Source organism: Quercus suber, unplaced genomic scaffold, assembly GCF_002906115.3.
Source record: "Quercus suber isolate HL8 unplaced genomic scaffold, Cork oak 2.0 scaffold_127, whole genome shotgun sequence".
In the NCBI taxonomy this organism is placed as follows: Eukaryota; Viridiplantae; Streptophyta; class Magnoliopsida; order Fagales; family Fagaceae; genus Quercus; species Quercus suber.
The window spans coordinates 495,866-556,813 of NW_027069590.1; the positions used below are offsets into that span (position 1 = coordinate 495,866).

The following is a 60,948-nucleotide window of genomic DNA, read 5'->3' on the forward strand; positions in this document are numbered from 1 at the left end:
TCAGCTCGTTGGGCATTAACCAAGCAGCCCGTTGAGGGCATTTAATCTGCTACCCATTGGGCATGCACAGTGGCTATTGTAGCTTATAAGTCCTCTACTTAGTTGGCTTATAAAACCCCTTATTCCCCTATTGTTTTCTTCAATTTTCTCAACTACACACAGCCGCCTCTCTCCCTCTATTTGCTCTATTTTGTACTCATCTCCACTAAAATTTCAGCATCAATATTTTGGTTTTTAGGAATGGCAAATAAAGTTGTTCTTAGTTCTTCTTATTTGAGTGTGCATTCAACTTGAAGAAATCACTATAGTCTAATCCTGGGGGGTTGTTCGGCCAAAAGAGCCATTTGCACCAAATTCTACTCCGGGTGGCATGAATCAACTTTTAAAGACAATGCATTTTGCATGATTCTATAGTTTGTGAGATCTTTCTAACTCTATCTATTTACTTTTTGTCATTGCTAATTTTTAGGATTTATATTGTTGAATCAAAACTTGTTTTTCATCTCTATATTTTCCAACAATCTTAAAGGTTAACATTTGTGTTTTAAAATGAAGAAACAAGTTGTTGATTCTCTTTAGGTCATTTTGGAAGTTACAAAGTTTGAGGCTTTTGATGGAAATGATTTTAAACATTAGAAAGAAAGGGTTTTGCACATCTTGGAATTTACCAAAATTGACTAGGTTCTTTATGACCCTAAACCCAAAGATGATCCTAAATATATAGCAAAGTGGGAAAAAACATAAATTATGTGTTCATACTATTAGGTCTGGTTTATCTAACAATTTGTTTGATAATTATTGTCATTTTACTTGTGCTAAAGATTTATAAGATGAACTTAATGATCATTATGGGTTTGAAGATGAGGGTGCTAAAAAGTTTGCTACGAATAAATTTATGTCTTTTCAAATGGTTGAAGAAAAAAGTGTTTCTAGCCAAATTGAAATTTTTCAAAAATTAGTATCCGACCTAGCTAAAGAGGATGATGTTTTACCCAAGAGGTTTGAGGCTCATGGCCTTTTGTTTAAGTTTCCGGACTCTTGGAAAGAGTATAAACACCGGTATAATCACCATAGAACCTATTTGAATCTTCAACAAATTATCGTTGATGTTCAGATTGAAGAAACAAATAGGATGTCGGAAAAGGTTTCTAGAGCTAAAGAATTTACTTCCAAGGCTAATGTTGTAGATGGAGGACCCTCTAGACCTCCACAACATAATAAGAAACATGATTTCAAGGGCAAAGGAAAATTTCATAATAAAAATGGCCCAAATCCTCAAATCCAAAAGAAAAAGGGTAATTGTTTTATTTATGACAAGGTAGGTCATTATGCGGCAACATGTAGGGCAAGAGGCAACTTCCACAACGATAAAAACAACAACAAATGCTCAACATCAAATAAGGCAAATGTGGCTCAAACCGAAGAGATCATTGCGGTGATGGTGTGTGAAAGGATGGGTAGTTGACTCGGCCTACACAAGGCACATTGGTGCAGTCAAAGAGGAGTTTAGCTCCTACACTCCTCTGGTGGAAGGCACCGAATGTGTCTACGTTGGGGATAATAGGTCCATGCCAGTGAGTGGTAATGGGAAGGTACTCTTGAAGCTAACTTCCGGTAAAACTCTTTCACTCAATAATGTCTTTCATGTACCTCACTTTTGACATAATCTCATTTCATTTCATTTGCTTGGTAAGGCCGGTATTAAAGTTTTATTTGATGGTGGCATAGTTACTTTAACTAAGAATGAAGTCTTTGTTGGTAAGGGGCATGATGATGAAGGTCTCTTTGTACTTAATGTTGATCAAGTTATTAATGAAAATGGTTCATCTTCTTGTGCTTACTTAGTTGATTCCATTGATATTTGGCATGGTAGACTTGGACATGTTAATTTTGGTTATATAAAGAAAATGAAAGAATGCGGAATTATTAATTCACTAAGTGAAGCTAATATGGACAAATGTGAAATTTGTGCCTAAACTAAAATCACCAAGAAACCTTGTAAATCCATAACAATAGAAATCGAGTTTCTTGGATTGGTACATAGTGACTTGGGTGATTTAAAACACACCATGACTAGAGGTGGTAAAAGATTCTATGTGATCTTTGTTGATGACCACTCTAGATTCACTAAACTTTATTTACTAAGAACCAAAGATGAAGCTTTGGAGATGTTTATAAAGTATAAAAGTGAAGTTGAGAGCCAAAAGAATAAAAGGATTAAAAAACTTAGAATCGATAGAGGTGGTAAATATGAGTCTAATCCTTTTAAGGAATTTTGTGAACAAAATGGCATAATACATAAGGTAACACCACCTTATTCAGCTGAATCTAATGGAATAGCCGAAAGGAAAAATAGAACACTTAAAGAGATGATGAATGTTATGCTTATTAGAAAATAAGGTACCTCATAAGAAAACTAGTAAAACTCCTTACGAACTTTGGAAAGAGCGTAAGCCTAACTTGGAAAACCTCAAAGTGTGGGGGTGCTTGGCTAAGGTCATGCTACCTGAGCCTAAAAGGAGAAAGCTTGGTTCTAAAATATGTGATTGTGTGTGAAAGCTCGAATATTTGTGAAAAAAAAAAAAAAAGAGCTGTTTAGACCCCCAATTAAAAATTACAGCTTGATTGATTTTACTCTAACTTAAACTAAATGCGAAATAGAGTATGAAAGTTCAAATAGCATGTAAAACACTATGAACGTTTAGACCCCCAATTTACAAATTACCAATTCAAACTTAATATCAAACAGTGAACATGCAAAAAATGAACATAAGCTTATAACAGAATTGATAAACAATCTAAACCAAATAAAATCACATCCACAGCAGAAATTAAATAGCAAAAATTAAGGAAAAAGTGATGCAAACACAAGGAAAACACAATGATGTGTTATCGAAGAGGAAACCGAAGCCCTCGGCGTAAAATCTCTCTGCCACCCTCAAGTGGTCAATAATCCACTAAAGAATAAAGTTGGGATACATGAACAATAAAAGACTTTGCAAGCCTAATCTACCCAGTGTACCTAAGCCCTCCAAGATTCTTGCTCCAACGAGATTGCGCCGAACATTTGTCTTCTTTAGCTTATTGAATTCCGCTATAGCCCGTAGCATCAACCAATATCCATTGGTCCCTTCCTAACTGCTTCCCAAAGCACCAAAAAGCCTTTTCACAGATATAGGTATGGTGAGAAAATGATTTGGATAATAAACCTCTCAAGGATGTAACAATGGAGAGGGTGAGAGTTGATGAATTTGAAAAGTCACTATAAAGATTAAGGATGAGTCAATCTTGTTTTTCTCTAAGGTTTTTCTCTCAAAATTCTCTCTGGAAGCTCTCTATATTTCATGGGTATAAGGGTATTTATACTAGATTAAGAATAGAATGCGAAGAGTCAGTTTTTCCAAAATAGAGTGGACTGGCGACTTAGCCTTACGACTTGATTGAGTCGCGAGTTCAAACCGCGAATTAACTGAATGGTCAGTTTGGACTTTTTGTCCTATAGTGCTTCAATTGTCGTGAATGTTCAACTTCTCTGCATGCTCCACACATGTACCACTTTTGGTAACTTGCAAGCTGTGAGATCTAGTTGTGAGCCACTTGCTGAGTGCACAAACTTGAGCTTTTCTTCACACTTTCTCACACACAACCCTTACATGATTCCCACCTAAATACAGGGTTTCTAAATACTGAATTATAAGCAAATTTAGCACAGAATAAAGTCAACAAGATGGTTAATTAAATTCAACCTTACAAGGTAAATGCGAGCAAACAAACAATAAAACTACTCTCAACCATATTCATCAAATATAAACAATAAAATGAAAGTTAAAAGAGTAGGGAAGAAATATGCAAATACAAGATAACACCACGATATGTTATCAAAGAGGAAACCGAAGAACTCTGCGAGAAACCTCTTCACTACCCTTCAAGTGGTAAATCAATCCACTAGAGAATAAGTTGCAGTACACGAATAACAAAAGACCTTTCAAGCCTAGTCTACCCCATGTACTTGAACCCTCTAAGCTCCTGTTTCCAACTGACTTGACGAAGCCTTGTCTTCTCTAACTCTTTGAATCATGCAATTCAGCCCGATTGCATGCACCAAACAAATGGCTTCTTCTAATACTTCCTAACAGCACCAAAACCTCACTTTACACTCAAAATGGGTGTAGTAAGTATTTGGGCTATCAACCTCTCAAGGATTTGGAAATGGAGAGGTAGTTGTCAAAGAAACCCACAAAAGATTGTTTAGAAGATTGTGGGTATGAAAATCTCTAACTCTCAAGGGTTATGGCTAGGGTTTTCTCTCTAAAAAATACTTCTCACAATATGTGGGTAATGCAGATATATATAGTGTGGGTGAAGACATGGTGTAGTAGATAAGCCAAAATAGCAAAACAGAATGTTTCGTGAGTATCTCGCAGGAAGGCCTTACTCATGAAACAATCATGTGCTCTACACATGGCTCACTTTGCAAGAAGGCTTCTTACGAAATTTCTCGCGAAATCCACACTTTCTTCAATAGGCACTTGAGTCTTCACACTCTCTCTCATACACAACCCACTCAATGAAATCTCACATAAAATACAAAGTACATATGATTGAACAAAAATACAATCAAATTTGGTATGGAATTAAACCTAACACAAATTAGTTGTAAATAACAACTTTATAGTGTGTGTATTGGTTATGCTTGCAATAGTACATGCTATATATTTCTTGTCATCAAAAGTGATATCTTAGAATCATATACTATTATTGAATCCAAAATTGCCATATTCTTTGAGCATGTGTTTCATTTGAAAAATAAGAAAAAAATATTGCATAATTCTATTCAAATATCTAATGACTTTGTTGATGATGTGTAAGAAATAAGAAGTAGTAAGTGAGCTAGGAAGGAAAATGATTACGGTAACGATTTCCTTGCCTATGTCGTTGAAGGTGAACATGTAAGCTACTATGATGCAATTAATTCCGTAGATGCACCTTTTTGGTTGGAAGCAATTAATAATAAATTAGAATCTATTATGTCTAATCATACTTGGGAATTAGTTGAGCTTCCACCTAAGGTTAAACCTATTGATTGCAAATGGGTGTTTAAAAGGAAATTAAAACCGGTTGGTACAATAAATAAGTATAAAGCTCGCTTAGTAGCCAAGGGTTATAAGCAAAAACATAGTGCGAATTATTTTGATACTTATTCTTCGGTTACTAGAATTACATCTATTAGAATTTTATTTGCCATTACTTCTATTTACAAACTTGTTGTACATCAAATGGATACTAAAACTGTCTTTCTAAATGATGATTTAGAAGAAGAAATTTATATAGAGTAACTCGAGGGTTATGTAGTTTTTGGAAAAGAACATAAAGTTTGTAAATTGATTAAATCTTTATATGGTTTAAAACAAGCACCTAAACAATGGCATGAAAATTTTGATAATGTTATGCTTAAACATGGGTATGTGATCAATGGTGTCGATAAATGCATATATAGCAAGTTTATTAATAATGAATGTGTTATTTTATGTTTAAATGTTGATGACTTGCTTATATTTGGAACTAGCCTTGATGTTATGCATGATGTTAAATGTTTTCTGGCCTCTAATCTTGATATAAAAGATTTGGGTGAGACAAATGTAAACTTGGGCATCAAAATCCTTAGGGATAATGATTGCATTACACTATCACAATCTCACTATATAGAGAAAATTCTTAAAAAGTTTGAACATTTTGATATGTCACCTATGTCCACTCATTTTGACTCAAAGGTAAACTTGATTAAAAAACGTAGTGATAGTGTTTCACAAGATAAATATGTACAAATAATTGGTAGTTTAATGTTTATGATAAATTGTACTTGCCCCGATATTGCATATGTTGTTGGTAGATTGAGTAGATATACTTATAATCCTAGTATTGAATACTGGGATGCAATATCTAGATTGTTAAGATATTTAAAGGGTACTTTTGATTATGGTTTACGATATTGTGGTTATCCTGCTATATTAGAAGGATATTGCGATGCTAATTGGATCTCTGATACAGATGAGGTAAGGCTCACTAATAGATATATGTTCACACTAGCTGGAGGGGCTGTCTCTTGGAAATCATCCAAGTAGACTTGCATAGCGAGATCCACCATGGATTCAAAGTTAATGGCCTTAGAGAAGGCTGGGTCCAAAGTCGAGTGGCTTAAGAGTTTGTTAATTGATATACTATTGTATACTAACTCTATTGCCTCTATTTGCATATATTGTGATTGCCAAGCTACCATAGAACATGCTAAGAGCAAAATCTATAATGGAAAAAGTCGACATATCCGATTGAGACACAATATTGTGAGGCAACTCATTGATAATGGTGTAATGTTTTTGGACTTTATGAGGTTAGAGAGGAATTTGGTCAATCCTTTGACCAAGCCACTAGCAAGAAAGCTGGTGGGTGGAACACCAATGGGAATAAGACTAATACCCAAATTGTGACACCACGGCCAATGCTCAACCTTTATGATGGGTGATTCCATGCAAGGAATTAAATGGGTAGAAGTCATTAGTGGTCCATATGGGCACTATCAGTTATTGTGTTTTCAGCTATCTCATTGAGGAGCTTAATGATGGGTCCATCCCTATGGTGTGAGATAATGCTAAGTTGCAGATTGTTGGAGGTCAAGCTCTAGCTCTTAATAGATCCATGGTCCCTACCAATTGGGATGGGGTATACTGCACACTCTTGATCGATGTCACCTATGTGAGAATGGAAGTTGTGCCGCTTCCTATGAGACTTGGGTAGGTCTCTAGAGCTCTCATGAAACCCAATGGCATATAGCCTGTATAAGGCGCAAACCAACTTATGGAACAACCTTGGTAAAGAAAGTATGTGGGTGGTAAGTATGGTTATCTAATAGCTTGGTTAAAAGAGTCTATCTCTACCATGGTCTAGTAGTTCCTACATATTTATTCTAAGTATGGTTAAAACCTTATGGTACTATATTGATTTATGCCTTCCTGAGTTTATTGTCTTTTCTAGTTTAGTGTTTGTAACATGTGGGGGATTGTTGGAGTGTGTGTGTGTGTGTTTTAAACACTAAAACTTTGCTTGTGTCCCACATTAGTTAGAGATAAGTCTTCATGTGTGTTTATAAACCATAGTACAACTTAAGTGATAACTTGAAAGATAATGGGCTAAGGGTTAGAGTTGGGCTTGGGTTGGATTTAGGCTTGTCTCTATCTCTCTTGGGCTATACCATTTTTCCATTTTTTTTTTTACTTTTAGCCCAATTCGGTTCAGCCTGTTGGGCATTAACCAAGCAACCCGTTAAAGGCATTTAATGTGTTGCCGGTTGGGCATGCACAGTGACCGTTGCAACCCATAAGTCCTCTACTTAGTTGGCTTACAAAACCCCTTATTCCCCTATTGTTTTCTTCTGTTTTCTCAGCTACACAGCTATTCTGCTCTATTTTTTGCTCATCTCGACAAAAATTTCAACATCAATTTTTTGGTTTTTAGGAAAGGCAAATAAGGTTGTGTTGAGGTCTAAAAAATCATAACATCAAGGCCCAAAAATAACACAATGGGCCAACTTCATAGAAATTAATATTAAAGTGGTTGAGCTCACCACAAGAGAAAAGGATGGTAAGCCCAAAAGATTTGAATCCCAAAACCCATGAAGGGATAGGCCTTAGGGCCCATGAAACGAAGGGAGGTAAGAAAAATGCCCAGCCTATCTAGAATCAGAAAATCAAAGGGAGTCTAGTGAAAGAACTGGGTCGGGATACCCAAAGATTGCCAGGGGCTTAGGATCCTCAGGGCGTGCACCACAGCTAGGAGGAGATTGAGACAATTCAAAAAGAGTACCCAAAAACACAAGAAGCGAAGGACAGATGTGTCCTTCTCAATCGCCCTATGATGCAGAAAGGAACCAGAAGGCTTGAAAAGTAACAATTTATGAACAAAAGGGCTAGTACATCAGGCAACCCAGAAAGAAGAACTATAAAGAGAAGTAGCTGGGAAAACCTTCAATCTAGCAGGAATGAATTCGGCTCACCTAGAAAAATGACAAAAGGAAGGACAATCAAAAAGCTGAATCTGAGGAGGTAAGGTTTAAAGGCCCTGAGGGAAGAGAGATTAAAGGTTAGCCCTCTAAGGACATCCCGAAATGAAAAGTTAGTAAAAAGCTTTTAGGGAAATAGCACCAAAAGAAGAAAACTGTGAGAAACAAGGAAAGGACCAGTCATCAAAATGGCTGGCACAATGTGGGCTCTAGTAACTAGGGGAGCAAATGAGGAGAATCAATGGTACCTCATAATCATAGAGTGACACTATAAAAGGAAGAAGTAGCCAACATTGGAGGGGCATTCGGCAAGAGTGAATCAGAACAGAATCATTGAGAAAACTCTATCAAAAAACTCAAAGAAAATAGTAAAAGAAAGAGGAATATAGCCTGGTATCCCGAAACAACCACTATAGAACATACTTGGTTTCAAAGGGATTCAAATCTTGCAAGTCTTAGAGGCTTGGATAGCCATCTATGTTTGTAATTTTTGAGCTTATTTGGATCTTGTAACACGTCTTAGTGAGCACATTGTAAATTACAACTAATGAAAGTAATGAAATATCTCACAATGGCTGAAGGATCCTTAACAATTATTTTGTCTCTCTCTTTATTACATTATCTCTTTACTGTTTCTTGCTGTTCAATACATATATTCTTGTTTGCTAATATGCACGTATTGTAGGATTTTTGCTCTATGCACCACTTGGTTTTTAAATAGCCCATTTAGCTGCGGTGAACTAAGCCCAGTCCCTTTAAACTACAACTCAAAGGCCCAAGGTCCTTGCTTCAGCTTGGGTTTGGACACTATTCAAAAAAAGGACCTGCACAGGTTATTCTTAGTTCTTCTTGCTTAAATATGCGTTCAACTTAAAGAAATCACTATAGTATAATCATAGGGAGTTGTTCGACTAAGAGAGCTATTCACACTGAGTTCTACTCCAAGTGGCACGAATCAACCTTTAAGGACAACGCATATTGCGTGATTCTATAGTTTGTGAGATCTTTCTAACTTTATCTATCTACTTTTTGTTATTGCTAAGTTTTAGGATTTATATTGTTGAATCAAAACTTGTTTTTCATCTCTATATTTTACAACAGCCCCAAGCAGGAGAAAGAAGCCACAGTAGATGCAAGCCATGTAAACAAAGAAAAATGAGGTCTGCATAAAACCGGACATATCTGATCGTGCATAGTAATAATACAAGCAATAGCCATAGATAAACAGGCTGGTAGATCCACCACAAAGAAAAGACCTGTTGCATTTCACTATGATTAGTATATAAAAATGGAAAATAAATATGCAAGAAAACATTGGGTCCGAAATTGGCGTAAAACCAGTGTTTTATGCCAGCCAATGAGACCATGCCACATCAAAGTTCACACGCTCACAGCTTAAAGAAACAATATAACCTAAAAAAAAAAATCACACTCATGGCTTCCTCAACAAGTTCACACCATTCCTCTGCTTCCTCTCTTCCTTCACGCTAAACCTCCACCACCGCCACAAAGATCACCAGAGCAGAACGATTTCGAGGAAGAAAGAGTTCTTGCCTTGCCCTCTGCTTCCTCCTCTGGGGTTGTGTCGTCCTCCGATTTTTCTTCTTCTTTTTGTTTTTCCTTTTCTTTTGCAATTTTTACAAGATTCTCTTGCTCAATTCTCGCTCCTTTCTGCTTCACTCATTCGAATATGCTCTTTCACGGCTAGCTCAAAGGCGGCGAGTAGGTTCGAATCAAAGAGTGTACCGGAGTTCAAGTCTTGCCTTCGGAATGACAAGATGTCAATCTCCGATAAAGGTATTTGTTGACAATTACTGTTTCCCATTTTTTATTCTTCCAAAGCCCTATTTTTTTGAAATTCCGGCTTCGATTTCTTGTATGTAGCTGTCTCTTTTGCTTCCAATGGTGGTCTGATGTTCTCTTTGTTGTTGATTTCGTCATCAAAATCCATATCTTCTTCATCTTCAAGGTCTCGCATAAGCTCCTCAACATCGATAATGTCAAGCTCTTCCACTGTTATGCCTGTCTCTATGCTCTATTTCTGCTCTATTTCTTCGCAAATCAACTCGGTCTGAGCTCTGAGACTTGGACTCTGGCGAACTTTGTGGTGGTGAACTCTGGTGTGTGGTGTGGTGGAGGTTTGGGCAAGCAGAGGACAACACAACCCCAGAGGAGGAAGTAGAGGACACAGCAAGAACTCTTTCTTCTTCAAATCATTCTACTCTGGCGATCTGTGTGGCGGTGGTGGAGGTTCGGAGTGAAGGAAGAGAGGAAGTAGAGGAATGGCGTGAACTTGCAGAGGAAGCCGTGAGTGTGTGAGCGTGAAATTTTTTTTTTTTTTTTTTTTTTTAACCCAATGTTTTCTCTAAATACGCATTGAAGCTCATTTTAGGGGGTTTTTTTAACTTGAAATGACAAGACATATGATGTCTCATCTCCTTGAGACATGCAAATATATATAATTAAAAGGAAGGAAACTATTATCCGTATACAGGTTCGCTTTCACTTTTATTTTCGTTAGCTTATGAAGGCCCACCCCCTCCCCCTCCAAAAAAAATAAACAGAAAAGATTTAACTGAAGAAAGAACCTACCTTAATAGCCAAGTCACTAACCTCAATGCAGGCCAGCAACCAAACTAGAGGAAGACTAACCACAAATTAACCGAGTCCACTTTATGACTGATCAAAAGTAAACAGATGGCCAAGGAAATGATGACTGTCCTAACTATGACCTCTACAAAATACAGTCACCCATGCTATTAATGGCACCAAAGAACAAAATCATCTCCTGAATCCTCAACCATACAAAATTTGGCCAATTGTTGTATTAAAAGACAGCAATTATAGGAGGCACTAAAAGCTGGCTCAAAGAGGCATATCACTCTAGACAAAAACCCCTTAGAACTCAGCTAAAGCAACAATTTTGGTCTCGGTCAATGTGAAAGTCATACTTCTAAAGAAAGTGCTAAACGAAGACAGTGGGGATGGGTGGAAGGAATCAAATAGTTGAGGACTTATGCAAATAAAACAATTTGTAAAATAAGAAATAAACACTGCATTGGTTGAGAAGGAAAAAATATCTGCCACCTATCTTGACAGAAAAATGCAAGAAAATACACTCTTAGAAGTATCACTTTTGAAACTACAAGATGCAAAGTAAAAATGGGCCATTTCACAAGTAAAGAAACTTGTAGGTTTGGGAAACATACGGATTCAAAGGCTATAAACTTGATTTCACTTGTTGAATGGATGCTTTACAAGCAGAGGGCTTAAGATGAAGGTAAGATCAAAACACTAGTGATCCATAATGCCCTTTGAGATCCATAATGCCCTTTGAGCGCGGCGCGGCGCCCCCCGCCCCAAAAAAAAAAAAAACCCTCTTGTTGTTTAAAAATCCCCCAACGAAATCAACAATGAAGGTGGATTTCATAGAAGACTTTCACCTTCAGCCAATGGGTCAAGGCACATCTCAGTATTCCCATGGCAACAGCAACTAGGAATCATATTCAGATGGCCAAGTTAATTATCATCAGACTCATGATGGATTATCTTGTGTTTGTATGTACTAGTTTATCTACATTTTATTGAAACTACAATCAATTTTCGGGCAGTAAATAGTAAGTGTGCCGAACTATGTGAATATGTACTAGTTTACCAACATTTTATTGAAACTACAATTGATCTGAGGGAAATAAATAGCAAGTCTACCTAATTATGTGAATCCTGACAGAATATTAAAGACTAGAAAAAGAAATAAAAAGCACACACGTACACACAATAAGGCCAACGCGCCTCTAAACTAAAACACTCAATATTTTCATTAATCAACTCCCCCCACCCTTTCCTTTCTCTTATTTAACTACAATGACACTCTTAGATAGACTCTAGATCTTCCAATGAACTTTGACTCAAATGGCACGTTCTCCCCTAGTATGATCTAAGTGAAGAATGGTTGTGGTTTCCAGACGTGTACCTGTATAGACATATGATAAAAAAATAGACTCTAGATCTTAACTCTTCCTAAAAGGATTAAAACTACTATTTTGACCAATAAAATAATTCCTGACTGAACTGGACCAAAATACACATAAAATCCCATGAACTCAATAAGATTTATCTATTACAAAACCCAAGGCTCACAACTATGACCCACAACCAGCAATTACAGAATTATGAAATTACCTAAACTCTATAGAGAAAACCAAAAAAGGCATGAAATAAAATAAAATACTAATAACATAATTAGCTACCATAGATACTTATTCTTGGATTTTCCTTAATCTTAGGCTTCCAAATAAGATATTTTCACTCTAGCCACACAATGGTTGCAAATAAAAATGTGATGTTAGTGATAGACCCATATTAGAATTAGTAAGAATTTATCACATCAGCAGTTTGTAAAAATGTTGTAAAATAGTTTGTGTATGTGGCATTACTCTTGTTGTTGAGTAATGCTACAGACACAAACTATTTTACACAATTTTTACAAACTGCTGATGTGGCTTTAGTATTTTCTAAATTGTTATTGCAAATAAAAATGTGATGTTAGTGATAGACCCATATTAGAACTAGTAAGAATTTACCACATCAGCAGTTTGTAAAAATGTTGTAAAATAGTTTGTGTATGTGGCATTACTCTTGTTGTTGAGTAATGCTACAGACACAAACTATTTTACACAATTTTTACAAACTGCTGATGTAGCTTTAGTATTTTCTAAATAGTTATTGCAAATAAAAATGTGATGTTAGTGATAGACCCATATTAGAACTAATAAGAATTTACCACATCAGCAGTTTGTAAAAAACTGCTGATGTGGCTTTAGTATTTTCTAAATAGTTATTGCAAATAAAAATGTGATGTTAGTGATAGACCCATATTAGAACTAGTAAGAATTTACCACATCAGCAGTTTGTAAAAATGTTATAAAATAGTTTGTGTATGTGACATTACTCTTGTTGTTAAGTAATGCTACAGACACAAACTATTTTACACAATTTTTATAAACTGCTGATGTGGCTTTAGTATTTTCTAAATAGTTATTGCAAATAAAAATGTGATGTTAGTGATAGACCCATATTAGAACTAGTACGAATTTACCACATCAGCAGTTTGTAAAAATGTTGTAAAATAGTTTGTGTATGTGGCATTACTTTTGTTGTTGAGTAATGCTACAAACACAAACTATTTTACACAATTTTTACAAACTGCTGATGTGGCTTTAGTATTTTTTAAATAGTTATTGCAAATAAAAATGTGATGTTAGTGATAGACCCATATTAGAACTAGTAAGAATTTACCACATCAGCAGTTTGTAATGCTTTAGTATTTTCTAAATAATTATTGCAAATAAAAATGTGATGTTAGTGATAGACCCATATTAGAACTAGTAAGAATTTACCACATCAGCAGTTTGTAAAAATGTTATAAAATAGTTTGTGTATGTGGCATTACTCTTGTTGTTAAGTAATGCTACAGACACAAACTATTTTACACAATTTTTACAAACTGCTGATGTAACTTTAGTATTTTCTAAATAGTTATTGCAAATAAAAATGTGATGTTAGTGATAGACCCATATTAGAACTAGTAAGAATTTACCACATCAGCAGTTTGTAAAAATGTTGTAAAATAGTTTGTGTATGTGGCATTACTCTTGTTGTTGAGTAATGCTACAGACACAAACTATTTTACACAATTTTTACAAACTGCTGATATGGCTTTAGTATTTTCTAAATAGTTATTGCAAATAAAAATGTGATATTAGTGATAGACCCATATTAGAACTAGTAAAAATTTACCACATCAGCAGTTTGTAAAAATGTTGTAAAATAATTTGTGTATATGGCATTACTCTTGTTGTTGAGTAATGCTACAGACACAAACTATTTTACACAATTTTTACAAACTGCTGATGTGGCTTTAGTATTTTCTAAATAGTTATTGCAAATAAAAATGTGATATTAGTGATAGACCCATATTAGAACTAGTAAGAATTTACCACATCAGCAGTTTGCAAAAATGTTGTAAAATAGTTTGTGTATATGGCATTACTCTTTGTTTTTAAATACGCATAGCCAATAATCGATAATATCAAGATGCATACCAGGATATTAGATATTTATTGATCTAATCAGTGATTGGTGCCTTCATGGCTAATATCTCCACAAGATAATACATATCATACGTTCCATTTTATTTGAAGATATTTACCCTCTTTACCAATTACAACAGCAGATCCAAAATTTACACTAATTAAATATTTGAGATCTTTTCCACCATATTTACACTAATTAACAATACTGCCCACAATCCCTCCCTCCCCCCCCCCCCCTCCCCCAAAAAACATTTTTGTTTTTGCTTCCTTCTTGATTGTTGTCAGATAGTTTTTTATAAAAGAAACTACTGCTGAGATTAACATATCAAATAGCTTGAAACATTCGTGATTCTTCACTATCAAACTTTAAGCAAGAATGTACCACAGAAAAGCAGAACATGGCGAAGCGAAATGTCAGCAACAAAGAGACCAAAAAAAACACTTGATGCGAGAAAAATCGTACCTCCACCACCATTCATGATCTTCAGCAGCAAGGTGGAAGTAAGTCAAAGCCACAGTGATGAAAGCAGTGACAATCAAAAGAATAATGAATACAATAAACAAGATGCTGTAGATGGTATAAATCCTGTGACCCCAGACACTGGCAAATATGTAGTAGAGCTCAATGTAAATAGCACCGAAAGGGAGAAACCCAGCCATTGCCATCTGAGGAAGGGTGCTCCTGTAACAAGGCAGAGGTGGAATCTCACGAGGATATTTTGTGGTGCGGCAAGGAGCTTGGAACTCAGCCTTGATATTTTTCCCAGCAATACCACCCAACACAAGCAATGGTGATGTTGCCAATGTCCATATGAGCACAATGGTGCCAAAAGGAAGTGCTGCAGTTGCACTGTAGGCAATTGCGACAGTGTTAAGAAATCAGAATGTGAGGAATAGAGGCCCACAAAACAGGCAACCTGTCAGCAAAAGATTCCTCACCCGAACCAGAGAATGGAAAAAAATCTGTTAAGTTCACCCGGTCTTACCCTAAGAAGCACCAAGGCCTAAGCTAAATTCACAGACAGAATTCATCTAGACTAACCCAGTTCTTTCCTTCAAGCTGACAATAGAAAGTGGATGCTGTGTATCTTGCAATCCCACACGTGAGTGCATATATAACTACCAGTGCAGTAAACAAAGCTCCTCAGTTGTATGGATAAAATACACCAACCAACGCAAGCATAAAAATGAAGACCGTGCTGGAAATACAAATAAAGAATGAAGAGGGCATTTAGGACAGTGATGCAATAAACTAAGCTTCACGGATCTGAACGAAATATGAAATTAAAAAGATCCTTACAAAGTGAACAATTGGCTGCCAGAATCAGGGGCAGCAGCAAATAAGGATTTGTACTTTGGGAATCGGAAAACATCACCATGAATGTATTTCCATCCTGTCTCTTCTTGGTCATCAGCTGCTTCTTCATCTTGAGCATACCTTTTCAGAAATTAAGCAGTACAAAAGTTAAAAAAATTAAAAGAACTTGAAAGCTTTATTATTAGTATCAACATCTAGCTACACGTTCACAGCATAACTCTTACTTCAAGAAATCATTCTTCAAGACTCGCATGAGAATGGATGCAAGAAAACCAGTCAAAAGCAGAACAGTCTATCAAAGTTGTGATTCAGATCAGAAAGCAAGAAAAGGAACGAAGCAAAAGAAGAAAGAAGTGCAGGGATAAAATCTGAGATAAACGACAGCTTAGCATTGTAGTTTAGTTGTACAGTGTAGCTTAATGAAGTGCTGTAGTTTAATGAAGTGAGATATGTTCACACGTGAGTTAACTAACAAACACACGTGCTGTAACTGTACCCGCATAGTTTGAGATATTTTGCTTGCTCTGTTTTCTGTATTTAGTCACAGATTCATGTACAGATTCATTCAATTGAGTAATGTACAAAGTTTTCTTCATTCCAAAACTCTCTCTAGCTTGAGCTTCCTCTCTTCTTTCAATTCTTGGCTCTCTGTACTTTCCTATACAGTCACACAGGAGTTAATAATTGAAAACCAATGAATTTCCAAGTGATGCGGTAAAGAAGAAGACTGTGAGCACTTCTCCATTCTCTTCTCAAAAGGAATTTATGTTTCCTTCCACTTCACAGTGTACATGAACTCAGCTTCCACTGCCTTGTCCTCGGTCAGGTGCACTAGAGACTGAGGATCTATATGAGCCATGATTTCCATCACACTGTCTTTATTGTAGGAAACATCGAATTGGATATGCTTGAAAAGAAAATATTTGTATTCACTGGGGTCGACTTCGCCTTCCTTTTCAACCTTTCCAATGAAACCCCAGATTGGCAAGTCGTCATAATACATTTGGAAGTAATAGTCCTTTTGCACTGCATTCCAGAAATGAGCAACATCATCCTTAGACAGCTTCCTTTTACAGGCCACTTCAGTGTCTTTGTCTTTCTTAAAGTCAAGTTAATAGGGATCACTAACAAGTCGATCTCCATTCAAGACCTCACCAAGCGCTTCCTTCTTCTCCGTCACAAGAACTGCCATTGGCATTTGCTCGACCATTGAGAATTTGAGATAATAAAGAAATAATTCTTTTGGGGTCAATTATCTCAATGGAAATTTCTTTTGATAATTCAGTAGTTTCAATTGGAAAGTGGAATTTGAATTCTGGTCATTTCTATTAGAAACACTAAAATAGATGAACTAGTTGAGCTACTGTCTCAACGAAAATTTTCTCATAAAATTCTAAAACTTTAACAATGTCTTTTAGTCCACTTATTAGAAAAATACAAATAAGGCTAGCTTACAAATTACATCCTCTAACTTTGACTTGTTAAAGCTCCATTTGTTTTCATTTCAAACCTTTAACTTTAATCCATTTTCAAATTAGTCCTTCGAAATATTTTCATCCAATCTCACCGTTAGTTTTAGCGTGTGTTTTTGTGTTTTAAATTCTAGGTCCCATGGCACTGTTCACGGACCAGCCAACTTGTGAAAAATGCAACAATAAGTTTGCTATAGTGTTTTGTGTTTTAAAAATTATTTTGCTACAATATTTTCAGCAAAATAAGCGGTATCTAAACAGACCTTTAATAGTTTTAACTTTCCAAAATGACGTTGATTTAGTGTGCTTAATTGTGTAGATTGAATGGAAGGACTACATTGAAAATCAATGGAAATTAAAGAACTGAAATTAAAAAAATAATGGAGCTTAAAGAACTGACTTGAAGATAGGTCAAAGTTTGAAAGTATAATTTGTAATTTTGCCTAAAAATAAAAATGGACATGTCCTAATACCTAAACTCTTTTACATTTTTCTCAAGAATAAGTCCAATAACAATTATCACAATTGAAACAAATAATGGCTAAAAATATGTTTGGCCAATAACTAAATGAAAAGGATAAAAAAAAAAAATGAAGAACTTTCAGATCTTATGATTTCGGTAACACTGGCTTCTGAAGCATACAATAACTAAATGCGGGTTTTTGATAAGTAACTAAATGCAGGTAAGATAAAAAGTTAGATTAGCCTCATCTTGGTTTTGTAGCCTAAACGCGGACACAACGGGTTTTGAGTCTTGACTTTTGAATCAGTGAGACCTCACCCTCCTCCAATTCTTAGAAAGGATTTTTTTAAAAAAATTTCTGCACATTATTTTAATGCCATTTAAATTTCTGCATTTTAAATTTCAGCTCTTTACCTTTATGTCATTTCAATTTCATCTCTTTACCTTTATGTCATTTATTTTTCTGCTCTTTACTTTATTGTCATTTAAATTTCAGTATTTTACTTTGCTATTTATTTTTTTGTACTTTACTTTTGCTCATTTACCTTTCTCATCAATAATGTTGCCATAAAATAAAATTGCTTGGGTAAAACAATTTTTTTACATACTTTTCTAAGGAAATTCTTTTCAAAATAAAGTTTATTTTTCCTCCCTTTTTCTAAGAAAAACATTCCTTCAAAACAAAGATCTTTCAAAAAAAGTCTTTCTTTTTTAAAAAAGGTTTCTTTCAAAAAATCCCCTTTTCTTTCCAAAAAAAAAACAGCCTTTTTCTAAGAAAAGCTTTTAAAACAAAATGTTTTCTCATTTTCTTGCAAAATTCGAAAATTTTGTGTCTAAAAATTTGTTTTCAACAAATGTTTTTACCACGTTAGATTTTTCTTCAAAAAATATTTTTTTTTCTTCTTTTTCTTTTAAAAAATGCAAAAATCATGTTCTTTAAAAAAAAAAATTTACCACAGCGAAAAATGCTTTTAAAAAGAATGTTTGATTTTTCAAACCAAATCCAAAAAATTGTGTTTAAAATAATAAAAAATATTCAAAAATATTTTTACCACATTGGAATTTCTTTCATAAAATAAAATAAAATCTTTTGAACAAGTAAAGTCTTTTGAAACTTGTCTTTGCATAAAATCATGGGATTTTTCTTGGAGCCCAAAACTCTATTTCTTTCAAAAATAAAAACCCATGAACCTTTTTTTTAGAAATCTTTTTAAATTAAATCTTTTTTTTAAAAAATGTCCCTTGACAAAAACTTTTTTTTTTTTTATGTTTGAAAACTTATTTTGCCTTTGCAACTTTGCTTGTTCAAAAGGAACTTTTCTAAAAAAATGTGTTTAAAATATTTTCTTAAAATTTCTCAATAAGATTCCAACCCTTCAAAAAAATGTGTCTTTTTCAATCTTCCTTTCAAAATAATAATAATAAAAAGTTAATGTTGTAAAATTTGTTCATACATTATGATTTCAAACTTTCCCATAGAATAGTGTCGTTAAAGATTTGTGTCCATGGTTCATTTTCTTGAATCCGTGAACACCAATTAAGCTTATATTGTCCCTCTCATTTCTTTGGCACTAATGTATTTTACTTGTCATCTTTTTTGCATGATAATGAATGAAAATTGTGGATGACACCAAGATGCTACTCTTCTAACACACACACACACACACACACACTCTCTCTCTCTCTCTCTCTCTCTCTCTCTCTCTCTCTCTCTCTCTCTCTCTCTCTCTCTCTCTCTCTCTTTTTTTAAATTTCATCTCTTTACCTTTATGTCATTTATTTTTCTGCTCTTTACTTTATTGTCATTTAAATTTCAGTATTTTACTTTGCTATTTATTTTTTTGTACTTTACTTTTGCTCATTTACCTTTCTCATCAATAATGTTGCCATAAAATAAAATTGCTTGGGTAAAACAATTTTTTTACATACTTTTCTAAGGAAATTCTTTTCAAAATAAAGTTTATTTTTCCTCCCTTTTTCTAAGAAAAACATTCCTTCAAAACAAAGATCTTTCAAAAAAAGTCTTTCTTTTTTAAAAAAGGTTTCTTTCAAAAAATCCCCTTTTCTTTCCAAAAAAAAAACAGCCTTTTTCTAAGAAAAGCTTTTAAAACAAAATGTTTTCTCATTTTCTTGCAAAATTCGAAAATTTTGTGTCTAAAAATTTGTTTTCAACAAATGTTTTTACCACGTTAGATTTTTCTTCAAAAAAATTTTTTTTTCTTCTTTTTCTTTAAAAAAATGCAAAAATCAAGTTCTTTAAAAAAAAAAAAAAATTTACCACAGCGAAAAATGCTTTTAAAAAGAATGTTTGATTTTTCAAACCAAATCCAAAAAATTGTGTTTAAAATAATAAAAAATATTCAAAAATATTTTTACCACATTGGAATTTCTTTCATAAAATAAAATAAAATCTTTTGAACAAGTAAAGTCTTTTGAAACTTGTCTTTTTGCATAAAATCATGGGATTTTTCTTGGAGCCCAAAACTCTATTTCTTTCAAAAATAAAAACCCATGAACCTTTTTTTTAGAAATCTTTTTAAATTAAATCTTTTTTTTTTAAATGTCCCTTGACAAAAACTTTTTTTTTTTTTAATGTTTGAAAACTTATTTTGCCTTTGCAACTTTGCTTGTTCAAAAGGAACTTTTCTAAAAAAATGTGTTTAAAATATTTTCTTAAAATTTCTCAATAAGATTCCAACCCTTCAAAAAAATGTGTCTTTTTCAATCTTCCTTTCAAAATAATAATAATAAAAAGTTAATGTTGTAAAATTTGTTCATACATTATGATTTCAAACTTTTCCATAGAATAGTGTCGTTAAAGATTTGTGTCCATGGTTCATTTTCTTGAATCCTTGAACACCAATTAAGCTTATATTGTCCCTCTCATTTCTTTGGCACTAATGTATTTTACTTGTCATCTTTTTTGCATGATAATGAATGAAAATTGTGGATGACACCAAGATGCTACTCTCTCTCTCTCTCTCTCTCTCTCTCTCTCTCTCTCTGTGTCTGTTATAGTTTGTTCATGCATAGTTAACATTCACATGCTACCTACCTATTAAGTATTCTATTCACATGCTCTTGTAGATTATTTTTGTATGCTCTCCTACATGCTACTTATGTATATACCTCACATGTTTTGTTTGTAGATATTCATTAGAGTTAATATTCACATGCTAGCTATATGGTAAATAATTACTCACATGCGTATATATGTACATATTGTTTGCAAAACCTTTTTTTTTTTTTTTCCCGAAAATCAAAATGCCAAGAATTATATTTCTTCAGAAAAAGATAATGTTTGAAATAAATTAAAATAAGAAACTATCTTTGGATAGGCATTGTGGGGTGCCTAACACCTTTCCCACACGTAACCAAACTTTCGAGTTCAAGATCTTTGGTTCGAGACTTTTTGGTTTGCCTTAATTAATGAACTCTTAAAATTTTGTTTAGTTAATTTGGCAACCTAGAATGAATTAAATCCCTAGGTGGCCAATCACACCTAACACAAAACCAATAGTTGGTGACAACTCCTAAAATAAAAATAAGAAAAAGGGACTCACATACACACACCCCACCTTAGAATCATAAGCATATAAGAGTCACGTTGTCAAGGACCCAATGTTTAACTAACCTAAAAGAGAAATTCCCCAAACACCCACCAATGGGGGACTTTTTTTAGGCGTCCACACCGTGTAAAATTTGAACCTCTTCTTAAAAAAAAAGTATAATATGAATCGTATAATTGTGATAGTTTTTAATTGTAATCGTGCATTTGTACAGAACTACACACTAGTTTTATATAATATTTGATGAGTCCATAAAAACCATTAAGGTCGTCCATCTTAATGGACGATAATTGCATCATTAGTGGATCATCAAAGAAAGATGAGTAACCGCTCAACACATTCAATAAAGACCATCAAAGGTCTTAAAGTCTCCCATCAAGACAAAGATCGTTACAATTAGGGTAGTAATCACCCTCATTTATGTCCAACGGCTACCTAAATCACCTATAAAAGGGACAATCTGTCCATTTGCTAAGGTATGTCAAAAACCACTACAAAATGCTATATATAGTAGAAAAGATATGGGCTGATACTAACTTAAGCATCGAAGGCTCCCCCACCGAGTACAATCCGGTGGTCTCTTCGATCAACTCTTTTTATCTTGCAGATACTGCAAGATTGTCTAAAGCTTCGAATTGGACGGGTGATCCAACTGACAATTTTGGCATCATCAGTTTGGTGCCGTCTGTGGGGAAGATTAGCCATTAAGCTCTTCCTACAACAAAGGGTTACTCTTTTCAATTTGGAGTAATGGACGCTAAAGTGCAGTACCAAATAACCCAAGATATCACTCCAATCAAGGAATCCTCCCATCTAAATCTCTAATACACTACTAGAGCACCTTCATCGTTTTGTTGGTGAAGGACACATGTAAAGAAAAATCCTTCTCATAAATGGATGGTAAATTAAAAAAGTTGAAGGTAAATCCACTAACCAAATCAAAACATCATTAGACATAAGCAATATATCATGTGTTCGAAATTATTTGGAGTACCTAATATAAAGTATCTAAAAAAACTGTACCTAAATTACACCCTATTAAGTTCAGCTCTAAATCTATGCCACTTAGGCCATGAAATAGTGCTTCGTACTAGAGAAACATGGGAGTTGTACATTTTACCTCTACTCCTAAGAAAATCCAAAAAATGAGTGATACTAAAACAGTTACAAATTTTATTACATAAGTCTTATAAATTTAAATCACAATAAGTAATTCATTAAAATTACTTATTGTGATTTATTGTCACATTAGTTTGTAAAGTTTATATAGTAACTTTGGCATTTTCTAAATAAAAAAACATTATATATATAATTGATATAAATCCAACTCAATCACTATTAGGGTCTTTTTTTTTTTTTTTTTTTTTTGAGCAGATCTATTAAGTAAAATAATTATATTAAAAAGTAAAAACAATGAATTTTAAATAATAAAAATTATTATATAAAATATTAACTTTAAAGTTATAGTCTTAAACCCCAAAGTTATAGTACTGTATAAGTCAATCAAGTCAATATAAACTAGATCAAGTCAATATAGACTAGTCTATATTGACTTGATTGACTTATACAGTACCAACTACCAAAGCGAAAGACTTGATGTCTTGATTGTCACGATCGTAAAACTGACCAACCAATTTGTTGTTATATACCAAGGTCTTAACCTTGATGTAAATGGAACCAGATTATAAGTTACTTTTTTTTTTTTTTTTATTAAAAACAAATGAATAGAAATCATAAATTACTTACACCAATCCACAAGAAATTAGAAAATTAATTTCTATCACGCTTACATCAATCTCCATGATCATGACTCTGAAACCATGTACAACATGGGCACCAAATACCTTCTCCGTTATTTGACGCGAAAGATTTGATATAAAAGAACTCGTGGTCAAGGGAAAGTGAGGGTGACCATATGCAATATGTTTTGATGCCCTCTAAAGAGGAAGAACCAACCTACTGGTCTATTTTCCCTATCATTCATAATGCTTTTGATTTAAGTGTATCTTTTGTTAGTTGTGAGTTTTGTTGAATTAAGACATCTTTAAACTCAGCAGCTCATTTTGCTACTGAACATGTTGTTGCTTTTAAAGTAGGTTTCTCTTGCAATAACTGTAATTTGCCTCCTATCTTGGAAGCCCCCCAACCCACTTCATGAAAATTAATAAAACCATCAAAATATACTTTCATGCAACCTATTTAATATTTCTCGAAGAAAAAAAAAAATGTAACCTATTTAATGAATTATGTGATAAATTCATTAAACCATGAATTTTGAACCCAAAGTTCTCTTGCCAAGTACCTTGTTTGCCCATGACAGCCTTATCCCTATCCTTGAGGACCTTGACAGTCATTGCAGTCATGTAAGATTGTGTTATTTATTTATTTATTTATTTATTTATTTGTGTTCCTAATTTTAATAGGAGGAGGTGGGATCAACCCTGTGACAAGAGAAGGAGAAGGGATTAGGAAGCGTAAGGCCATTTAGCATGGTAGCTTCGTTTGTTGCTAGTTGCTACTTCCTAACTTGGTCAATCTCATCAAAATTTATTCTGTAGAGTCAGTGTGCGTCTTCTAGGATTAATTCACAAGTTATGGGTAGTTTTGTCTGGGAGGAAATTCTCCAATTCACCCTCTCTCCTTACCCATTTCAACCCTCCAATGAGATGCACAAAAACATTGTCTTTAGTTGCCATTATTGTATTTATATAAATTATGTAAATTAGCATAGGACTTATCAGCAGAATCCTTAACAAGGCCAAAAAATCAATAAATAACTTTTTCTTTTCTTTTTTTTCTTTTTTTTTTTTCTGTTGGGCTTTGTGGAGCCTAGTTGTGTTTGATCCAGTTGATGATCTGACCCGACCCGAATAATGTTGCGTGGTTTTTAATGGGAGATTTTATGAGGCTAGTCGTCCTCGAGAAAATTTTTTTGGCCCGTTTTGTAGCCCATTGTGTATCCTATGTGCAGAATGTAGAAAACGCAACTTGATGATTAGGGTTTTGTTGTTGTCATGTTTTAGTGAGAGAGAGAAACACTGTAGCCGCACTTTGTATTTTTTTTCCTAATAATAATGAAATCCCTGCAACTCCGTAGACGTAGACAAATTGCCGAATTACATAAATACTATCTTGTACGTGTGATTGAAAAAAAAAAAAAAGAAACTTCACATAAAAGACTTCTTTTTTTTCTTTTTTTTTTTTTTTTTTGTTTCTCACAGGTTGGAATTTCGGTTGAATTCCCTACATTTTCCGTTTGGTTTTTGACATATGACTGATGCAGGGAGTGACCAACTAATAATTGCCATAGTACATATCATGCTTTGAAATCTGGGGCATTCTTGAAGCACACTCATTATTCATATCATTCTTTGAAATCTGAGGCACAGCTGAACCCTACTTAAACGAGTCATAGTCCCACAAGTACTGATAGACCCACTAATCAAACTTGATAGACCCATAAATGTGATGGACAAAGAGCAAAGAGGCAAGAAAAACCCACAGTCCCAAGCATTAGGAAGATGCTATAGCAGATGCAGGCCATGCATCCAAAGCAGAATGAGGTTTGCAACAAACCGGACATATTTATTAGTGCATAGTAATAATAAATGCAGTAGCCAAAAACGTACAAACCTGTTGATCCACCACAGAGAAAGGACCTGAGAAAGATTTATATACATACTCTGATCAGTTAATAAAACTAGCACTGAAAGCTCTCATTCAAGCTCAAGAAATTTCCTAGATAGACAAAAAATTTTAAAATGTAGAAGGTTCTAGTAAAGCATAAGCAATAGATTAGTAGATAAACCTATGGTCCAAAGATGCAGCTTCCAGATTAACAAAATGTGAGATAGGTGCCCATATTAACAGTTGAGACAACATTTGATGGCACTACAAAAGACCATTTCAAGTAGGCATTTACACTATTTTAGCAGAAATCAGTATCCCTTACAACATCAGTAGGCCTAGTACTATTAAATACCAACAATAATCTAGTGACTGATCAATATAAAGGGTGCACAAAAGACTACACAAAATCAAAACATAATAAGGAACTACTAGTCATAAATATAAACTAAGCTAGGCATTGAGGGACTTCAATTGCAAAAGATCAGTGATACAACAGAATCGACACTCATAATTTATATATCAGTTCAGCTGACACTAATTCAGTGATAAGATTTCTTCAAATGCAATGTAAAAAATTTTGGAACTTATACACCAAAGTGCAATTCTTAGCATTCCCTTACGAAAGAGCAAACAAATGCTTCACCGTACAGTTTTCAAGAGGCGGAGGATCTACCACTTACAATATAGCTTGCAACTGCATAACTTCCACAGTTGTACTTCTAGTGTTTTGCATAAAATATTATTCATTAAAAAAAAATTTACATTTTACTGTGTGTCACAATAAGTACAAGAAATCTAGCTAATTGGTCCAGAAAGTTTGGGCAGAATTTGTCTTAAGTTATCGATTTCTTCATGATCCTTGCTACATCTGTTGTTGTATTCCCAAAGAGATACATGGACTGATGAATAAGATAAGTTTTTGTTTGGATCTATACTTTCAGTGCAATAAAAAAAAAATTGCAACAGTAACAAATGACTATATGATAAAAATGTATGTGTACCTCCACCACCATTGATGATCTTCAGCAGCAAGCTGAAAGTAGGTCAAAGCCACAGTAACCAAAGCAGTGACAATCAGAAGAATAATGAAGACAACAACTATGATGCTGTTTATGCTGTAGAACTTGTAACCCCAGATACTAGAAATTAGAAAACATGTGGTAAAGCTCAACATAGAACACCCCAGTACTGTACCAGCGGGATGGTGGAATTTCTCTTGGGAACTTTGTGGTGTGGCAAGGAGCCTGAAACTCGACTTTCCAATTTTCTCCAACAGTCTTACCCAAAATGAACAATGGAAATGCAACAAACATCCATAAAACAACTATTAGCAAGATTGTTCCAAAGGGAAGAGCTGCAGTTACTTTGTAAGAAATTGCAACCATATTAAGTAAACCGAATGTAAACAGAAGAGGGCCATAAGAAAGGCATCCCGTGAGCAACAGATTCCTTGCCTGTCAGGTCAAAATTCGGAAAAACTAATCAATTTGGTTTAAAGTTTTGGTTATATGATTATATGTATTTTTGTTAAAATTATGCACACAATTCATTAAATCATTTTACTAAAATTTAGTGAAGCATTTTGCTTCCTTGAAAATCATACAATACAAATATCCATGGTGATCGGATCAAATTTTTAAATAACTGGTTAAACGGCCAGAGTAAAATAATTATAAAAAATTTTAAATGATCTATCTATACAAAATATTATATTTTTATTCTAAAAATCAAACGAGTAATTTTTTTCATATATTGGAAATTATATGAAGGATTTTTTTTTTTTCATAAATGAAATAAGTCATTCACAATTTCCCCAAAAAAAAAAATCAGTAAATGGAAAAAAAAAATAAGAACTAAAATTAACAGATAATTTTTTATTTAATGGATTAACCAAAATCTTTAATTTTAAGATTGTTTTAATCATTGTAAATACGGGTTTTATCTCTATATGTTTAGTAGAATTCTCCAATACTGTAAGTTAGGAAGTAAGACGTTGCATATCTGTGACGAGAAGTAAAATTCTCTAACGGTTTTCTAGCCCAATGGCACTTATCCGTACACTTACGTCTTGTACGTTTGACTCGGCTCTACTTTTCTCTAAAAATAGGGAAGAAATATATTCCTTCCATATGTGAGGGTGCTAATGTCTATTCTTAGGAAAAATTGAGTATCCAACAGTCTTACCCAAAATGAACAATGGAAATGCAACAAACATCCATAAAACAACTATTAGCAAGATTGTTCCAAAGGGAAGAGCTGCAGTTACTTTGTAAGAAATTGCAACCATATTAAGTAAACCGAATGTAAACAGAAGAGGGCCATAAGAAAGGCATCCCGTGAGCAACAGATTCCTTGCCTGTCAGGTCAAAATTCGGAAAAACTAATCAATTTGGTTTAAAGTTTTGGTTATATGATTATATGTATTTTTGTTAAAATTATGCACACAATTCATTAAATCATTTTACTAAAATTTAGTGAAGCATTTTGCTTCCTTGAAAATCATACAATACAAATATCCATGGTGATCGGATCAAATTTTTAAATAACTGGTTAAACGGCCAGAGTAAAATAATTATAAAAAATTTTAAATGATCTATCTATACAAAATATTATATTTTTATTCTAAAAATCAAACGAGTAATTTTTTTCATATATTGGAAATTATATGAAGGATTTTTTTTTTTTCATAAATGAAATAAGTCATTCACAATTTCCCCAAAAAAAAAAATCAGTAAATGGAAAAAAAAAATAAGAACTAAAATTAACAGATAATTTTTTATTTAATGGATTAACCAAAATCTTTAATTTTAAGATTGTTTTAATCATTGTAAATACGGGTTTTATCTCTATATGTTTAGTAGAATTCTCCAATACTGTAAGTTAGGAAGTAAGACGTTGCATATCTGTGACGAGAAGTAAAATTCTCTAACGGTTTTCTAGCCCAATGGCACTTATCCGTACACTTACGTCTTGTACGTTTGACTCGGCTCTACTTTTCTCTAAAAATAGGGAAGAAATATATTCCTTCCATATGTGAGGGTGCTAATGTCTATTCTTAGGAAAAATTGAGTATTTAGCTTTCATTGTTGTGTTTGCAATTTGTGTATTTTTGTTTTGTATTCATTGAATACTCTTTTAGTTAAGCCAAGAGGCTTGTAATTCTTTTTTGATTTTGTTTCCTAAAAAAAAAGTCCTATAATTCATTCGGCATTTTTTGATGTTTTAAACTAAAAACTTAGGTAATTTCATTAAAAAAAATATATCAGTACAGACCCAATTTGTTCCTTCAAGTTGACAATAAGAAAAGGTTATGTGTATGCTGCAACTCCATATGTAATTGCATATATGACCACCAATGCTGTCAATAGTTTTCCTCGGTCATATTGATAAAATATGCCAACCAATCCCAGTATCAAAATTAGTTCAGTACTGAAAATGCAAACAGAAAAAAATTACAAAAAAATTATCAATGTACTCATCTTAAGGACATAGTTGAATACTTAAATACTTAAAAGACAAGACTTTGTTACTTAAATACTTAGAGAGTAAACAACTGAGTGCCAGAACCAAGGACTGCAGCAAATTCCATCCCTTCTCTTCTTGGTTATCAGCTAATACTTCATCGTATGTATGTCTTTCAAGGAATCGAGTAAATAAAATAAATTAAAAGTCATGAAAGATAATCATCCAATTGAAATGAATACTTATACATTCATAAATACTCCATAAAATTTTTCTTAAGGACTCTCATGTAAAATGTTACAAGGCCACCAGTTAGGACGAGAATCATAACAAATGTATTCCCGGCCGAATTCCGGCGGATATGTAAGTGGTCTACTGATGAAAAATACGGCAAGTATATACTCATCCTTTCCTCCAATATAGTGTCAGTTTCCTTCCATATCACATCGTTAACTGAAGTCCACAAGTAATCCCCTGTCCTCAGGCAGGTCCATCCGTCCATCACAGACTCTGTAGTGAGATTGATCTGAATTACACGGTCCTTATTAAAATGAACCTCAAAATGAAGATGTTTGCAAAGAAACTATCTCTCATTTCGACCACTTAAGTCTAGCATTTTGATCCATCCAATGAATCCCCAGACTGGCAGGTCACCAATATAAAATTTGTAGTAATAATGTCTTTTGACCACATTTCGGAATTGAGAAACTTCTTCCTTTGTCAAGTTGTTCCTTTTTGCTACAGAGAAAATCTGGTTTTGATTAGTGATGTGTACAACATCTATAATATTTACATATAAAATGAGGACTGACACTATCACCAAATTTCTCAAATGAAGAGTAATATGACATATTTCAAGTCTCAGCGAGAAATAATAATAATAAGGTTGCCTACGAGACTATTGAGTTTTCTTGATTTGTTTCTGGCTTTTTAAGGTACTGCCCAGGTCTTAACGCTAAGGCATTTTGAATATATTTCTTATTTGTATTGTGTGGTTTAATTGGTGGTTAAAAAGTGCTATCATGTGTGTTTTTATTTGTTTGCTATTTTGCCCAAGCTTTTACATGCTATTTTGTGTATTTGTTGTCATCATTTGTTTATGTGTGGGAACTAGAAGCATTAAATTTGGACTGATATGTCCTGGAGGCCCAAAATATTTAAAGTTGTGTAGTGGCTTAATACAAGCTAAAGCTTAAAGGCCCAATTTGAAATAAATGATGTAAAAAGTGGCTCATCTAATATATATATATACACACACACAAGATTCAAAAATATATAAACCTTAGTGAAAAGTAAGCCCATTAATTTGGGCCAAAAAGGCCCGTAAAACATAGAACTAAAAAAAAAAATTCATGCAAATCCACAAAATTGGCCCAATCAAAAGCCCAAACCTGCCTAACCAACAAATCCAACCCCCTTAACCAACAACCCAAACCGTCAGGCCTAACAACTATGTTTGGTCAAGTATGAGTCACATTTTCAGTCACCTACCTCAATTAGGTCGAGTACAAGTCAGGCACAAACTCGACCCGACCCGACCCGACCCGACCCAACCCGTAGACAATGCTATTCATAAATATCAGTTTGACAACTACTGTTTTATCCACATCTTGAACTTACGCTTTTTATCCTAATCTTGGTTATGGATGGGAATGTAAACCGTGAAAGGGAATTACATTAATCCACAATTTTATTTCTATTTAGAAGCTCCTTTTTATTTATTATTAATATTTCTTATCTTATATTTTAGTAAGAATAATAAGAGAAGTTAGCTCTCAAAATATAGCATTCAAAAACTCAACATTAATACCATGAGGTTTTATGGTCTGTACTTGAAGGGATATTTGCTCACTTTTAATCCTCAAATACTTTCGACCCTTCTAATTGAAGTGGGCTCATACCCCAGGGCTGTCTCATAGAAATTTCACGAACCTTTGTCACTCCCAAGTTTTAAAGTGAACTTCGTAGATTGGCTCCAATAAACATTTCAAACCTCATAACAGACCTCGTAACGGATTACTTCACGAATGGATCGATTCACACTCACAAACAATCATTCCTAGACATAAATTGGCTCCAATAAACATTACAACACTTAACACGGGCCTAAAGAACAAATGAAAGTCATGAAATTTTTCATTGTTATTCATGACTTGTGGGATATGTACATATTAATATGAGGATTTCTTTTTTCATACAAGAAAATAGGAGAAGAGAGTTGAATCCAAATCCTTTCCATTGATAATATATCAAATAGTGTTATGCTATAATTCATAATTTGTGGGATGTAGAAATTTTTATCTTTTGAGAGAGGAAGATGAGATTCAAATCACACATATGAAATACTACAAATAATGTAACTGTCACTTAAATCTCGAGATGAAGAAATTAATATAATAAATTTTATTTTATTTTCGTACAACAAAATGAGAGAGGGGACTTTGAACCCTTTATTCTCTTCAATAATCATTCTTATTGTTGTACTAACTCAACTGCTTTAAAAAAAATAAAAAATAAAAGCTAACAATTAACGTTTGTCATTAAAAAAAAAAAAAAGTGAAAAACAAACATCAATAATGGAAGACGTAAACATTGTACTCCACAACAGCATCACCAGTTGGCGTCAACGAGTAAGTATGAGCCTGAGCGTACCCGCGTGCGAAGCGAAAAATCCCACTCCCACCAACGATAGGAAATTCCCTGATATTCGAGAACACACTATTGCGCCCTATCAAACTGAGAGTACTACCATTGAACTTTCCTGTAGTGAAAACAAAGTTGAGATCCATTAACAACCCCACCTCAGTTTGCGAAGCCGCAGCATATATTCCTTGAGCACTTCCCACTCGTTGGGAACTCAGTTCAGGCTTTATAGTCAATGGGTCATCAATCACGTTCACAGCTCCGAATGCTGTGGGTGATGTCTTTGTCACCGGAGCCTCGGCAACTCTCACGGCCGTAGCATTTTTCCCAGTGACTATGTCATGGAAGTAGAAGTGGAGGTGGCTTAGTTTCTGACGCTTTAGCCCTAGTTTATGTGGAGATAAGACTCTTGCGAAGCCATGGTTTTTTGTGGCGGTGGTGGTAAGGGTTGAGATTGAGAAAATGGTGAAGAGAATGAAGAGGAAGGTCAGGGTCTTGGTCTTGGCCATGGTGAAGATTTTGGGGTTACTGCTTCTTAATTGAAAGGTTTACAAATGACCTTTATATTGTAGTCTAAATTAGACATTCCCTGGTTCAGGGCAACAAAACTTCACCTCAAAGTTAAAAATTACATTACATATGTTTTGTTATGATTTGAAGAAATCAACACATTAACCATTCTAATAATAATGATAATAATAATAATAGAATAATAGAATATTCTAAAATTTGAAGGGTTATATTGACCCGCTCCTGACCACAGAGTGACGATAAGGAGTAATATTTAATTAAAAAAAAGTTTACTAACTATGATTAGAATTTGATCAAAGGAAATTTTTCCCAAATTTAGAATAGTGTCTTACTGTGATTAACAGAATAACTAATTTGTTGACTCTCTCCAACCTCAAATGAAGGGTGTGTTAGGGCCTGTTTGGTAGCAAAGTTTAAACCAAATTTTATAGTGTTTATGTGTTGAAGATTGTGAGTTAAAAAAATAAAAAAACCATGTTTGCGGTCACATTTTTTGCAAAAAGTGCTGAAGTCACAGTTCTTAATTTAGAGTGCTTAAACACTATACTTTGAGAACACTTTGGTGGTATTGATGTCCTTTTCAAGACATTCGTTGCCTTGCATTGCCCCTGAACCACATGGTTACTATGTTGGCTTTGATACAATTTTCAATAGCCACAACGAAATGTTAGTTACATTACGATTAGGCTCATTGTAATCACTTTTATAGCCTTTCAACCAAGTACACCCAATGTAGGACTCAATGCATGCCCACACAACACTCATACAATTTACCAATCCAAACAATCAAGGTATTAGAAATCATTTATCATGATTTGAGGAAGCACTAACCACACCTACACTATCACCAAATAGGATTGGTTAAGTTATTATTAGGGCTCTGCTTATACAACCAAGATCTACCTATTAAACGTCAGACGTTGAACTCAACACACGCTTTTACAACACATATTAATGCAATCCAATCTTATCTACAAAATCTAGGGTAGCATAGTTTGGGTAGTATCATAGAAAAATTTTATGAATCAATTACCTCACTCAGGACAAGCTAGAACTTTGTTATAGTTAATTAAACAATAGAAAAATAAAGGTAGATAACCTAGGAGTTAGCATCTAAGCTTGCCTGAAGTCAACACCAGAACCTAGAGACGATTTCAATAGATATTTTATTCATAAAAATAAATCTACATTTTATAGGAGTATAGTATTTGCTTATATAGGAGTGCTAAACCCTTATTCTAACTAACACAGGATACCCTAATTCTAATTGACTTGGAAAGTCCAAATTATTGAATTAAAGATAACATCGTCTCTAATAAAATAAATCACTAAGAGCATCAGCATTAGTTGTGCTAAAAAAATGTCATTTTAACAAACTAAAAAATTACTTTATCTATTTTAATACACAATTTTACAATATACCCTACATTAGAGCTCTTATTTTAACATATCATCAATTTAAATAACCTAAAATAACACCCATTATCTGTTAAAAAACAAAAAAGTAATAAAGAGAGAGGAGAGAGGTATATGAGAGAGATGAGAGAAAGAGTTAGTAGAGAGGAAAGAGAAACTGTTACAAAAAATATTTAGCACATAGATATAGTACACTTCTACTAGTAGAAGTGTATTGTAGCTATGTGCTAAAACTTTTGGCATATGACACATGTAATGAGGTTTGATTTTTGGTGCCTGGTGTGCCAAATTCTAAAAATTTAACATTTAGCACACTTGATACTAGTGCTCTCAACCTAAATAACACCTAATCAATATCAATATCATCAATATATATAAGCAAGGACCTCATGCAGGAAAGCATAAGTTTCTGCCATGTGGCGCACTTTATGAAGAGAAAAATACTCTCAAGTCACATCAAAGATATAAAAAAAAAATTAAAATAGGGACTCTTTTTTTCCTTTGGTTCAATATTTCAAGATTACTTTTTGTTACATTTTTTATTCAATATTTTAAGATTGCTATTTGTTTTATTTGGTTCAATATTTCAAGACTTTTCCCTTGTCTCACACACAAAAACTCTTTCCATTTCCATTCCCCCTTTTCACTTCTACTCTTTTATATACACATGCCCACAGCCCTTCATCCTATCACATCTCAAATACACTAAGACAAAAAACGGTGTTATTTACCTTCAACTGTTCAATGACATCTACATAACTCCAACATTGTGGTACCATTTGATTCTAATCTGTATGAGTAGGCTATAACCAAAAAAGGGGGCTTACATTTTTTTATTCATTGATGGTAGCTTACTGTTTTAATGTTGAAGTCGGACATTGTGGATTTTATAAAGATTGTGATTCGCTCTGAATCTTTGGAACTTTGGTTTGGGAAAGTCATAAATGTATTTTGTTTTAGAACTAAAGAAAAAGAAAAAGAGAAAGGAAAATTCTAATTGATTATTTATGAAGTTAGCTTCTTCTTCTTCTTTTTTGTGTTAGAATTCATAATTTGTAAGTTTCTTTGTAGGTTTTGTACTGCTGTTTTGTGTTGTATGAGCCATAGTGATAAAAATAAAAATCGATGATGATTTCAAAGTATTTTCCCTTTTTTTTTAAAGGATACAGAAGCTCAACTAAAAAAAATAAAACTAAATATTAATAAATGGATGTGCTTTTAGCCAATTTCACTTTATTTAATCACGTTCTCTTTATGTGGATACTTACAAATAATTTCCTTAATTTCATTGAAATAATGAATTGGGTGTTTACAATTGAGGTCTCCATATTTGGTTGTGAGAATAGAGTGGTTGAGGAAGTATTTGAGAGGTTACTTAAATTTAGGTAATTTTAGAATATAAAAATATTTTGTGCTTTAAATTTTTATTTATAGATTTCAAAATCATTTAATCGGTTTAAAAAATAAAATTTGCTTTTATTGTAAATATTATAATATGTTATAGTCTTATAGTATTATAGAATTTTTTTAATAAAATATGAATTAAGAAAATCAAGTATAAAGTATCCAACAATATTGTGGGCAAACATAAATATCATACAAAAATAAAAAATAAAAAAAATAAGCATCATATGTAGGTCTTAATATGCATAAACATAATTTCAAATAAAATTGTAAAGTAGTCAACGCATCGCACGAGACATCATCTAGTTAAAATATAATTCACAAATAAATATACATTTGGCTTACAAAATAGAAAATTAAAATAAATTAAAATTAAGATCTCTTTATGCCTCCTGCATCAGTAGACCATTAAGGGTCCGTTTGGATTAAACTTATTGTTGCTGAAACTAAAAACTGAAAATTGAAAACACTATAGCAAAATAATTTTTAAATATGTGAATAGTACTGTAGGGACCATTTTTAATATTTTTTAGTGCGTGAACAATGCTGTGAACAGTGATGAACAGTGTGTAAACAGTATTTTTTGTCCCTTGTACAGTGAACCCATGTGATGTTACTATTCATGTGCAGGGAAAAAAAAAAAAGGGAAAATGTGAATCGCAGACGCAAGATTCAGTTGAATCCAAACGCTCACTAAATATTTGATTTCTAAACACCCAAAGATGGAAAAGAGAGTCATTGGGCAGAATCAGGTTTTTGTTCAGGCATCCAATTGTTGCATGAGTCCCCCCCAGAAAGGACAGAAACAATTAGAAATTGGCACAAAATTAAATTAAGTACGCGATGAAAGAATCAATTCCAAGGTATATTATGGCATTAAAAACTAATGTACGTAGTGCAGAAGCTTAACTGGAAAGCTAATATTCATACACAACATAAACAATTTGGGGTGGGACGGGTTGAGTCAAAACCAAGAGTTTCTTTGAACCAGCAGGCTTCGTTATTTAAATCCAAACCCACCCCTAACCAGTTAAAGGCAGGACAGACCAAAGCAGAGCTTCAAACAAACCTTCTTCATTGCCATCCCCTATTGTAGACATTCAACTTCTTTTAAAGGCTAGTACATAAACCCCATACAAAGAATATTTATCTGTACATATCAATGAAGTTTGATTTAAAAATCCCAAATCTATTCATTGCACAGATCCTGGGAAAAAAAAAATGCCAATTCAGGTTACCAGCCAAAAGCTCTAGCTAGAGAGAAATATTTATAACTTCAAACAAGAACTTATGGCTAATACAATGATCAAAATAATCACCCAAAAAATATTGTTAAATCCTAAAAATGGCCCTTGATATTGTTGGTTTTCAATGTTAATAATAACAACAGAACCTTAGTGTTGAAATTTTGGGGTTGGCTGGTTTTCAATGTACCCAAAAAAAAAAAACTTTTATTCTCTCCCTATCATGAAGAAATATTAATATTATGTCACATTCTTTTTTCCTTTTTTTTTTCTTCTTGATTTTCCAAAGTCCATTTTTTTTTTTTTCTTTTTTTCTTTTTTTGGATAAATCTAAATTGGTCCTTGTTAGCCTGGAAGATTTGGAAAGAAAGAAACTAGGCCCTTAGTATTGCTGGTTTCACATGTCAAAAATAATCCTGCATGCATCCATAGCATTTATGATGTTTTCAGTTTATATGAGGGTGGAATATTATTTGAATTACGATTCATTCTATGTTTAAGCAGTTTCCGGAAGTCGAACATGTCCACAATAGATTGTGAAATCACAAATTTGTGACCCTTGCTATGTCTATTTTGTATGTAGACTTGACTTACTTCTTCTACCCATATTCTATAGTATATTGCCAATTATTTGATAACATGATGATATTATTTGAATAAAGATTCAATCTCTATTCAATTTTTTTTTTTTTATAAGTAAGAAATATGCATATTCAAAAAACTGCTAAATGCAAAGTAGCACGAAAGCATATCAAAAAAAGAAAAAAAAAAAAAAGAAGAAGCACTAATTACAAAGAAAGAGAAAGCTAAGGAACGAAGGGAGAGAATCACTAGATATGAGTTCTCAAGTCCTAGACCAATCAAAAAGGAAGCTAGAAATGAGAGTAAGCAACTGGTCATCCAATCTTTCCAAGTCCTCAAAAGTCCGCTGATTGTATTCCCTCCAAATGTACCACATCAAACACAACAGAACTAAATTCCAAATGTGAGAAGAATACTTCCCCAACCAATTCCACCAACTAAAAAGAAAATTTGTCATCAAACGTGAGGGATCCCACGAAATCCCAAAAGTTCTAAAGACAAAGCTCCACAGTCGATATGTCTTTCCATAGTGTAACAACAAATGATCCATTGTCTCCCCACAAAAATGACACATGATGCACTAGTCAATGAAATCAAAGCCCCTAACCCGCAATTTATCTCCCGTGAGAATCTTATCCCATGCGGCTATCCAAACAAAGAAAGAGACATGCCAGGGTGCCTTAACCTTTCAAATACCTTTCCATGGAAAAACAACGGAGGAAGAACCATGTAACTTATGATAAAACAAACGAATATTAAAATCTCCATTCTTCATTAACTTCCATCTCATACAATCACCATCCATCACTGAAGGTAAATTGGATGCCAAGAATCGAAAGAAATCATCCACCTCATCTGCCTCCCAGTCATTAGGACCCTAAATGAAACAAATATCTCAAGTTCTCCTATCCCCTGCTCCTTGGCATATCAAAGAAGAGTCTACAAAAGCCGCTCTATTAGCAGCAAAATTGTACAAGACTGGAAAAGCCAATGGGAGAGGAAGATCCTCACACCATTGATCTGTCCAAAATTTCATTCTATTCCTCACCCCAACCTTAAACTAGATGTTTTTTTGCTAAAATCTTCACAACCCATCCAGATACTTCTCCACAAACCACACCCCTTCCTAGCTTGGAGGTCCACCCCCTCCCCCCCCCCCATGGTCTGTTTCCTAATTCCTAAACTGCCATTGGCAGTAGGCATACACACCTCATTCCATCCTAAAAAATGTGTCTTAGAATCACCTCACAAAAAATCCCTTTGCAACTTCTCAATTTTGTTAGCCACATGTGTAGAAATGGTGAAAAGAGATATATATATATATATATATATATAAAGGAGGCTAGATAACGCACTTTTAAGCAATGTCAATCTACCACCTTGTGAGAATGGCTTTTTTTCTTCTCACCTTAGTGGCCCAAGGATCTTGGGCCAAAGAAATATTTTGGTGGACTGGGCTCGGTTCACCGCAGCTAAGAGGGCTGTTTAAGAACCGAGTGGTGCACAAACACAAGCTTCCTACAACACAAATAACTAACAAGCAAAGATATCTGTATTGAATGACTTTTCAACAGTAAAGAAATGCGCAGTAAAATGAAATATAATGTAAGAACAGGTTAGGGATCCTCGAAGTAGTGAGGCGTGTTTTATTGATTTTCTTTAGTTATGATTGCAATGCTCACTAAGACGTGATGCAAGGCTCAACTAAGTTCAAAAACTACAGCCTTTGATAGCTATTTAAGCTTCAAGACTTGCAAAGTTTGAATTTGTTGAATCCGAGCATGTGCTATAGTGGCTGTCTCTAGGATATCGGGAACGGTTCCTCTGTTTTCTTTCAATTTTACAGAGCTCTTTTCTAGTTCTATAAAACTTCAATAAAAATGGCCGTGAATAGCTGAGTGTTCTAATCAAAGATGAATCTTTTCTAGCCTTTCAGCATGGACCCCCTCCTCCTTTTATAGCACAGCTTCAGGTTCCGGGGTACTAACGATTTCTCCCTTTTGCCCCTTAGAGTTCGTGCCGTGCCAAGTTGCTCAAGGTCATGTCGTTTCCTTTTTCTCTCATAGTTTCTTACTTTTGGTCCAACCAAATGAAAGTCCCTCAACTAGTTTTCTATTCCCAGACTTCTCTGTTGGCTGGTCTGAATCTAATTGGCTTTTTCCTTCTTAGTGCTCTAGCTTTTTCAATGTACTCTTCCTTGTCACTTTCTCCAAATGGTCGATACCAGACTCTTGCATTTTGCTTCGTACCTTCTGGCTCCATTGCATGTCTGGAGCATAAGATCCGCATGCCCTTTGTCTTTTTTTATCTCTCTTTGAATTTGTTTTAATCTTAATTCACGCGTCCAGGGATCCCCTGACTCTGGTTTCTTTTTTTTTACTGGTCTTTCTTTGATTTGCTGGTTCTGCCTGGTTTGGGCTTTTCTTGTTCTTTCGTGGGTCTCTAGATTCCAATCCTCTCGGCCTCTTCTTTCTTCTTCTCTTTTCTTTACTGCCTGAGCCCAGCCTTCCCTTTTCTCTCTTAGTTTTTATCATTTATTTATCTTTTGTGTAAAATGGGCCCAGCGTTTTACTTCCTTGGGCCTTAGTCTGTGACCAATTAATTTTTGGACCTCAACACACCGTTTGACAAATACAACTTCTTCCACTCGACTAACTTCCGTTCAATTTTTTCCAAAATAGGGTTCCAAATAGAGAGGAACTTATGAGACGCTCCCAACGGCATACCAAGATAAGTCCTTGGCAAGAACTCAACCCTATAACCCAAGATCTCCACCAAAGCATGCACATTATTCACCTCCCCTATAGGAACCATTTCACTCTTAGATGCGTTGACCTTCAAGCCAGTCACAGCCTAGGAACAATGGAACATGTAGGATTTGTTACACATCTGCATCACAAAAAAGAATAGTATCATCTGCAAACAACAAGTGCGAAACACATTCCCCTCCGCCCCTCTTACCATTTGCCCTAAAGCTGCTAAGTAATCCTATACTCTCCATTCTCTGTACCATCCTACTAAACACCTCTATCATAACTAAAATTAACATGAAAGACAGGGGATCCCCTTTTCTCAAACCTCTAGAACTACCAAATAAGTCAACTAGAAACCCACTAACCAACACAGAAAACTGAACTGTAGAAATACAAGTACGAATCCATCTACACCATTTCTCCCTAAAGCCCATTTTCTTCAACAATTTCGGAAGTGCCTCCCAATTCACATGGTCATAAACTTTCTCAATATCTAACTTACAAATCACCTTCGAAATCTTACTCTTCACCCGACAATCAACACACTCATTAGCAATGAGAATTGAATCAAGGATTTATCTAACTCCCACAAAAATATTTTGAGATTCAGATATCAACTGATCTAACACCACTGTCAATCGATTTGCCAAAACCTAGGCCAAAATCTTATAAATACTCCCCCACCAAGCTAATAGGTCTGAAATCTCTAATGTTAGAGGCATCATTCTTCTTAGGAATTAAAGCTATAAAGGTAGCATTAAGAGATTTCTCAAACTTACAATGCTAATAAAACTCTTCAAAAACTGCTAAGACATCTCTTTCCACAACTTTCCAGCAATGATGGTAAAAGGCCATAGAGAAGCCATTTGGACCTGGATCTTTATCCCATTCTAGTTCTCTAACAATTGATAGTATCTTGTCCTTCTCAAACCTCCTTTCCAACCAGCCTCTCTCCATCTCCCCAATTTGATCAAACTCCAAACCTTCCATAAAAGGCCTCCACTCTTCTGACTCTTGATACAAAGTTTTATAGAATTGAACAACCTAAACAGCTAAATCTGCTCCCTCCTCATAAATCACCCCATCCACTTCAAAAAACTTAGGTGATTATACCTTTTATGAGAATTAGCCATCTTGTGGAAGAACTTAGTATTATTATCACTATCCTTGATACACAACATCCTCAATTTGTCTCCATGAGATCTCCTTTAGAGAAAGAAAATGCTCTACTTGCGACTCACTCCATTTCTCTCATTCATCTCTGTCTCAGTGAGTCCAAGAACCCTTTTCTTAGCATCTAATAACTCTAAAGCCCCCAATAATTCTATCTTCTAACGACTAACATTGCCAAATTCTTTGCGATTCTATTGAATAATGTCTTCTTTCAAAACCTTCAACTTTTTAGCAAACACATAACTAGGTGTAACCGAGAAAGAATGGCGATTCCACCATGGATCAACTCTATCAACAAACCCATCCATTTTCAACCACATGTTTTCAAACCGAAAGGGACTTTTCCCCCTCACCATAACCCCCTGCCTCCAAAAGAATAAGGAAATTATCTAAAACATGTTGCAATAGCATTCATTGGATCATGTTCGAAAAGTGTTGCTCCCAATCATGTGACAATAGAGCTCTATCTATCCTGGACATGGATGGCTGGTCAGTACCACTAGACCAAGTATAACTCCCTCCCTCCAATGGCAAATCTATTAAGTTTAGATCCTAAATAAACTCTAAAATTTTTCCATAGCCTAGAGTAAGACGAGAACCACCCCTCCATTCACTTGGAAAATGAACAACATTAAAATCCTCAATACAACACCAAGGAACATTTCAGTACTGCTAAATGCCAATCAACTCATCTCACACATAACCCTTCACGTTGTTATCATTTGGGCCATAAACCCCTGAGCATGCCCAAATAAAATCATCCTCCACACCTTTCCACTGAACTGACACCGAGAACGAACCTACCAAAACCTCCAACTTTTCTAAAACCCTCATATCCCACATAATCAAGACTCCACCAACTGTCTATCCATGACAGCGCTTTGTTTCTTGAAGGCATATAACATCACACTTCCACCCACGTAACAAGTTTCTCACTACCAGACATATCTAGGAGTCATTCAATCCTCTAACATTCCTAGAAATCATTTTCAACTTCATAAAGACTATTATTGCCTATTGCCAAATCTACTACACAACCAATACTTTACCTCCCATCATAATTGACCGAGGAAATTAAATTTCTCAACTCTCTTTTCCCTTGTAGAAAAAGCCACTTTTCAGTTAGCAGTTGCTTTCTTCTGCAACAGGTTATCAACCTCCATTTTCCTTTCTAACCTTTGAAGATAAGCAATACAAAACCTCTCATGAAGATTTGCAGAAAGCCCAACCAATTTACTAAAACCTAGAATTATGTGCTTCACCTAATTTGAAATATCTAGCATACTCCCAAGACCCAATATCTCAGTATCATTGTGCACTTCCATCAACAAGGCTAGACCCGAAGGAATAATTGTAAACAGTGGAGTACAATCAGACAAACTCTCTTCCTCACTTGTAACCAGTTCTGAGAAAGCTACTTCCTCCACCAAAACACTTAAACCAAATAGGCCACTATCTAACTTCAACGCTATCGGCACTAAATTGGACTGATCAAGCTCAAAAACATCTATCGACCTAGCACACTTGTCATCCACCCCCTGAATCAAACCCATACTATTCTCGTTTCCAACTTCAACCCCATCCTTGATACCAAAATCCACAATCCCAGCATACAATAATCTCTGAAGGAGATTGGCCAAGAAAAAACCCAAGGGAAGTTGCTAAACTACCATGTCAGTCTTACCTGAAGCCACCGCGAAGTCATCAGAGCTAAACCCATCAAATACACAATGCTTAACCTTCATCTGAGCCACTGCGAGATCATCGGAGTTGAGCCCACCAGAGGAACTTCGATTCACCTCCATCTAAGCCATCACAAGACTATCAAACTTGTCCCATTGGACAGTCTTCAAGTAACCTCCATCTGAGCCACCTCGAAGTCGTCGGTGCTAAGTTCATCAGAAAAGCTACAACTAACCTTCATCAAAAGCTCCGCCTATCGATCCAGCACTGCGATATGGGTCATCGAAGACCTGGATTTGGCTGGAGAAACTTCCTTTGTTGCCGAAGAATGGGCTAGGGGTATCGGGTTGGCCTTAGAAGATTGCTCATCCACTTCATAAGTGCTTAGGCCCGAAAATCAATTTTTGGTTGACTGACAAGAGCCCAAACCTGGCTAGGTCACTGTGGGCTTTAGGTTTAGGCCCATAATGGGCTTAAAAAATTTTCCTATGAAATCCATTTAAAACACTTAGGTCCCCCTTTATTATAATCCCATAAAATCTTCCTCTTTCCTTTATCATCCACCTCCACAGTCAATCCTTTCCCTGTCCAACATGCATTCCTTAAAACACTCCAAATACCATAACCAATATCTTTTGAATTTGAATCAAACCTTAATGGATCTTTTTTAATTTCCTATCGGTATTGTCTCTCCTAAATTAATACCCACATTGAGGCCCCGAGATTTCACAGATTCACCACCTACAACTAACCCTCATGGTTTGGCCACTAGTAAACCACTTAGAACCATCTTTGCATGTTTTGGATCCGGCACCACCGCCCTCTCCTCCCCTAATTGTGTCTTCCCCTTGTCTATGATACATAATTGCTCTAGATGCTTTCTCTTCTCTACATGTATGTGATGGCCTTGCACAATTTCAACAAAAGTTCTAGAGATGTGAATCTTCAAATTATGCCTATGCAGCTAAGCGACAAATTTCGATGAGCCACCCACTACATATTGAGAAGGATACAACATCCTTCTTAATTTAACTCAAAAAATCCTCCAACCATTTTTTGCACTGCCTTCAACGATAATAATCAACCTCCTAGACCCGCCAACTTTGGGTTCAGTCAAGAATAAGAACTGACCAAAAGATTTGGAGCTCTATTGGAGAGTATAAGCAATATCACCATCCCTAAAAGTAAAAAACTGCTTGGAGCTAATCCCAACGGCAGTGTATTCAATATTCTTCATCAACCATTGTGCCGCACTCTTACCCATGAAAACTGATTTCATAAAATATTTGCCCTGCTCAAAAATCCGTAGCAAAAAATGAAGTTCCCCTTCCTCTATTAGTAATTGAAAAAACTTTGATTCAATGAAAAAACTGTGGAAACCACCGATATCTGATCGGAAAACAAGAAAAGAACAAAATATATGACTAATCTGAGGTAGCCACCTTTTTCAAATTTTTATTCTTTATTTTATCCAAATTTGTATTTTAAATTCAATGCAACAATAAATGGATCTTTCTTTTGAAGATTTATGAGAGAATCAATCACTTGAATTTTCATTATGTTGGATTTGGATTACTTTCGTGGGCAATGCAAACATAAATAACATATATGTGTTTTCATTTATGTATATGTATGCATTAGTATTAATATGTGCACGTGTGTATCAGTAAATTAATAAACTACTGATTGTCCCCTGTAAAAAAATTCTCTCCATCCTTAAAATTTTAATTTAAAATTGTAGCACAAAATTGGAATGCAATTACTTTTTTCATCCGTCATATAGAATTGATGTGCATGAATAAGAAGAAAATAACAAAATATAAAGTTAGCAACGCTAGTAACTTCCAAGAATACACTCTTTCCATTCCAAGTGATGACATGGCGATATTATATGAATAAAGATCCCTTTATTTATTTTTTCTCTCAAACATTAAGTTTGAGTGCCACCAAAGTCATATGACAAACAACTAATTATTTGAATGTATAATTGATATTAGTATATATTGTTTGAATGTATAATGTATAATTTTGATAGATTGGTTTGTAATGTATAAACAGGTTGATAATGCAGGAGTTTGTGATATACTTAAGGAAAAATAAAAGCTATAGCCAAATTTAAAAAATAAAAATAAAATAAAATAAAATAGAAATCTATAGTCGCATTTTTAAAACGTAGCGGTAGGTTGAGGATCTATAGCCACGTTTATTAAACGCACCTATAGCCAAATTAAAAAAAAAAAAAAAAAACCTATAGCTGTGTTTTAAAATCACGGCTAAAAAAGTTCCTATAGCGGTGTTTTTACAAATGTAGCTGTAGGTCTACAACCTATAACCGCGTTTAGAAAAATGCAACTATAGACCTGTCGGACCTATAGTCACGGTGTATAGGTCACACCTTAAAACGCGGCTATAGAAAATACAGCTATAGACCAAATGGACCTATAGCTACATTTTTAGGAGCTATAGCCGCGTTTTAAAAATGCGGCTATAGGTTGTGTTTTTTTGTAGTGATCTTCAGAAATTTCTGTCTGTTTGGTGATTGTGTCATTCAATCAATAATGCACGAAACTGTACATCAAAATGTATCATGCTGTCACAAGAATTATGCTTGAATTACAGACATGCAAGCATGTGGATTAATTTGAAGGTCAATGAGTGTCCATTTGAAAGAAAGTATCACTTCATTTTAACATAAACATGTAGATCATTAATTAAAATCAAGTGTACACATCAAAATCATATAGGTTACACAAGCCTAATTGTCGCTGCCTTATTTTGAGTTGACCCTCCTACACAAACACATCTCAAGTCCGTCAACTAAGCAGGCCTAAACAAAAATTTAAATTAAAAAAAAAAAAAACAAGCAGCCGCACATACAGTGTAGGCACGATTATCAAGCCCAAAATCTAACACAAAGCGAAGGAGGTAGCTGCACAATCACTGTATGTAAGGCCACCAAAGGTAACCAGATCTTGAATTTCTTCGAAGAATATTGCCGGTAGAAGATTTGAGAGAGTTTTGGGTACATAAACCCTTGATCTACAATAGGAGGCACAAAAAGCACTTTTCTCTCACTTTCAAAAATGTGCCTTAGGGTTTCATTTAAATACTATATGAATTAGACTTGAAACCCTAACCAATTACTAGGCATTATGGGTTGTTGGGCTTTAATTACATTCCGCAGATCTGTGTCTTGATCGGTCGAACCTGGCATATTTCAAATTCCTGAAACTTTCTTGAACCTACATTTTCCTTGTTCTTGTATTCTAACTTGCAGTACCTTGAATGTTGTCTAATCATACACATAGACTTAGGAATCTATATCTAGACAAGTTTGTACTCATGGTTTGCCAAATGTTCTAAGCTTTTAGAACCTAATAGGTATGTTATAAAATGTCATAATAGAAGGACTAACAATCAAAATCATCATGTATGTACCTTAACTACCTAAATGTCATGACTAGTACTGCTACTACTATTGTTCTTATTGTTGATGATGTTGTTGCATTATCTTATCTTGTAAGTAAGAAGAAGACATCATGATATATGTAGTCATGACCATCTAAGTTTACAATCAAAGAAAGTATGAATTGATTCTTAGCCGAAAAATGTTTCTGAGAAAAGGAGTATTTTAAGTGAGAGAAGGACAACAAAATAGCAAAGACCAAGAAGAAACGAGAGACAGACTGAGCATGAGAAAATGCCAAGTACCCTAGAATTAGTTCCTAAAAATCAGGTTTTTTACTTTTTTTTAGTGATCCATGGATGTCATTGTTGAATCCCATTCTAGATTTAGAAGGGTATAATCAAGATGAGAACTAATGTAGTGAAACACTTTCTTCAAAAAAAAAATGTAGTGAAACATAGTCTTGTATCTCAACTTCCACTATATCGTGTTTCCAAGAGAGATGTTCATGTTTAAATACCCTCTCCCCCAACTATCAAATTATCCAAAAAAAAAAAAAGAGGAGGTTCTTAGAAGGAAAAAGTTGTGTGCATTCACCCAGCTTCATAAAGAGCTATCAGCTAATATGATAAACCATAACATAGCACAATAAAAAAAAGAATCCTGTTATTTCCAATTCTCTCGCCAACGAAAAGAAAAATGTTCTTAAAACTGCTAGTCCCATTCTGGCTCACTAGAAAGTGAGGTTATGCAGTTTCTAGTCAACACACGTTCACATAAACCATTGCCAAGAAAGTCAACCATATATTCTACTCAACACAGAGTACTTGCAAAAGAAGACATAATATAACACACAACTAACAATTCTTAAATTTAGCAATCAAATCCATGGCCTTCGTTTGGTTATTGATAAAATTTGAAGAAACAAAGGAACCCAACTTCTTTTTTCATCTAAGTTGAGATCAGAGAAATCCACGAAACCATTAGTCCTGATGGGAAATTCTTACATTCTTATTTACCAAAATAAGAGAAATTAAGAAAATAAGTAGAGAACGAATGGACCTTCAAGACTTTCTTTTTCTTTTTTTTTCTTTTTTTTTTTCTTTTTGCTCGAAGCAAATAAAGTTCAGGACTAGGTTGTTCCTTGTATGATTATCATATTCATGGTCGTAAAGTCGTTGCAGGTTGGAAGAGAGGTGACAAATTGTTAAATAAGAAAATGGGATATGTGTTAGTTTGGTCTATTAACATTGTTTGATTCGATCATGCTTTTGATTGACTTCGCTATAACAATTTCGCTAACAGTATTCGGACACTTGCTATAACTGAAGAGGCAAAGTTTGCCGCATACTTCTGGGGGGAACATTTTGAGATAAAATAAAATTTGAGCATGGGATTAGCCGTTATAGCGTGTGCAATCAGACTAGTGTTATCATTTGTATCTCAAAATAATAATAATAAAAATAAAATAAAGACTATTGTCATGAACTTATCATCAAAATATTTTTGTTAACAATATCAGAATAGATGCATCAATCTTCTCAAAAATAATAACAACAATAATAATAAATGCAGCAAAGACTTCTTCTTTTTTCATTAAAGAAAGTACCTGCTTGTTATGAGGTTTAAAACATTTTGTTTAGTACAACTTTTTAAAAGTCAATTTTTTTATTAAAAAAAATATATATTTAATGCGCACTTACCCCCAAACTATACCAATTTTTACACTTATCACTTCTAAACTATTACACATGTAACACTTTTCAACCCATCCAATGAATAATAGTTTAAAGAAGTAAGCATACATTATTCTTATAGTTTAAAGCAAGTGTAAAAGATGTCAAGTTTGAGGGAGTAAAGAATTCATTTTCATAATTTAGAAGAGTAAGTGTAAAAATGGACGTAGTTTAGGAATAGTAAAGTGTAATTTTCCTATATTTATACAAACTTTTCAAAGAACCCATTTTAAATAAGAGTTTAAATTCTTTAAGGACCTCTATAAACCCTTTAGTTTCACCCTCCAATACCAACGTGCCACACTAGTATTTCACACGACAAAGAAAAAAGCCTACCACATACGATACTTATTAATTAACACTTATTCCAGAAAATCAAATCCCATCAAACACAAAAACTCGACCTCTGCTCACCATTTTTACAAGGAAAATTCAAGCCACTCAAAAGTCAAAACATTCATCACCCTCGTGGGTGTAATTTTATAAATGCTTATATTTAATTATTATTTTATTAATGACGTCATGTGTGCATTTCCTTCTGTCCTCCCTCAATTTTTCCAGACCAAAAGAAAAGGAAAAACCAATTTAATGCAATGTGGCGTATGTTGAATTCAATAAGAGAAATGTCTTTTCATAGTCTGAAGACTTAAAGAAATATATAGTACCTGTACCTTAACATAAAAAAGAAAGTATTGAAAAGATGCAAGCAGTTTTCCACTTTTCCATTTATGATGTCTCAGATAGTATTTACATCCCAATATTAATAATCCTCAATGTGCAAAAAGTCCCTAAAGCCTGACTTGCATCTTCTGCTTTTGAAATCTGAGGCACTATTGAAGCATACTTAATTGTTCTTGAAGAATATGGAGACGTCAAAGAAGAGAATATCGAGATTTTTGAGGAAATTAATGAAGGCCTTGTTATAGAAAAGGAACCTAAAATCAAGATTGTGGAGGAGATTAATGAAGACCCTATTATAGAGAAAGATCTTGAGGTTGAGATAGTAGAGACCATTAAAGAAGAAATTATAGAGGAAGTTGTCAACAATCTCGATGAAATCAAATTAGATGATTGCAACATTCAAACTCCTATTATTTTATTGAAAGACATCGAAACAAAGTTTATTGATTTTATTGGGGTGGCAAGATTTGATTTGATTATTGACTCTTATTTGGTGAATATTGTCAATTACATGAAGATCAAGGGAGAAGAAGTTCAAGTTGTCCAATTAATGACTTTCAAGTTTGGCAAGAAGACAAAGAAGGTGAAGTATTCAAAGTATTTGTTCTCTTGGCATGAGAGATTTCAGATTTCAAAGATGAACTCGAGGACGAATTTGTTTCAAGTGGAGGGGTCTGATGTAGGACACAATTTACTATTTAATTATTGTAATTTATTATTTTTGGTATTTTTATGTAAAAAAACGTTATTTTAGGTTTGAGTGATTTATTTCCTTATTTTTAGGTGCATTTAATGCTTTTTAGGTCAAATTTGATTCCTGTTATGGTTAGGTATCAATTAGGAGTTATTTTAGATTATATTTTACTGTCAGTCAAGTTTTAAGGAGCCCTTAAATAGGCCCTTAAGTCTGTAAACGTTTTTCATAGTTTATTATTAATAAAAATTCAGACTTGTATCTTTTGTGTTCTCTGGTGGATTCCAGACCTATCACCTTGTGGGTTCAAGGAACCCCTCGTAGATTCGAGGTTTACTATCCAGGAACTAACAGTTTAGTTTCTGTCCATCAAAGAGAGCATCGTGTGTGCTTCTCTTCAGGCTTCCGCGACATCACAAAATAATAATAATAAAAATAAAATAAAGACTATTGTCATGAACTTATCATCAAAATATTTTTGTTAACAATATCAGAATAGATGCATCAATCTTCTCAAAAATAATAACAACAATAATAATAAATGCAGCAAAGACTTCTTCTTTTTTTCATTAAAGAAAGTACCTGCTTGTTATGAGGTTTAAAACATTTTTTTTAGTACAACTTTTTAAAAGTCAATTTTTTTATTAAAAAATATATATATTTAATGCGCACTTACCCCCAAACTATACCAATTTTTACACTTATCACTTCTAAACTATTACACATGTAACACTTTTCAACCCATCCAATGAATAATAGTTTAAAGAAGTAAGCATACATTATTCTTATAGTTTAAAGCAAGTGTAAAAGATTTCAAGTTTGAGGGAGTAAAGAATTCATTTTCATAATTTAGAAGAGTAAGTGTAAAAATGGGTGTAGTTTAGGAGTAGTAAAGTGTAATTTTCCTATATTTATACAAACTTTTCAAAGAACCCATTTTAAATAAGAGTTTAAATTCTTTAAGGACCTCTATAAACCCTTTAGTTTCACCCTCCAATACCAATGTGCCACACTAGTATTTCACACGACAAAGAATAAAGCCTACCACATACGATACTTATTAATTAACACTTATTTCAGAAAATCAAATCCCATCAAACACAAAAACTCGACCTCTGCTCACCATTTTTACAAGGAAAATTCAAGCCACTCAAAAGTCAAAACATTCGTCACCCTCGTGGGTGTAATTTTATAAATGCTTATATTTAATTATTATTTTATTAATGACGTCATGTGTGCATTTCCTTCTGTCCTCCCTCAATTTTTACAGACCAAAAGAAAAGGAAAAACCAATTTAATGCAATGTGGCGTATGTTGAATTCAATAAGAGAAATGTCTTTTCATAGTCTGAAGACTTAAAGAAATATATAGTACCTGTACCTTAACATAAAAAAGAAAGTATTGAAAAGATGCAAGCAGTTTTCCACTTTTCCATTTATGATGTCTCAGATAGTATTTACATCCCAATATTAATAATCCTCAATGTGCAAAAAGTCCCTAAAGCCTGACTTGCATCTTCTGCTTTTGAAATCTGAGGCACTATTGAAGCATACTTGTGATACAAATCATACTCCCACAAATAATGATAGACACACTAATCACACTTAATAGACCCATATATGTGACGGACAAAGAGGAAGGAAGCAAGAAAACCCACAGTCCCGAGCATGAGGAAGATACCATAGCAGATGCAAGCCATGTATCCAAAGAAGAACGAGGTTTGCAAGAAACCATGGATATCTGTTCGTGCATAGTAATAATAAAAGCAGTAGCCAAAAATATACAAACCAGTTGAACCACCGCAAAGAAAGGACCTGACATTGAAATACTCCAATCAGTCAACAAAACTAGCATTCAAAGTTCTCATTGAAGCTGATTAACAAATTGTCTAGATTGCCGAAAAACATTTTATGTGGAGCAGTTTCAGTTAAAGAATTGGTAGTTACTAGATGAACCTATGATCCATAAATGCAACTGCAGAGATGAATAAAATATGATATACGTTGACAACAAGAAGAATACTAGAATAACAATCGAGACAACACATTTTATCAAAAAAAAAAAAAGAACACAAAAAACACAAAACAAATAAATACATAAATAATCGAGACAACATCATATGGTTAAACAGATGACCATTTAAAGTAGGCATTTTCGTGACTTTTGCAGGTATTAGTCTCACTTAGAACGTCAGTAGTCCTTGTAAAACTAAATCCCAGTAATAATATGGTTACTAATCAATATAAATTGTGCCATAAAAGACTTCAGAAAATGACAAAAGAAAAAAGGAATTACTAGTTTTAAAATACACATGGGTATAAGCATTGAGGGAATCAGTTGCAAGAGATCAGAGATTCTACAGAATCAACATTTTAGCACTAATAACATCTACTGGGATGAAATATATTTAGCAAATATACATAATCGCTAGGTAGAGTTAGAGAAGGAAAAGATTATATATCAAATGAGTTAACGAAAGAATCTGAGTACAACATATGATGTCACAATTCAACCACTTATCTGTGCATGTCACAAAAAGTCAAACGAACAAAGGATCTAGCTACTTGGTCTAGACCTAGGAAACATGCACATGGACACGACAACAAGGCTATTCTTGAAAAATTAGTAAACAAAACAGTGGAATACAACATTAATTAATTACTCAATATCTTTAGGCACTCATACAATTCCAAACCAAAAGGACTAATAAAGTTATAATTAGGGTTCCTTGTAATAGCTTATATAGCCCAGTTCAATGTAGTACAGGCCTGATTTAGGACTCAACACACACCCACACAACACACACACACTCATACAATTTAATCCATTCCAAATATTCCAGTATCCCCCACTTATATCCTCGATGTCCTTTTCAGGACTTTCATTGCCCAACAATGCCCCTGAACCACATGGTTACTAGGTTGTCTTTGATACCATTTTCTATAGCCACAAGGAAATGTTAGCTACATTATGATTAGGTTCATCGTAATCACTTTTTTAGCCTAGTTTGACCAAGTACACACCCAATGTAGGATTCAATGCACGCCCACACAACACTCATACATTCTACCAATCCAAGGTATCACAAGTCATTTAATATGAATTAGTTAAGTTATTATTAGGGCTCCACTTATACAACTAAGATCTACTGATTAAACATCAGACGTTGGAGTATAGTATTTGCTTATATAAGAGTACTAAACCCTTATTCTAACTAACATAGGATACCCTAATTCTAATTGACTCAGGAAATCCCAATTAGTGAATTGAAAATAGAATCATCTCTGATAATATAAATTACTAACAATCTAAGTAACACCTAATAAAAATCTAATTGACAAATAATTATACATTTGGCTTGCAAAATAAAATAAAACTAAATTAAAATTAAGATCCCTCAGTACCTCCAGCATCAGTAAACTATTAAATATTTGATTTCTCTAAACAACCAAAGATGGAAAAGAGAGTCATTGTGCAGAATAGGTTTTTGCTCAGAAATCCAAATTCCCTCCCTCCACCCAACAGGGGGGGGGGGGGTTTTTTTTGGATAGAAACAAATAGAAATTGGCACAAAATTAAATTAAGTACGCAATGAAAAAATCAATTCCAAGGTATATTATGGCATTTACAAACAACTAATGTACATAGTGCAGAAGCTTAATTGGAAAGCTAATATTCATACACAACATAAACAGTTTGGGGTGGGACAGGTTGAATCAAAACTAAGAGTTTCTTTGAACCAACAGGCTTTGTTTTTTAAATCCAAACCCACCCCAAACCAGTTAAAGGCATCCAACCTTGCCCCATTAAGAACAGACCAAAGCAGAGCTTTAAACAAACCTTCTTCATTGCCATCCCCTATTGTAGAGATTCAACTTCTTATATTGGCTAGAACATAAACCCCATACTAAGAATATTTAGGCATACATATCAACGAAGTTTGATTTAAACTCCCAAATCTATTCATTGCACAGACCCAGGTAAAACAAAATGTCAATTCAGGTTACCAGCCAGAAGCTCTAGAGAGAAATATTTATAACTTCAAACAAGACCTTATGACTAATACAATGATCAAAATAATCACCCAAAAAATATTGTGAAGTCCCAAAACTGACCCTAGATATTGTTGGTTTTCAATGTAAATAACAACAACGAAACCTTAGTCTAAAAATTTTGGGGTTGGCTGGATTTCAATGTACCAAAAAAAAAAAAACCTTATATTCTCTCTCTATCATGAACAAATATTAATATTATGTCACAATCTTTTTTCTTTTTTTTCCTCCTTGATTTTCAAATTCCTATTCTTTTGTTGTTGTTTTTTTGGATAAATCTAAATTGGTACTTGTTTTAGCCTGGAAGATATTGAAAGAAAGAAACTAGGCCCTTAGTATTGCTGGTTTCACATGTAAAAAATAATTCTGCATGCATCCATACCATTTATGATGTTTTCTGTTCAGACATGAGAGTGGAATATTATTTGAATTACAGTTCATTTTATGTTTAAGCGGTTTCCCGAAATCAAATATGTCCACAATAGATTGTGAAATCACAAATTTGTGACCTTTGCTATGTTTGTTTTTTATGTAGACTTGAGTTACTTCTTCTACCCATATTCTGTAGTATATTGCCAATTATTCAATAACATGTTGATATTATTTGAATAAAGGTTTAATCTCTATCTTTTATTTTTTCAAATTTTTATTCTTTATTTTATCCAAATTTGTATTTTAAGTTCAATGCAACAAGAAATGGTATTTTTCTTTTGAAGATTTATGAGAGAATCAATTGCTTGAGTTTTCATTTATGTTGGATTTGGATTACTTTCGTGGTTAATGCAGACATAAATAATATATATGAGTTTTCATTTATGTATATGTATGCATTATTTTATTTTATTATATTTTTTTGAGAAAAATGTATGCAAAAGTATTAATAGGTGTATGTGTATGTATTAGTATATTAATAAATTACTGATTGTCCCCTCTAAAAAAGTCAACTCCATCCTTAAAATTTTTATTTAAAATTGTAGAACAAAGTTGGAATGCAATTACTTTTTTATCCGTATATAATTGATGCGCATAAAGCAGAAGAAAATAACAGAATATAGATTTAGCAATGCTAGTAACTTCCTAGAATACACTCTTTCCATTCCAAGTGATGACACAGTGATAATATATGAATAAAAGATCCCTTTATTTATTTGTTCTCTTAAACATTAAGTTTCAGTGCCACCGAGGTCATACGACAAGCAGCTAAATACCTTGAATTAGATTGTCTACTTGCAGTTTTGTACTTAGTATTTGATGTTAAAAAATTGAATCATACATAATGTATCATGTGTGTGTAGGCCACGAAATATAAAACTCCCATTAAGTGCATCTTCAGAAATTTCAGTCATGTATTGTTTGGTGATTGTCTTTCAATCAATAATGCATGAACCTGTACATCAAAATGTATCATGCTGAAACATCACAAGAATCATGCTTGAATTACAGACATGCAAGCATGTAGACTCATTTGAAGGTCAATGAGTATCCATTCAAAAGTAAGTACCGCTTCATTTTAACATAAACATGTAGATTCATTCATTAATTTAAAATCAACCATACACATCAAAATTGTATAGGTTACACAAGCCTAATTGTCGATGCCCTATTTTGACCCTCCTACACAAACTCTCAAGTCCGCCAACTAAGCAGGCCTAAACAAAATCAAAGGAAAAACATGCAGCTGCACATACAATATAGGGACGATTATCAAGGCTGCCCCGGCCAACAGTAGAAGCCCACCCATGTCCAGCCCATAATCTAACCCAAAGTGAAGGAGGTAGCTGCACATTCATTGTATGTGAGGCCAACAAAGGTAAACGTGGTTACCTATATTGAATTCCCAGTTGGAAAGAAAAATCAAATTGCACTCCACCCATACAGTATATGCGTGACGAAAGATGACGCAGGCCAACCAGAACAACAGAATAGTAAAATTGAAAGACAAGAAAATAAATGCGTAGGAACCTAGGAGTCAACATCAAGGCTTGCTCAAAGTTAGCACCAAGTGAGGAAAACCACAAGGAATCAACACCTCGGTTAGCTGTCAACACCAAACCAAAGAAACCAATGGGCTATTTTATCATTCATCAAAATTTTCTCCAAACGGTGTACAATAGTTTGCTTATATAGGAACTAGACCCTAAATCTTAGTTGGCATAGGAAACCCTAATTTCCTTATTACAAAAATATTCTTGCTTCCAGATATTAAAATACTAATAGAGTAATAAATTTTTAGGACCTAAAATGTAAAAACACAAGTGACTTACAAAAATAAATAATACTAAATTAAAATAAAATATACTTGTGTCTCCTACATCAAAAAGAAGGGTAAAAATAAAAATAACAAAAGTTCAAGCAATATTGTAAGAAAGAAAAGCATGGGCCAAGCATGCATTGTATTGCGCGGCCACCAAGGCTCCAAGCTAAATAGCCTCATTCATTTCATTCATTCAAAACTTCCAACAAGAAGAAACAAGCACTCTTCAACGCTCCGAAGAAGCCCCAAATCAGTTCCAATACCCTCTAGGAGTTTCAAAAAAAGTTCCTAGGATTTAGAAAAGCAGATTCAGGAGGGAGATCCTTGAAGCACCTGGGCTCATTTGGGAAGGTAACTTGGATTTAGAAAGCCCATCTCCTTAAGATTTAAGTGAGCCCAACTATATAGACCACAAACCTAAGGTACCCACACTATCTCTTTTATCAAAAAACACATAAAAGACCATAGGCCCCCTATAATCTTGGACCCTGATATGCTTAGGGCTCTCATAAAAAACAAAACAAGACAGAGAATGATATCACTAAGACTGGGCTATACAAAGGCCAGAGCAATTGAAGCCACCATTTATTCTTCCTCGTTATTTAATTACCTAGACATTTCCAAGATACAAGGAATGACAAAAGAAAAGTTATTGTTGTTAGATGATTGCCATGGGGTGCCCAACACCTTCCCCATGCACAAGCGCATATCTAATTCTATTTCAATGATTCACAATCATTTATTAAATAAATGACTATATTATAAAAATGCTTGCGTACCTCCACCACCATTGATGATCTTCAGCAGCAAGCTGAAAGTAAGTCAAAGCCACAGTAACCAAAGAAGTGGCAATCAGAAGAATAATGAAGACAACAAATAGGATGCTGTATATTGTGTAGATCCTATGACCCCAGACACTAGCAAATATGTAGTAAAGCTCAGTGTACACAACAGCAAAAGGTAGAATACCAGCCAATGCCATCTGAGGAAGAACACCCCTATACCAGCGGAGTGGTGGAATATCTCTTGGGCACTTTGTAGTGTGGCAAGGAGCTTGAAATTCAGTTTGGCTATTTTTGCCTAGAATCCCACCCAAAACGAGCAATGGAAATGCAACAAATGTCAATAGCAGAACTAACACCAGTATGGTGCCAAAGGGAAGAGCTGCATTAGCTTTGTAAGAAATTGCAACAGTTTGAAGTAAGCAGAATGTGAAAAGCAGAGGACCAGAAAAAAGGCATCCTGCAAACAACAGATTCCTCACCTGCCACATCAAAATTTGAGATCAATTCACCTGGTTATACTCTAAGAGGCACAAGTATCAAAGCCAATTCTGTAAGAAATAATCTATCAGTACAGACCCAATTCGTTCCTTCTAGTTGATGATAAAAAGTGGTTGATGAGTATCCTGCAATACCAGAAGTAATTGCATATATGAAGACCAAAGCCATCAAGAGATTTCCCCGGTTATATGGATAAAAGACACCAACTAGTCCCAGTATCATAATTAGGATGGTACTGGAAATGCAAACAAAAAAAAGTTACAAAAAATCATCAGAATGTACTCATCTGTAATTACTGGTTCTAGACAAGACAGCCTTACTAAAAGACTTACAGAATAAACAACTGAGTGCCAGAACCGAGGACTGCAGCAATCAAAGACCTGTGATTTGGGTACCGAAACACATCACCAAGAATATACTTCCACCCCTTCTCCTCTTGGTCATCAGTTATTACTTCATTGTATGTATGTCTTTCAGGAAATTAAGTAAATAAAATGAATAAAAGCAATGAAAAAGAAAAATCATTCAAAATTGGAATGAATATTTATGCATTCCTGCATACTTACTCCATAAAATCCTTCTTAAGGACTCGCATGTAAAATGTTACAAAGCAACCAGTTAGGATGAGAACTGTAATACATGAATTCATTATTGCAGACCAATGGATATATAAGTGATGTGCTAGTAAAGAAGACTGCAAATACTTTTCCATTCTTTTCTCAAATGGAATCTTTGTTTCCTTCCAATTCACGCTGTAGATGAACTCCACAAGCAACTCCCTGTCCTCAGTAAGGTCCACAAGGTCCACAGCATGTGTATAGTCCATACGGGCAAAGACCTCAATCACACGGTCCTTATTGAAAAAAATATCAAAGTGAATGTGCATGAAAAGAAAAAATCTATCATTTGGCACAGCTGTGCCAAGTCTGTCAATCTTTCCAAGGAATCCCCAGATTGGCAGGTCATCATAATACATTTGGAAGTAATAATCCCTTTTGATTGCAGTTCGGAACTGAATAACTTCTTCCCTTGTCAAGTTCTTTCTACAAGCAACTTGAAAATCTTTATCTATCCGGAATTCAAGTTTATATGGAGCACTGACAAGACAATCTCCATTCAATACCTCACCTAGAGTTTCCTTCTTCTCCTTTACATAATCTGCCAATGTGATTAATCGAATAATAGAGGGGAAAAGTATAAAAATGAGTTGTAAAAACATATATCTATGAACATAAGACATAAGTGAAGATGAAAACCTGGTGAGCAAAAGGGAAGATCGAAGTAGCAGTATGTTTCACTGTATTTGAAAAGGACAAAAGATGAAATAAAAAATATACCTTGCACTCCTAGTTTATCGTAAGAAGCCCTCTACATCTCAGATATACACAAAAAAAATAGTATAGAAATTAAAGATTTAATAAAAATCCACTTACTAAACAAAATATTTTACATTTTGTGCATAATAATTTACCAAACTACCTCACGTTGTGTCGAAGACTAATATCAAATTGTTATATGCTTCTAAATATATGATTCACACCATATTTTTTTATCTTTGAAAGAAAGCGTGCCAAATTTGAGGCAATATAGAGAGTCAAAATGCGCACATAAGTGTGCGTGCACAAACTACCCACCCAACCCCACACAAACATATGTAAGGGTAAGTTCTTGTAAAAAAAAAAAAAAAGAGATCTAGAATTTTAGTATTGATACATAAATTTTTTCTTACACCAATACTCACAAATAGATAACAAAAGCAAAGCTCCAAGCAATCTAAACCATAGAAGTCCAAAACAGGAATCCTCCATTTGAAAACATTGACAGAAAACAGGAAATTCAAAAAAAAAAAAAAATCTTTTTTTTTGATAAGTAAGAAAGATATATATTCAAAAACTGCTAAATGCAAAGTAGCACAAAGCATATCAGACAATACAAAAAGAGAGAAAAGAGCAAAAACAAAAAAGAAACACTAATAGTAAAATGACAACATATTGAACACAGTCAATACTAATGATCACTTTATGGGCAAATTGAGACTCTACCTGGGATTGGAAAATGGCCCAACCTTGTTGGCGTAGAGAGGAACAAGATCTCCAGCTTTGTAGCGATGATCAATTGCATCTGACATCACTTGACTCCCACAACACATTACAAATATGGCAGAAAGAATTATTGCCACAAGTTTCCCCATTCTTCTCTTATGGCAACAAGAAAGAAAGTCCTAAAATCAGATGAAAATGACTTGCTGTAAAAGGAAAGATATGAAGATAAAGTACAATTTATACAGCATGACCATGTAAGCAATATAGACACTTATGGACATGTTCTGCTTGAACTTGCAATCTTAAGTATGTGAAGTCCTAGGGCTTTAAGAATTCAAGATTTGTTTTCCATACTTTTGGTCTTTCAAATAGTATTTCATCAAACTGGAGAAAATGGTGGTTCAGTGAAGGTATATATGGGGTGTGGTTGAGTTGACCATGGTTCAATTGCTGGAGTTTAAGGCAGAGATGACAAGAACAGTGAAGCCTTTAAAAAATATATATAAGGAAAGTAAGGACAGTGAAGCCAGTATCTTAAGATGAATGTGATCCAAAGTGGAGGTAGAGGAAGTGCAAACAATGGCAGAAATATGTTGATGTTGGTATTGGTGGCAATGGCAGACAAACAACGGTGATGAAGGCGATAGTGTCAAAGATGCTGAAAATTTTAATTGGAGAAGAACAGTGGAAATAAGGAGAGGCTGCAGCAGTGGATACATGATGGCAGAAGAGGTGGCAACTTTACAACTGTAGAGGCTGGAAGGATGGAAAAATGTAAAAGTACCAATATGTATAAAAAGTTTATGGTAAACTTTATGGTGGTAGGAGGAAAACTCCGTTTTCAAACTCATGAAAAGTATTAGCAGATACCAGTTATAGCTAGTGTAAATCTTTCTATTAAGGAATTATATGCTCCCAGAATCAAAAGTCCAATACTAATAACCAAGAATTCAATTACAACCCAAGTTATCAAAATTCCCAACTTGACGCCAACAATTTTTTTTTATTAGTAACTTGCACATGGATCTTGAATCCACGACCTCACCCTCCACTTAACACTTGAAAGGAGAGGAGGAGCCAGTTGAGCTAGAGCTTTTTGTTGACTGACTCCAACAAAATGAACGAGAACTTATCTAGTATGGTAATTACTCACCAATAAATAGTATGTATGTGTGTTATTGTTAGGGAAAATTAATTAACCCTAAACATTCTTCCCAATTCTTAACAATTTAAATATCTTCCAACCATGTTTTCTTTAGTAAGACCATTTTTTCCTTAACAACTGAAGTTGAGCCCTGAAGCCTGAAGGTCTATATACTCTTTCACTTTTCAAGAACCAACCTCTTCCAAAGGTGCGTCTAACATATTAATATTTTATATAAAGGACTAAAGATCTCTTAACAATTAGGACCACTTTCATAAAAGTCTACTAGACCATCTGGATTGAGGGGGAGGGAGGGAGAGTAGGGTAGAGTAGAGCAGAGTAGAACAGAATTAGCCCAAAATTAGCCTATTTTCACTCTCCTCTACTCTACTCTCCTTTACTCCCCCTCCCTTCCCCCTCAATCCAAACGGGCCCTTAGTGGATCTAGATGAGATGATTGGTGGGCAGCCTTCCCCCCAATTTTTTTTCGGAGAGATTGATTGCTAGTCTCAAACCCACAACATGCCGCTTTGAGTGGAAGGCACTTGCCATTACACCAAGGCCCAACATCTAATCTGGACCATTTACATGATGATCTGATTATCAAATGACAACAAACTGAGGCCTACATTATTAGGACCACTTACCTGATGATATTAGTATCAAATGGTAACAAGCAGATGCATAAAGTTTCCCACTATGTTCAATTCACCAATGACCTAAGTTCAACCAATTACCGGAGCCACCTGCACAGAAATTAGTCGTGTTCCACAAGTCAAATCCTGTTAGATCCAGCCAGTAATTTCAAGCATTGGTTCCACAAAGAAAGAGCACATTGTACCAAAATTCAAATACACAAAAACAGAGGCCAACTGCACCCAAATTCAAGAACAAGTTTATCAAACTTCAACATACAGCAGCACAAATTATCTAATAATTTCCAACTAGACCCTGCAATTGTAACACTTCATCACAAACTGAAACCATGGTGTGCAAAAGTATATATATAAATAAACACATTCACATGAACCATTGCCAACAAAGTCAAACCACATATTCAACTCAACACAGAGTACTTGCAAAAGAAAACATAATACACACACACACACACACAAACACACACAACCAACAATTCCTCAATTAAATTAAGCAATAAAATCCATGGCCTTTGTTCTGTTACTGAGAAAATTTGAAGAAATGGAAGGAACCCATTTTTTGTTTTTTCTATCTTTAAAGATTTCATTCATCAAAACTTGAGATTAGGGAAACCCACGAATCTACAAGTCCTGGTGGCAATTCTTAGATTGTTATGTACATAATGCAAAATAAGAGAAATGAAATGAAGTATAAATGACCTTGAAAGTGTTTCGTTTTTTTCTTGTTAGACAAATGAAGTTGATGAAGTTGTTCCTTGTAGTTGGAAGATCATCATAGAGGTGAAAACATTGAATGTGTTTTTTGTTTTGTAGTCTACATGGTTTGTCTGTTTGATTTGGATTTGGTTCTTTTATTGTATGAGTATTGACTTCCAGAGAGTCAACTGGTTCTTCTGTAGGGAGAAAAATCAAAGTTTCTGCACACTAAAACTAAAGGCCTCTTCGGACGAGCCCGGTTGGGTCAAAGGGCTGGATGTGAGCCTTAGTTGGTCCTGGCATATTTAGGGAAAAAGAAAATATACATAGCCCATTCAATCTGAGAATTTTTTAGGATGCCCATTTGAGATTATTATTATTATTATTTAAATTTACGGTGGATTGCTTTGGTTACTTTTATAATTTAAAAAAAAAAATTTATTTCAATTGAGCAGTTTTTATTTTTATTTTTGGAGTTGCACAACTTTCGGTACAACTTTCGATTAAAGTGGTATTTATTTATTAATTTTTGCTACTTCTTATTACAATGAAATACGCTCATTTCTTCCTTAATGGGTAAAATGGAACACCCCCATTAATATATTCTTTTTTTAATAACCCATATTAAAATTAAAAAATATATATTGATGAGTTTGTTTGGTATTGATGTAGGTAGATTTAGTACCCGTTTGGATACAGCTGCCAGTGTCTGCGTTTTGGCGTTTTCTTTTTTTCTTTTTTCTTTTTTTTTTTAGAAAAATGTTTAGCATGATTATGCACAGTTCAGTCTGGTGCACTGTTCACAAGACCTAC

General features: G+C 34.2%; 2 protein-coding genes and 2 pseudogenes across 7 annotated transcripts; all 4 read right to left on the reverse strand.

Moving 5' to 3' along the window:
* Positions 1–9,098: 9,098 nt before the first annotated feature.
* Positions 9,099–16,673, reverse strand: LOC136068643 (transmembrane 9 superfamily member 3-like; annotated as a pseudogene).
* Positions 16,674–24,408: 7,735 nt separating this feature from the next.
* Positions 24,409–29,979, reverse strand: LOC112039298 (transmembrane 9 superfamily member 2-like; annotated as a pseudogene).
* A 517-nt stretch (positions 29,980–30,496) lies between these two features.
* Positions 30,497–31,336, reverse strand: LOC112039297 (dirigent protein 22). Its single transcript, XM_024072158.2, has one exon. It carries the CDS (start codon positions 31,212–31,214, stop codon positions 30,633–30,635), a length of 582 nt encoding a protein of 193 aa, XP_023927926.2. The 5' UTR covers positions 31,215–31,336; the 3' UTR covers positions 30,497–30,632.
* Positions 31,337–49,409: 18,073 nt separating this feature from the next.
* On the reverse strand, positions 49,410–60,407 carry LOC112034948 (transmembrane 9 superfamily member 2). Of its 6 annotated transcripts, none has more exons than XM_024067777.2 (9): positions 60,139–60,407; positions 59,431–59,529; positions 57,663–57,789; positions 56,854–56,894; positions 56,164–56,755; positions 55,930–56,067; positions 55,676–55,832; positions 55,094–55,578; positions 49,410–49,822 (listed from the first exon to the last, which is right to left on the reverse strand). In XM_024067777.2, exons 3-9 carry the CDS (start codon positions 57,716–57,718, stop codon positions 49,603–49,605), a joined length of 1,689 nt encoding a protein of 562 aa, XP_023923545.1. In that variant the 5' UTR covers positions 57,719–57,789; positions 59,431–59,529; positions 60,139–60,407; the 3' UTR covers positions 49,410–49,602. The 6 variants fall into 6 exon arrangements, with proteins under 6 accessions (XP_023923545.1, XP_023923542.1, XP_023923544.1 ...); XM_024067774.2 differs by having other exon boundaries at positions 57,640–57,789; XM_024067776.2 differs by having other exon boundaries at positions 57,663–57,794.
* Positions 60,408–60,948: the final 541 nt, after the last annotated feature.

Bases quoted from the DNA above. Each gene is read 5' to 3' on its own strand.
- LOC112034948 (XM_024067774.2), bottom strand. From the start codon at position 57,788: ATGGGGAAACTTGTGGCAATAATTCTTTCTGCCATATTTGTAATGTGT. The intron at 56,895-57,639 runs GTAGAGTCTCAA...TTTCAAATACAG, and splicing joins GGGCCATTTTCCAATCCCAG to TGAAACATACTGCTACTTCG. The intron at 56,756-56,853 runs GTTTTCATCTTC...TCACATTGGCAG, and splicing joins TCTTCCCTTTTGCTCACCAG to ATTATGTAAAGGAGAAGAAG.
- LOC112039297 (XM_024072158.2), bottom strand. From the start codon at position 31,214: ATGGCCAAGACCAAGACCCTGACCTTCCTCTTCATTCTCTTCACCATT.